General features: G+C 51.4%; 3 protein-coding genes across 12 annotated transcripts in view; 1 reads left to right on the top strand and 2 right to left on the bottom strand.

Annotated features, from left to right (window-relative positions):
• Positions 1 to 39,979: 39,979 nt before the first annotated feature.
• FOXC2 (forkhead box C2) lies at positions 39,980 to 58,713 on the bottom strand. 2 transcript variants are annotated; one of them, XM_032612300.1, is made up of 2 exons: positions 56,548 to 58,713; positions 39,980 to 41,939 (listed from the first exon to the last, which is right to left on the bottom strand). In XM_032612300.1, the coding sequence occupies exon 1, from the start codon at positions 58,229 to 58,231 to the stop codon at positions 56,723 to 56,725; it is 1,509 nt and encodes a 502-aa protein (XP_032468191.1). In that variant the 5' UTR covers positions 58,232 to 58,713; the 3' UTR covers positions 39,980 to 41,939; positions 56,548 to 56,722. The 2 variants fall into 2 exon arrangements, with proteins under 2 accessions (XP_032468191.1, XP_032468190.1); XM_032612299.1 differs by lacking the exon at positions 39,980 to 41,939 and adding an exon at positions 55,771 to 56,227.
• FOXL1 (forkhead box L1) lies at positions 44,516 to 47,565 on the bottom strand. The gene has a single exon (XM_032612310.1). It carries the CDS (start codon positions 47,330 to 47,332, stop codon positions 46,295 to 46,297), a length of 1,038 nt encoding a protein of 345 aa, XP_032468201.1. The 5' UTR covers positions 47,333 to 47,565; the 3' UTR covers positions 44,516 to 46,294.
• Positions 58,714 to 64,998: 6,285 nt separating the features above from the next.
• MTHFSD (methenyltetrahydrofolate synthetase domain containing) overlaps positions 64,999 to 70,272 on the top strand; it is a 21,828-nt gene continuing 16,554 nt past the window's right edge. For 3 of the 9 annotated variants that reach the window (XM_032612308.1, XM_032612309.1, XM_032612307.1), the window contains exons 1-3: positions 65,013 to 65,104; positions 68,329 to 68,432; positions 68,997 to 69,110. In XM_032612308.1, the coding sequence (XP_032468199.1) occupies positions 65,089 to 65,104; positions 68,329 to 68,432; positions 68,997 to 69,110 (234 nt within the window). In that variant the 5' untranslated portion in view covers positions 65,013 to 65,088. Of the gene's footprint in view, positions 65,105 to 68,328; positions 68,433 to 68,996; positions 69,111 to 69,142; positions 69,257 to 70,272 lie in introns of all 9 variants that reach the window. The other 6 variants (XM_032612303.1, XM_032612301.1, XM_032612302.1 and 3 more) reach the window with 6 other exon arrangements.

Below are 70,272 nucleotides of genomic sequence, written 5' to 3'. Positions count from 1 at the left end.
TAGGAGAGGGCCTTCTGTGAATACAGTTAATTCTTCTAATTAGAACCCAGGAAAATGTTGTTTCAGCTCCCCCAGCCTCACTCTGCCAATCTACATCTTCAAGGTCCCGAATAGCACCAAATGCAAATGTCCTTTTTTAAAAAAAAAAAAAAAAAAAAAAAGAAGGTGGTCAGAGGGTCTAGAGGGAAGAAGGGAATTTTGAAGTATGCAGTAAGTCAACAGACCCGTGAGCAGTGGGACAGCAAAATTTCACAGCCAGGCTTTGATCTGGATTTCAGAAAAATGAAGCCATAAATGTAGAATGTTTTATGAACCCAAAAATAAGAAACTCTTTGTCTTTTATCTAAAATGTCTACTGAGAAAAATCAGAGGATTATCTAAACGTCGAGCTCATTATATTTTATTTGTGGCAGGGTAAGGAGAGATCACAAAAATATTTACTGAGGTTTATTTTAACTCAAAATAAACTAAATGTCGTTTTAAAATATATATATATATATATATATATATATATATATATATTCTTCAAACGGGTTTCAGTGGACAAATCCATCAACCCAAATAGGTAGAAATGAATGCCTTTTCTTGCTGAGATGGAAATTTCCCCTCTGAGGCTGCCCTGACTGCCATGAAAGTTTCATTCTGTTGTCAGCTCTGCAGGTGAAAATCCTCTCTCCACCCTTTGCTACCTGCCAAGTATCCCAGAATGATGGTAAAAGCCACACCGTGATAGGTGACATCACAACCCGAAAACCAGCCAGACCCCTCATCAGCGCCCTACATACATCACCGCTTTTATGCTCTCTGGACCCAGTACCCGATTTAATACTTGTCACGTAGTAGATGCTCAAGAACACCGGCCACCTGACTGTTTTCACTGGAGTTCGGTCCTCTCTGGACAGGTGCCACTGCACCCACTTTACAGGTGAACAGACCAAGTATTGAAGAGTTCCTCTAACTTCCTCAGGGCCACGCGGCCACTATGGAAGCCCAAAGGACTCTTTCTTACAATGCCACTGTTGCTTGTAAAGTTAGCCGAGAGGAGGGGAGAGGTGGGAGCAGACCCGAGGAAGATGAAAATTCTCCCAGAAAATGGAAAGCAGGGAACGAGTGGTCTGAGTGAGTTGCCCAGAGGAGCCTCGTTATTCCTGGCACCTGGTCCTTGGCACACCTGAGCTTGAGTGTATAAAGGTGCCAGCGTGGCTGGAGAGTGCAGAGGTGCACACCTGGACTCCCGGGATGCTTTAACGCTACTGGATGCAAAGTCAGTGCCCGTCCCGTTATGAATTCACCTCCGCGGAGCCCTGCGGGCGGCATCCACCAACTCCAGAGACCAGCCCACTGTGTGCCCCTGTCGTTCCCGAGCTCCGTGCTTCTTTGCATTTGTGCATATCTGTCGTAACTGCCAGGGTAGGTGCTTCCTTCCACCTCTGTTTGCAAACTGCTTTGCTCAAGGGTCCCTCGGCAAAGTTTAATGCATTGTCGCTAGACAAGTGCTCTAGTCCTGCAGGTCGTAACCCATTAGCGGATCATGAGGTCAGGGGAAGGAGCCATATCTGTTTGTTTGTTTTTTTAAAAAAAAAAGTAGAGCAGGGCAGAATGGAATGGAATGGGCTAGACCAAGGCACTATTCACATGGTAGGAAGTGGCTTCATCTCTGAAACATCTGTTTTGTGCGTGCGTGTGTGTGTGTGCGCGCGCGTGTATGCACGTGTGTGGGTGAGTGTAGCCTGGGCACGTTAGGGCTACGCTGTGCTGCTGTATTAAAGGGACACACAATACAGTGGCTCAACAAGGTAGAAGTTTGCTTCCCTGTCTGCACCCAGCCAGAGGTGGGCAGGGGGGGTCAGGGTTAGTAGACAGCTGTGCTCTGTGGGATAATCTAGACCCCCAGATCCTTCCCAGGGTGTTCCACCTCCCCTGGGTGTGACCCTCATCAACCTGGCCTGGCCTGGCCCCTGCCTGAAGCAAGCCATACGGCCCACAGGAGAGGGTGGAGAGGAAGCGGAAGGCAGGTGCTTTCCTTTTCCAGGGGCCCCACCTGAGGTGCACACACTTCTTCCCACATCCTATAGGCCGTAAGGTAGCCTCCGGGTCATACCCACTTGCTAGGAGAGACTGATGGGAAATGTAGTCTTCCAGCTGAGCAACTGGGTGCCCACGCAAACTTAGGGGGTTCTAGCACTAAAAGCAAGAAAGAGAGAATGGAGGCCAGGTAGCATCCCCCACTGCCCCAGAGACCCAGGTAAAATGACTTCTTATCAGGGCTGTGTTTTAAAATGTTCGAAAGCCACTGCCTCATGGACACTCTTCCTTGTCCTTTATGAAAGCCCCCAGGATCCCCTGATCTAATGAAAAGGACATGATCTGAACTTAAGGAGAGTTGGATTGTAGCCTTAGCACCCAGTGGTTACGTGTACTCATGCAGGACCTTTGGCCTTCTTTCTCCTCAGTATTTCAGCAGTGAGATGGGGGCACGGCACCCAGCTCCCTGATCCGCGGGCTCCCCGGAGTGTGAGGTGAGATCAGAAAGGCAAAGCGTCTCAGCAAAGTGAAGCATGCTCTGAAAGACAGATGTGATTATCCTCTTCAAATTCCCGCTCCGCTGCTAATCAACCATGTACACTTGAGTGAGTTTCCTCCCCTCTGGGTCTCAGCTTTCACTTTTTTGTTGTTGTTTTTGAACCCGATTGGTTTTGGGGGTTTTTTTTCAGCTTTCAGTTTTAACACGGGAGAGAATCAGATTTGGTGGTCTTTAAGGTCTGACATTTCAGAATCTGCTTTTGCTGTCCCCACCCTGAGTCTTCTCTACTTAACTGTAAGTTTAAACAAATGAGCTGGAATACTACCGGGACGCTGTCATTTTCGCATGAATGCACTACAGACGAGTGTGTGAAACATTATTGCGAGAAATGTTTATGTTTCAACATGATCATGATAAGACATGGATTGTGGCTGAGTTTGCTGATGTGAAATCACTGAGGGGGAAGAAAACTGAAAGTGTTTTTAAAAAATGTTCACATTAGGTGAATGTGTGGGAGGACCTAATTTCTAGCATCCCAGCCTCTGATGGTGTTGGAAAAGATAGAGATTGGAGTGGGTGACTCTTTAGGAAGAAGGACCATGTGTTAGGAATGCTTCCTTGCCAGCCCCTCTGTACACATCTCCCAAAGCCAGCCCAAGACCAGTTAAGCAGAGAGTCATCAACCAACATTTTTGACAAAAGGCCATGACTTTTGCACCTTTGCCGTATCATTATACCTTGAAATTGAGTTCTTGACATGCTGTGCTTGAAATGTACAACTTTTAGCTAATTAGAAGACTAAAAAATGCGACTTAATGAATTCAAGACTTGTTTATGCTAACCTGCCAAGGCGTTTGGCAGTGAAAAAGTGTGATTTGGTGAACATCTGATTACAAGCCGTGTGGAATTCCATGTGCAGAGAGGCTGGGTTGGATCGGATTTTTATTGAAGTATTCTCTAGTATGTGAACTAATTTCCGACTACTTCATAAAGACCCCTAAGCAGGGTTGACAAAGGATTTATCATAATTATTGCTCTGGCCAGGAAAATGATTATAAGTGATACATGTGTAAATTGTGTTTATAAAGTTTCCGAGTCACAATTAAAACATGCTGTAATTTTTCTTCCTTTTCCCTTTCTTTCCTCCTAGTGATGACTTGCCTTTAAAAACTTCCTTTTTTCTCCCTCAAATTAATACCTGCCAGAGATTCCCTTTGGACAGAACAGACTCCCAACACATACCCATACACATTCTTAAGAAGCTTTTGATCTGCCATTTTTTCAAACCCGCCCCCTGAGAAAGTAGTTCAGCTATCAATACTTTACATAACCCTTCTTTCAAAGCCACAAACTCAAAGTAATTTGCAAATGACATTCAATGCTCATTCAATGCTTAGCACAAGCCATTTTAAAATCATAGAGTACACTGAGAACATGTCAGAAAAGAACAGAATGGGGTTCAGACGGCTGAGCAGAAGGAAGATAGGAAGAAAGGAATGTGTTAAGAGCCAGGGTACAAATATCACTATAGGGAATTCCCTGGCAGTCCAGTGGTTAGGACTCAGCGCTTTCACTGCCGAGGCCCAGGTTCAATCCCTGGGTGGGGAACTAAGATCCCACAAGCTGTGCAATGTGGCAAAAAAAAAAAAAAAAAAAATCACTATATTGTTTGTTGGACATAAAGTTCTATACGGTTCTACTAGAGCAAACTTATTATGTTATTGTCCATATGTGTATTATTTTTGTCTCTTTGAGCTCTCAGGGTCTAAAAGTGTGTATTTAAAAATCTCCAGGGGGCTTCCCGGGTGGCGCAGTGGTTGAGAGTCCGCCTGCAGATGCAGGGGACACGGGTTCGTGCCCCGGTCCGGGAAGATCCCACATGCCGTGGAGCGGCTGGGCCCCTGAGCCATGGCCTCTGAGCCTGCGCGTCCGGAGCCTGTGCTGCGCAACTGGAGAGGCCGCAACGGTGAGAGGCCCGCGTACCGCAAAAAAAAAAAAAAATCTCCAGGACTTTCCTGGTGGCGCAGTGGTTAAGAATCCGCCTGCCAATGCAGGGGACACGGGTTCGAGCCCTAGTCTGGGAAGATCCCACATGCCGCGGGGCAACTAAGCCCGTGTGCCACAACTACTGAGCCTGCACTCTAGAGCCCACGAGCCACAACTACTGAGGCCATGTACCACAACTACTGAAGCCCGCACGCCTAGAGCCCGTGCTCCGCAACAAGAGAAGCCACCGCAATGAGAAGCCCGTGCACCGCAACGAAGAGTAGCCCCCGCTCACCGTAACTAGAGAAAGCTCGCACACAGCAACGAAGACGCAACAGAGACAAAAATAAACAAATAAATTCATTTTTAAAAGAAATAAATAAAATAAAAATCTCCAGCTAGTGAACACTAGATGATTTATCTATTCCTCCCCATAATGCTGTCTATTGTGGATTCATTGGAAGGACCGTTATAGTATCATAGTTTCTCATCTTTTTTTTTTTTTTAAAGCAACAAATAAAGACTGCAAGAACAAAGGATTCCGAAACCAAGAAGTTTGCGACAACTAACCACACCCCTCCCTCACCTCGCCTGTAAAAGTGCTTTGCTGAAACGCGTTAGGGAGTTTCGGTTTTGGGGGCAAGAGTCAGCCATCTCCTTGCTTAGCCCTGCAGCAAACCTTTCTCTGCTCTGAACTCTGATGTTTGTTTGGCCTCAGTGTGCATCTGGCACGTGAACTTGTGTTGGGTAAGGAATCAGTCTGAGAAACATCTTCTTGTATTTATTTTTTCTTTGAGGGGTATGCCTCAGTTTCCTCCCAGCTTTACTGAGATATAATTGACACTTAACATGGTGTAAGCTTAAGGTGTGCAGCCCGTTGATGTGATACCTTTATACGTAGCGAAATGATTACCAGCTCAGCATCAGCTAGTAGCGCCTCCAGCCTGGCACGCAGTTACTACTTCTTTCTGTAGTGAGAACACTTAAGATCTACTTTCTCAGCGACGTACGTGATACAGTATTATTAGCTGTAATCCCCCGCTGTACATTAGATCCCCGGAACTTATGCATCTTACGACCTTTACCGCCTCTCACGGGCTGAGGGGCATTTTGACTCTCCAGGAGGGAGTGTAGCGTTCGGCGCTTTTGCAAACATACTTGGCCCTGGAGCTCTGTTTCTCTGGAGCATCTCTTGGGGGGATTATTCCATCAGGCACACTTTGAAGGATGAGCTAAACCTGGAGGCATCTCGGAAAATATTCTGTGGTCCCGTCCTGAGGAGCCGCTGTCTCCCAAGGGGCCAATCATGAAGCGAGCTCACACCCCCTCAGTCAGTGCTGACCCCGTGCGCTCTGTGAGCGCTTGGACCGTGCGTGAACAAGACGCAAGGGCAGGCCTGAAAACATCGACACTTCCCATTTTCATGGTAAAAGTGTCTTTTGGGATATCATGTGGCTTGTCCCTTGGGTTTTGCATTAGAAGTCAACACTCCCCCAAGAGGGTGAGCTCAGAGCCCAGTCGCCAGGGTTCAGATCCCAGCTCCACGATTCCAACCTGAGTGACCCTGGGACAGTTACGCAACCTCTCTGAGCTTCACTTCGCTTATCTGCAAAACGGAGATGCTGATTGTGCCACTTTCGCGGGTTGCTGTCGGGATTCAGCGGAGAAGCCACAGAAAGCACTTCCCCTAGAGCCTGGCACTTAATAAACACTCTGTGAATATGAGCTGTTCCAGAGGCTTTTTCTCTATTACACTTTGCTGTGATTCCGAATGGAGCTGAGGCCGCATGGCCTAGGGATTTCACGTGTGAACTTCCAAGCCAGACCACCGGGTGACCTTCAGCAAGGCACTTAACCCCTGCGAGCCTCAGTTTCTTTGCAGCAGGTGGGATAAAGAGCAACCCTAGCCCGCGGGGCTGTTGCAGTTCGGTGAGTTAGTATTTGTAAGCGCTGAACCCGGTGCCGTCACAAGGCTTACACTCACTAAACCTCAGCAGGACCGCGCACTCCCCTCTCTTCTGAACGCTCCAGAAGCGGATCAGGTGGCCTCTGCGGGCTCTGCTCTTCCGTGAATGATGTTCTCCTGGGGCAGCTCCCCGCAGCCAGGAGCGACGCCGGCCGCATCTCTGTACCTGGCTCCCAGCCCCACGCTGGCTGGGGTCAGGCACCAGGAGAGACTCGGCCCTGACAGTGCACTTTCCCCGAGGGTGCGGGGCCCCTGGCTGTGCCTGTCAGCCGAGGACTGGCATCCGTCACACTCATCATAGGATCCTGAGGTCCCAGAGGAACGGAGAGCACCCGCTGAGGGAGCGGCCAATCCGCAACGGAAGCCCCCGAGGCGGATCACGCGGAGTCCCCTCGCGCGGAACTTGGAGCAGCGGGAGGAGACGGGCCTGACCTTTCCTCCTGATGTCCTGCCGTCTGCGTGAGGTCTGAGAAGCCAGGACAGAGTGTGGCCCTCTGGGATGTCAGCGGACTCCGCTGCTGGCTCTGCTTCCCTGTGGGTGCTGGGCAGGGGCTAAGTCCACAGTGACACCCCCAGCAAGGGTCCTGTCCACTGCCATCGTGTCCTCCAGCTCCTTTCTGATGGGACTTGGGACGAGTCCCGGGCACCGTAAGTGTGAAAGGGGCTTAACGACAGAGAACTTACCTCGGAGCCCGCCCAGCAGCCCTCAGCCCCCACAGGTCATCGGCAGGCCGCATCACACATGCCAACGGCTTCCTGAGGACCTTCTCAACCCCACCCAGGACAGGCCAGACGGGCCAAGGAGTCAGTGCCCCCAGGCGCATCCCGGGGTGCGTCCCCAGCTTCGGGGCCCTCAGTGGACCCTGCCCTGGCCCGCCCGCATGCCCACAGCAGGAAAGCATCACCAACGAATGTTTATTGCCTTTCTGGCTTCCCCGTCTCACTCCCAACACACCACTGCCCAAGCCACATGTCAGGCTGTGCTCTGGGAAGACCCAGACTCAGACGGTGCTCACCCCGTTGCCTCCAGGAGCGTGGGCTCTGTGTCCAGCTCCCAGTTGGATGCAAGTTTCCTCCTGTCCTTAGCAGCCGGGCCCTGGCAGTGAGGTCACGTATTCGAGTTTCTTCCTTTGCAACATGAATGTGATAACGGCACTTCCCTCCTGGTATCGGCCTCAGGACTGACCAAGTCCGAGTACAGAAGGACCCAGAGAACACGTGTGTCCAGGGAACAAGCAGCACACGCAGGGCAGCTGCTGTTATGTGTGCACTTAGCACAGTTTCTCAGCCAGTTAGAGCCTCAGTTTGCACATCTGTGAAATAGGAGAATAATCAATGACAAAAGCCAATATGACGCTTGCTGGGAACCTGCACTGAAGGGGGCTCGGTAAACATCAGCTGCTGTTGTAATTGTGATTGTTGACGACTCCCTGTCATGACTGACCCCCACACAGCAGTGCCTGAGATGCTGGCTGAATGACAGGAAAAGCTGACCAGCTGCTGCAGAGGTAAGGGCGGGGCATAGATCCAGTCGGTCACCCAACAGCCACAGGCAGTGTTTCCCTGACACAATTCCTCGTCAGATCACAGAAGGAATGCCGAAGGGGCCTGGGAAGGGGAGATGCTCTGATAAAAATCACTAAAATAACGTCCAATGCTAGAGATCGATATATGCGGCTTTAGTTTAACTGCTTGCTGTGTCCTCCAACAGCACTGTCCCCGTGGCACTCGGATGGCACAGGTGGTGGGCTGCGTGCGACTCCCAACGCCGATGAGAATAGCCCCGCGGGGACCAGGTGCTGAGCAGTGCTTTACCACCATGGTCTCGGTGAGTCCCAGCCAAGTGCCAGGTCGGTGCGAGTGGCTGTACTGAATGGTTGTGGAAACTGAGGCTCAGAGAGACGGATTCACTCGCCCCTCGCCAGGCAATAGCAGAGCAGGGGCTGACCCCGGTCCATCTGAGGACCACGGAGGAAGGGCTGGAAGCACCAAGGAGGCTCAGATGCAGAGAGCTGAGATGGAGAGAGCGCTCCACCTCTGGTCTCAGCCAGGGCTCCCCGTGGGGCAAACCTACACCGGAGCCAGGGCGCTAGGCCTCTGGGAGGTGTTTGCAGACGAGAGCAGAGGTGGAACAGGGACGGGCTCTGGGGACAGGCCACCGTCTGCTGCAGAAACAGAGCTCCCCCTTCTCCCAGGGTGGCCACAGGTCTTCCGTGGACACCCTCACAGGCTCCTCCGCCCCTCCCTCCCCTGCAACAAAGCTGGCAACTCCCCTCCCTGAAAAAGAAGGGGAAAGGCATGAATACATTGGTCGGCTCCACATGGTACAATACTGTGTTAGTCCCGCCATTTCCCGCTAAGTCACTCTCTTCTTTTACAAAGCTCAGCCACTTACCAGGAAGATGAAAACAAGCACTTCCAGCCACGTAAAAATCTGTGCAATGATCCCACCATCCCCAGAGCATGCGGCAGAGGCCACACATGTGCCCACAATGGGCCACCTCCCTACCCCGAGGGCATGGGCGGGCAGCCAGGGAGGGGGCCCAGCGCCCGGCAGCGCCCCACACACCCAGGGCAGCCCTCTGCTCTCCGCTGAGCTTGGAAGCCGACCTCCCTGGATGGGGTTCAAACACCTACACGTTTTTATCAGCTTTTAAAAAAATGGAAGTGAAAAGTCTTAATGGGATTGCTGAGTAGAGATTGAACAGTTCCAGGGGAGGAAGTAATATGGGATAAAAAGAGGGTGTTGAGTTTCAAAGCTCCTAATGGAACGCTGGCGAAAACTTGCATAGAGAGCACTTGTCCTCAGAGTGCCAGATTTCATTTTGGATATCTGGTCAGAAAAAGACGTGAAAATGTCAAGTAGAAAAAGAAATTAGGGTGACCGAGGACTTTCATGGTGGGAGGAAATGTTTAACTAAGTGCATTATTCATTTTTCATTGATTTAAACGCCAGGGGCTTTAGCTCAGAGCGTGGGGCTGGCGGTAAGGTCCAGGCCCAGCAAAGCTGCGCAGTTCAACTGCTTTTCTTTTTCGTAATCTCGGTTAAACAGCTCTGGTCCTCTGGGGTCTTTTGGCTGAGAGCAAATATTCTGTCTCCTCCGGGGAAACTCTGCCTTTTTGCTTGGCAGAAAAATGGAACTGGTAACCTAATAGAACTTGCGTTTCTCTGGTTACCAGGACTGAGTGAGCCTTTAATCTCCACTGAATTACCCCATCCCCTGGGATTGGGTGGGAGGTCTTTGAGTCAGTGAAAAGTTCACTGTGGTTTTGACATAGGCCTGCTATTTCTTGCGTCTCCAGAGGGGACTCTGTGAGTGAACCATTCTTGAAATCACACAGAAATGCCTTACTTTTTCTTTCTGACTCTGACATACAACAGTCATCTCTCTTCTTATTTGATGTGTTCCAAAATGTCGTAGTTGCTGCAAACTATTTCCCTAACTGATCTGGAATGCAGACTAATTCCCGTGCCCTGAAGTGGTTCATGGGTCCCAAATTTGGAAATCGTTTCATACATTTAAGACTAGCCTTGTTAGGGCTACAGTTTAGAGTCATGTTTAATAAACGGACCACACCCCACCCCCACCCCCACCCCCGCCAAAAAACCCCACAAGAAACAGAGGAAGACTATGGTCTCTGACCCTATTATCATAAATGTTTTTTTCTAATTCTACAAACATTGTGGTAATAATCATAACAATAAGAAAAATAGAAGCGCACATTTGTGAGATGCCGCCTTCCAGGCTCCGCACTGAGTACCTCACATAACAGCGCGTTGGTGAGACACCGCCTTCCAGGCTCCGCACTGAGTACCTCACATAACAGCGCGTTGGATCTCCCTGATTATCTGCGAGAGAGGCACTGACACTCACAGAGAAGTTCACAGAGGGGCACGGAAGTGGTGTGGTTTGCTCAAGTTGACACAGACGACGAGAGGTGGCCCCAGGACAAAGTTCTCTTTGGTGAATTCACCGTCATCTGAGTCACCCACAGGTGTAGAATTTACGGGTATCTTACAATCACTGATGCCACAGCTTTGACCCAAGAGACCACCATACCAAAAGCTTCTACTCCAGTACAGAGTAAGAACCAGCGGTCACTTTCTTCTTCCCACTTATCCATCCTGGAGACCTGGGCCATGGCTTAATTCAGATGTTGGCTACGTCACTTGCACTCGTATCCCACTGGCCAGAGGTTAGTCATACGACCATGCATGGGAGGCTGGGAAATGAAGTCCTTACCTGGACAGCCACATACCCAGCTGAAGCCCTGGGATTCTATTACTAAGGGAAAGGGAAAGTGATACTGGGTGACAATAGCTGTGTCTGCCACAATCCATGCACGATTGTGGCCCCAGCGACTGTCCCCATCTCCACTACATAAGTCCTGAATAAATAAACTCACCTGTCAAAGTTTGCCAACCTCAGATAAGAGCCCCAACCATTATTCCAAGCTTCCGGAAGTCCCAGCATTAAAAAGTAGAGTAAAAATCCTCTTATCCACATAGATAAGGCAAATGCTGGTACCCCCATTCACAACTGAGGATGTAATATCCATGCTCCCCTACTTCCTTACCAAGAGGACCCCGATTTTATTCAGGGTGACAGCGGAGCCATCACTCTTCCTTCCAGAAGAATCCTTAATAATCTGCGTGGATGCTCTCTGCCGCAGGAGGTGGAGCCTCACCCCGCCCTCGAGTGTGCGCTGAATTACTGCATTGTTTCCAAAGGATGGAGACCAATAGTAGCTTTAGAGTGAAGAAGCCCGGCAGACACTATGTTGATCAGGTGACCAAGGGCAACGTCACCGGTGATAAGTCATGTGGATGTGATGCCCCCGCCCCAATATCTCTGTGCATATAACTCGAGTCAAAGCATGAGAAAAGCCCAGCTGACAAACAAACTCAACCTGGGGGACATTCTACAAAACAGCCAAGCATTCCTCTCTGAAACTGTCAAGATCATGACAGCAAGGAAGGTCTCGGCAATTGTCACAGCCCAGCAGAGGCTAAGGAGACGTGATGACTAGATGCAGTGTGGGACCCTGGATGGGACCCTGGGACAGAAAAGGACCTTGTGGGAGAACTGGTGAAATCCAAATAAGGTCTGGAGTTTAGTTAACTGTATGTATCAGTGTTGCTTCTTACTTTTGAAAGTGTGCCATTGGGGTGGAAGATAGTAACAGAAGGGGAGACTGGGTGCGAAGATAGTAACAGAAGGGGAACAGAAGGGGAGACCGGGTGCAGGGTATGTGGGAGCCCTCTGCACTGTCTCAGAAGCTTTTCTGAAAATCTAAAATTGTTCCAAAATAAAACATCATCAAAATAAAGAAATACCCAGCATCCCTTGCAGTTAGAGGCAGCCAAATGACCCGGTTCTGGCCAACGAGATGTGAACAGATGTCTGTCCACAGACGTGGGTTTCTAGGAAAGCTATCGTGTGTGTGCGTGTTTTGCTTTGTTTTAAATAAAATCTTGGCATACACCTCTTCCCCTTTTCTTATCACCTCCTCCGTGCCTGAAATGCAGGCTTAGTGCCTGTACTCAGGACCAAGGGCAGTAAGCCAGAAGGAGACCCAGTTCTTAACAAGCCCCTCAGCCACTGCAGTGTGCTGGCCTGTCCATCTTTGGAATCCTTGTCGCACAGGAAAATCAAGCCTCATAGCCTGACTTCATCTGATGAAGCTGGGTTAAGTTTCTGTGATATGCAGAGTCTACTCTAGTTGATGTTAAGTGGAACCATAGGAAGTTGCCAATAGTTGATTATTCGGACTTACAAAAATGGCAGTTTCCAAGTGTGACCTACCACGGGTTATATTTTTTCCAAATGTCATTAAAACATCTTCATCACTACGAATCTAAATAACAAGCAGTAGCAAACGCCCCTCTCCAGCATTTTTTGTGGGGGTGAACGTTTGGTCTCTTAAAAGCCATAAGAATAGATCTTAAATGTCCTGTTTTACCTGGGATGCTGTCACTTCTTGAGACTTCAGATGATTCAGTGAAAGAGATTCTCAGCCTCTCACCACTGCATGCATTAGATGGCACTGTTGGTGTTTAAAAAAGATTCTTATCTTCCTAGCAGTTTCACTCTTAGGAATATGCCCCAAAGAATTGAAAACAAAGGACTTGAGAAAATACTGGAATATTCATAACGGCGCTATTCATAATAGCCCCAAAGTGGAAACAACTCAAATGTCCAGAAACTGATGAATGGCTAAACCAAATGTGGTCCATCCACACAGTGGAATACTATTCAGGCATATAAAAGGAATGGATCTGTGATACAGGCTACAACACAGATGAACCTTGAAGACATTATGCTCCGTGAAAGAAGCCAGACACAGGAGAACATGTATGATTCCATTTGTCCGAAATGTCCAGGACAGATAAACCAATAGAGACAGAATGCAGACTGGTGATTCCAGGGGCTGGAGGAGGGGAAAACGGGAAGCAACTGCTCAATGAATACAGAGTTTCCCTCTGGGGTGATGAAAATATTTTGGAACTTGATAGAGATGGTGGTTGCAGTGTTGTGAAAGTACCAAATGGCACTGAACTGTGCGCTTTAAATGATTAATTTTATGTTTTGTGAATTTTGCCCTAGATTTAAAAAAAAAAAACCTTTTTTTCAGTGCGTTTAAATACATGATAGAACCAAGATAATAATCCAACAAAATGACTTATAATTGAGATAAAAGAAAATAAGATCAAGCCAGCCAAGGGCAAAAAGCTCTCTGTGCACTGGGTTTGTACCTCCAGTGTGCCAGTTATCTCTTGCTGCAGAGTGAAACCCTCGAAAGGGCAGTGGCTTGAAACAATGATGACATTTATTTTGCTCACACATCTCTGCATTGTGCAGGGTTTGGCAGGGACGGCTCATCTCTACTCCGCTCAGCATCACCCAGGACCGGTCAAGGTGGAGGCTGGAATCGTCTGAAGGTCCTCTGGTTCACCTGGCTGGTGGTCGACGCTGGTGGGGACCTCAGATGGGCCGGGATCTGGACGCTCACATGTGGCCCTTCCGGGTGGCTGTTTGGCTTCCTCAGGGGATAGCAACTGGGTTCCAAGGCTGAGCATCCCCGGGGGTCCAGGTGGACGCAGCATCACCTTTCATGTCTGAGCCTCAGCTGTCACACAGCATGGCTCGCACTACAGTCACCAGCCTGGACAGATGCAAGAGTAGGGGACGGTCAGCATCTCCGTGCAGGAAGAGCAGGAGCTGCGGTAGATGGGTGCAGCCATCCTGGACGGTGCAGCCTGACACGACCATCGCTCATGCTGTAGGTGTTTATACTCTTGCCTATGAACGACTGACACGGAAAGGACCCAGAAGAAGCCTAGTTAATAACGTATAACTAGGCATCTAACAGTAGTTTGGAGCTGGTGATGGAGATGGTCTCTGGGTTTTCACCAGAGAGCTTAGAAGTCAGCCCTGCACTCTCACTGACGTTAAAGGATCATGTGGAAACAGTTAGCGAATGTCCAACACTACTGAACTCTGTCATCCATACGTTAAAAATCTTTCTCATCAGCGGCCTCCCATTTACAGCCATAATGAAGAACCTCTGGGCTAATTATTGCCCAGAGATATTTAGTTGACTCCACATACACTGGTAACTGACTTAAAACATTAAACACATCTGTGTTTACCCAATCGATAACTTTCCTCTCCCCAAAAAGAGAGAAAAGGAGAGTAAGAAAGAAGAAAAAGAAAAAAATTGATCCAAAGTTGTTTGGGTTAAACGCCAGCATTTTCGTCTTAGGGATGAAAACCACTTCCTCCGAAGGCCAGACTTCTCACAACACGCGCTGAGAGTCCGTGGGGAAATGTTTAGGGCGGAGAGAGACCCCCAGATGCTCAGTCTCACCCCGTGATGCGACATCCTTGCGAGGCACAGAGAGCGCGGTGGTCCTACTCCTCCCTCAGGATCCCCAGATTTCTGTCCTCGTGAGTGGATCCCACAAATCGCTGGGGAGCCTGGATAAGGAAAGGGGTGGAGGGTGGTGCAGTGGTGCCATGATGTAGCTTGAAAACCCTGAAATGCTGGTAAATCCCATACGCCCAGAGCCCCGGGACTCCTGTTTCCTCCTCCTCTCCCCAGCTGGAGCCTCAGTGTGTGCATTTCTCATGGAAGGCCGGCTGCAGGCCGATGTGTGCCTGAGGAGAGAAGAGGAAAAGCCTTCTGCTCTGAATTCCTATTAAGGAAGACACCATCCACTTTGTACTGTTTGGTGGAAGGTGAGAGGTCAGGGCTCTGACCACAGGCCAGACGCTTCAGCCCCCTCCTCCTGGCACTGAAAACGCAGGGCAGCGATCTCCCCCGGTGGTAACTAACCTCACAGAAGTAAGATGGTTAAAGCCCACGTGTGACTATTTCTCATGGCAAAGTGATGACCAGGACGCCCAGTCTGTTGGCGATGATTGTCGCGTGAGTCCCTAGTCTATCAGAGAGGCCATTTTCCAAATCTGTGAGAGCAGAGCTTACAAGGAAGTTTAAAGAGGAGCAGAGAGGGGCTGGGGGTGGGGCGGGGTGGGTGGAGGGGGCAGTGATGTCACACAGGGGCACGGGACATTTGGCATTTGAGCATGGTCAGAGGGACGTGAGGATGGAGGGTGTCTTGGGAGGAGGGGATGGAACGGCCAGTGCAAAGGTCCCAAGGCAGCTGTCTGTGCGTGCAAACGGTTGGTGTGTTGCAGCAGAGTGGGCAGGGGGTCGGGGGGTGGTATGTGGAGGACAGGCGGGTGGAGGTGGGCGAGGGGAGCAGGGTCTGTGGGATCTTGCAAAGACTTCATTAATTCCAAGTGAAGTGGGAAACCACTGGAGGGTTTTGAGCAGGGGAACAGCATCTGACTTAGGTTTCGATATGGTGTATCTTTTTCCATTTAGTGTAGATCCTCCTCTAGTTTGTTCGTGGCTGTATCGCCACACCTAGCCCAGAGCTGGGCACAGAATAGCAGCCCGTGCTTCGTGTGGCCCTCGTTGAATCGGGGCTGGTTCTAGATTACCAGTAGAATACTGGGAGGTGACACGGGTGACTTCTAGACTAGGCCACAGAAGGGCTTGCAGCTTCCCCTGTGGGCTCTCAGAGCACCTGAGCCACCCTGTAGGAAAGGCGGCTTCCTCGCGGCCCAGTGCGAGCACCTACGTGCAGAGGGAGATGCCTCACCCCACTGCCCCAGTTCCCATCGTGGAGACAAGGCCTCCGAGAAAGTGGAGCAGAGACGAGGGGTCCCCACAAGCCCCTGCCCAGTCGCAGACTCGTAAGCGAAAGAAAAGACACCGTTGTCTTAAGCCGCTAAGTGTCGGGGTTATTTGTTCCGTTGCAGTGATGACCAGAACGTGTCCAGAGAAAGGGCTGTACTTGGATTCTTCTCCCAGGGTAGGCTTCTGGGGATCCCCCGCCAGCTGTGAGGGTCAAAGACCAGCGGGTGCCTGGCGTCCGCCCAGCGCTGCACCCAGCAGTCGGGCCGGGCCCGGTCGTGCGTCAACTCCACACACCACCCACAGCGCTTGAGCTCGGCACCCCCCAGCATCTTCAGGGGCCCAAGGCCGTGGGAGGAGGGCGGCTGGGAGGGTGTGGGGGGAGTAGAGACAGTGGGTCTCATCAGGCCTGCAAGATGCTCCGAGCTTCTCTTGGACCCAGGTCGCTAATGGAAATGTCACCAGGGGCACATACTATTCACACGAAGTCATGCTTTGTACCGGGTCACAGCAAATTGAAGTCACCTGGCAAGAGGCCCCTGGGGCTCTGGGAAGGCGCCTGTCCCCGGGGCCGCGGGTGGGGGCTCCCGCTCAGCCCTCCACGCCAGCAGCACGGCCTCTACAGAAGTGAGTGGCAGATGTGGGGAGCAGGGGGCCCATGCCTTTAAAGTGGCCGAAGAGTCAGGATTCCAACGCATAGTGGAAAGGCATGCAGCAGGGGACCTGCCAGGGTCGGAGAGTGATTTGGTTCCTTGACAGGAGGCTCCAGAGGAGAAGGCAGATCAAAAGAGGCCATGGACGCCCTGGGGATCTCGGCCTGGGAACGCAGGCGAGCCCTCTGGCATCTCCCGCCCAGACCAGCCTCTGTCTCGGGCTTCAGAGGGCGCCCTGGGAACTGGACTTTTCCTGCCCCATAGCTGACTCTCCTTGGACCCCTCAGGAGGCTTGGGACAGCACGCCCCGTCGTCCAAAGGCTGCTGTCACCCAAGGCTTATGCCAGACGCCCCGGACACTGCCATGCTCAGCGTCTGCTGTGGATCATCTCATGGCATCCCCACGGAACCCTAGCAGCCCTGTTCCCCAAAGGAGCACCCAGCCCGAGAGGCTGAGGCTCTGCCCCCTGCCCTCCGAGTGTAGCCCATGGGCCAGCCTCGGAACGGGGAGACTACCCTTTTGGGAAAAGCCTTGAATCCTGGCAGCGGTGGTGGGGAATGGCCTGCACTCAGCTCATGGCCCTCTCCCCAGCCACTGCTTAATCAATCTGCTGGCTCGACCTTTCGCCTCCAGGGGACTTAACCTCATCTCTCTCCCAGTCCAGGCCCCCAGGACAATTTGGCAGGACCACATCTCACTCTCGCGGGAGCCCCCAGGCCTCTGTCTGTACCACATGCACGATGAGAAACATGCTTTACGCCTCACCCCGGCAGAACCAGAGCAACATTCCTGCCACCCCCGACGTGGTCTGGAATTTTCCATTCTATTCTAGCCTTGTTTATTTTTGTTGTTGTTGAAGTGTAGCTGGTTTACAATGTTGTGTTAATTTCTGCCGTAGAGCAAAGTGATCCAGTTATACATACGTATATATATATCCTTGTTCATATTCTTTTCCATTATGGTTTATCACAGGATATCGAATATAGTTCCCTGTGCTCTACGTTAGGACCTTGTTGTTTATCCATTCTATATGTGATAGTTTGCATCTGTTAATCCCAAACTCCCAATCCATCCCTCTTCAACCCCCCTGCTTGGCAACCACAAGTCTGTTCTCTATGTCTGTGAGTCTGTTTCCGCTTTGCAGATAAGTTCATTTGTGTTGTATTTTAGATTCCACATATAAGTAATATCATATGGTATTTGTCTCTCTTTCTGACTGACTTCACTTAGTTTGATAATCTCTAGGTCCATCCATGTTGCTGCAAATGGCATTATTCCATTCTTGTTTATGGCTGAGTAGTATTCCGTTGTATCTATATAGCACATCTTCTTTATCCATTCCTCTGTTGGTAGACATTTAGGTTGCTTCCACGTCTTGGCTATTGTGAGTAGTGCTGCTGTGAACATATGGGTACGTGTGTCTTCTTGACTTAAAGTTTTCTCCAGATATATGCCCAGGAGTGGGACTGCTGGATCACATGGTAGCTCTATTTTTACTTTTTTGAGGAACCGCCACACTGTTTTTCATAATGGCTGCACCAATTTACATTCCCACCAACAGTAGACTTGTTTTTTGTTTTGGCTTTTCTGCGGTACGCGGGCCTCTCACTGTCGTGGCCTCTCCCGTTGCAGAGCACAGGCTCCGGACGCGCAGGCTCAGCGGCCATGGCTTACGGGCCCAGCCGCTCCGCGGCACGTGGGATCTTCCCGGACCGGGGCACGAACCCGCGTCCCCTGCGTCGGCAGGCGGACTCCCAACCACTGCGCCACCAGGGAAGCCGTAGACTTGTTTATTGATTCTACAATTCGTTATCCCAGTGTTCCAAAAATATGTTCCCGGAAGTTAACATTTTCTTACTGATAAACCCTCCTTTTTGTCATGACTTCTTTCATTTGCTCAGTCAATAAATACAAATGTTATTTCCACTAAAGAAAGAGTCCTTTACCCCAAAGAGATACTCTGAGAACCACCTAGTTCTCAGAAGTCTAATTTAGCAGATTCTGAACTAGGGTGCTCCAACTTTGCAACTCATCGGAGCCACCTGGAGGGTTTTAACCCTCCCAATGTGCAGGTCACAGCCTGACCAATTAAGTCAGAACCCAGGGGTGCGGTAGGTGGGGCAGGAGGACTGGTTGTTTCTAAGGGTGATTCCAGCGCCCAAGGCAATAGGAAAAAATATTGTTCTCACAACAACTGGGTCTGGGTGGAGCCTGAGACTCTGCATTTCTACAAGCTTGCAGGTGATACTGCTCATCCAGGGACCCCACTTGGAACATCGAGTTTTAAACCCTGGCTGAACACAATAATTACCTGGGGAGCTTTTAGACCCCATCCCAGGGGAATTGAACGTGAGCTTCTGGGTCCCAGAGGCAGCATTCTGTATTTTCCTGAAACTGTGCCCTTGATTCTAATGTGCTTGGGCCAAGGGGTGCAAACACCTGGCTTTGAATCCCACAGCTGCGGGGCCGTGGATGAGTTCCTTTGTTCTCTGAGCCTCAGTTTCCCTATCTATAAAATAGGGATGGTGTGTGTGTCCTGGGGCCCTTGAATGGGACTTAGACTTGGCCAGGGGGTCTGATGGGCAGGTGACACCCAACTTTTATTCACCTGGGCTGAGAAGCATAAGGAAACATCCTGAGGAAACGCAGTTCTTACAGAATCTGGAGTTCTTTCTGGAGGGAGAGAGAGAGAAATCAGTGAAACAGGTGGGCCACTCTGGGACTGGGCCCGTCGGCCACGTGGAGAGGGTCCTTGTCCCCACAGCATCCTTGGGGATCCTGCCAGGTTCTACCCCCTGGCCCTGCCCTTCTCACGCCCCTGGGTACCCCAGGGCCTTGCCATCCAGGAAGAAACTGGTCTGATGGACAATCAGTTCCTTCCAAGCTTTGGAATCAAAAGACTTAGGCTCAAACCCCAGCCCTGCTGTGTGACCTTGGGCAAGTGACTTAACCTCTCTGGGCTCTCTTCTTCATCTGTGTAAAATAGGAGTGATAAGGATCCCTCTAAGGTCATCGTGAGGTAAAAAGAGGCATTATGCGCACGTGATAAATATTATTATTTTGATTTGTGCTGGCTTGAATGAAATAGATGTTAAGGAGTAGGTAGGACTGTGAGGTCAGGTTGGAAAATGGAGAAATTAAAGGGAAAAATATTTTCAACTTTTCAGAAAATATCTAAACGCTCCCGATGGAAATCTGTTTTTCAGCTGCGACAGCACCGCCCCCAGGCTTCCAGTCTCAGCAGAAAAGGGCTGCTTTCTGGAGCTGTGTGCCCTGAAAACAGCGCCCAGGGTGGTCAGAGCCCACACGGGCCAAGGGCCTCCGGCAAGTCGGGCTCAATCCAGTCTGAGCAGACCTGGGGTGTTTGCCTGGGTGCTCAGGATTGTCTCGACATGGCCTGGCCGCGTCCGAGCGTGCGAGACTCCCCTGTGGGGCCCTGACGGCCCCGCTTGGCAGTGGGCTGGCCGCACGTTGGCGCCAGGACTGGGAGGATGACGAAGTGCTGAAATCTGCCCGAGACGGAGTAGTATCAGATGGTGTGGCTGCCAGCTCCACGCTCCACGCTCAGCGAGCGCATCCTTGGCGACCGACGGGGAGACAGGAGGGCAGGGCTGACAGTTATCAGCTGGGGAGCTGGCCAGACATGGCCCAGGGGCTGAGCTAGCGTGGGTGGTAGAAAGCAGCACTGGACTGGGAGGAAGGCCCCTGATTCTGTCCGTGTCACTGACCAGGTGATGAGAGGATCGGCCGCGCAGTGAAGAGTGGAGGCCCTGATGTCACATGCGTGTGTGGGCCCTGCTGCACCCTGCCTCGGATGCATGGATGCAAATAGATGATGGGTTAGACAGATGGATAAATAAACAGGCAATAGAGACAGAGATATATGTAGATGATAGACAGATAGATGATAGATAGGTGACAGATAGATAGAAGATAGATAGATGAATGATTGATAGGCAGATAGATGATAGATACATAGATAGGTGACCGATAGATAGATGATAGATAGATGACAGGTGGTTGTTGATCGATAGATAGATAGAGAGATGGTAGATACATAGATGATAGATAGATAGATAGGTGATAGATATATAGATGATAGATACATAGCTAAATAGATAGATGATAGATATAGATCATAGATAGATGATAGATCATAGATAGATAGATGATAGAGGTGGGTGGGTAGAAATGGATGACAGATAATACAGATAGATGTAGATATGGCAATTGGGAAATTTTGAGCAGTTACTTGGTATCTGATTATTTTGAAGAATTATTGTTCATTTTTCAGGTGTGAAAATGGTCCTGTACAGAGAGTAGACCCATGGCCAGGCCTGGCCGGTCGAATTCCTGCATGAATTTTATGTATATATGCTGAGGAGAGAGCGGCTTCCACTTACCTCTTGGATCTCCAGGACCCAACAAATAGCAGGAAAGAGAAAAATAAAACAAGGTCACCGTGCAGCGCAGGTTTGCTGTCCGCCAGGCACTCACTCGGGGCAGAGAAACCGATGAACAAGGCAGGGGTTTGTGCTCGATGAGACTGAAAATTCCGTTCCTCAGTTACACCAGCCCCACTTCAGTGCTCTAAGAGCCACACGTGTCAACCACCTGGGACAGTGAGGTTCTGGAATGTTCCGTTGTAGCAGACCGTTCTTCTGGACGGCGCTGTGTTAGGGAGTGTGAGAATAGATGCAGCTCTTGTGAGGGCAGCGAGCTAAGAGGCGTTGCCGCGCAAGGTGGGAGTGAGCAGGGCTGTGGGCAGCGGCGACGGTGGGCAGCTCTGCCCGGTGTGTGGGCGCCCCGGCTGCCATCCCGCTGGGAGCGTGCAGGAGAGTCCCTGGGCTTCCAGGCCCCGCGTCCTGCGTGGAGAGGAGCGCTAGTCAGCTACTCCCTCCTACTCCTTCACCACGAAGGCAGCTTTTGTTAACCCGCCCGCCAGCATCTTACTGTTTATTGGCTTCCCGAGTTAGACTCACTGTGTCCAGGGCGGCTCCAGGTCTGCATCTGGCATTTCCTCTTCAAGTTTCAGTGCATGTCCCAGTGTCTCTCCCCAAATTTCCACCCCCAGCTGCCCCTATCCTTGTGCCCGGCGTGCAAAGCAGGCCAACCGTGCCACTGGTTCCCCTCTGGGGGCTGACAACCACGAACAGCCCGAGCCCCACTCAATTCCAGCCCGTCACGCACCCTCCAGACCCGTCCCCCAAGCTGCCTGGACCAAGCCCTGGCCCCCACGGTCTGCTTCTGTCCAGGACTCCAACTCCCAAATGACCTAAATCTACCCAAACCATTTTGTCGTTTTAGTACAGAGGACACCAAGGATGGCCCTTTCTACAATGAACCACTGTGATGCTTGAGCTGAAATGGCTCTTCTGAAGCCGAGGTGGGTCCACTCGGGAGGAAGGGAGATTTTCTGCTCAGCGTGGACTCAATGCCCACATCCTGGGCTTCACGTCACTCTCACATCATTTGAGATTTGAGGTAGTTTTTTCTCTTGGCTAAATGTTTATTGTGGAATTGATGGAAGCTGCCTGTCTGCAATGACTTCTAAGGCGTCTGGGCTCCAAATGGCTGTCGGTAAAAGATTTGTTGGGGACGTGGAAGGTTTTGGACAATTCCGACTCTGTGGCTCAGTTTCTCCACTCGCCTGGCCGGCACGGGTCTGGAAGGAGTAATGTAAATGTCAGTGGGAGCTGTTGATGAAATAGATCCAACAAAGCCCCTGGGAAGGTTTGCCGGGGTCGGGAAGCAGAATGACTTCCGGTGGCCGGACGCTGGGTGATGCAGGTGCGGCTGTAGAATCTGAGAGCGCGGTGCCGGGCAGCGGTGGCCAGGGACCAGGAGCTCCAGCAGGTGGGCAGGGTGCCAGCCCAGCAGTAGGAGGACAGATACCAGCGGCAGTGAGGTTTGGGTGCACCTTGCAGGGTCTTCTGTGATGCTGGATTCAGGGACAGGAGCCCAGAGCCTGGAAGGACTGAGAAAAGTCAAACAGAGCCCCAAGCCTGGGAAAGATAGAGCATCAGGCCAGGACGTGGGCTCATAGTAACAAGGCAGAAAGACACACGCTCAGTCAGGAACCCTGGTGGACCCGTGGACACAGGGAAGAAGCTAAGAGCCCAGTCGCTGGAAATTGTTTGCCACAGAAAGATTCTGAAATGATTGTGGCTGCCAACTGAAGCCCCGCCAGGCTGTTTACAAACCCAGAAGTATACACGCCCCTGTGGGGCCCACACTCCTCCCTCATGGCACTGGATCACGTTGGCTCTGGTCTCAGGCAGGAACTGCCCTCACGGAGGCAGAATGCCTGCCTGAGTACCAGGCTTGCATCCTATCTCCCTGAGCTACCCCAGTCAGAGAAATTTTTTGGTTGCCCAGTATATATAAAAGTTGTGTTTACTCTACACCGTGGTCCATTACGTGTACAGTAGCATTATGTCTCAAACACAACATTCATACCTTAATTTTTAAAAACTTGTTGCTAAAAAAGGCTAACCATGAACCTTCACCAAGCTATAGTAGTAACACCTACAGTCACTGATCACAAATCACCATAACAAATAGAATAACAATGAAAACGTTTGAAATACTGTGAGAATTGCCAAAATGTGACACAGAGACATGAAGTAAGCAAATGCTGTGGGAAAAATGGCGCCGATGGACTTGCCTGATGCAGGGTTGCCACAAACCAGCAACTTGTAAAAAACTGGAAGTGAGATAAAGCAAAGTGCAGTAAAACAAGGTGTGCCGGGACTTCCCTGGTGGCGCAGTGGTTAAGAATCCGCCTGCCAATGCAGGGGACACGGGTTCGAGCCCTGGTCCGGGAAGATCCCACATGCCGTGGAGCAACTAAGCCCGTGCGCCACAACTACTGAGCCTGCGCTGTAGAGCCTGCGAGCCGCAACTACTGAAGCCCACACACCTAGAGCCCGTGCTCCGCAACAAGAGAAGCCACCGCAACGAGAAGCCCGCGCACCACAACGAAGAGTAGCCCCTGCCCGCTGCAACTAGAGAAAGCCCGCGTGCAGCAACGAAGACCCAGTGCAGCCAAAAATAAATAAATTTAGGACAAAACAAAACAAAACAAGGTGTGCCTATACTGAGCAGGCAAAACAACAAATGTCGATCTTGCCCTGGGGCTGGGCCACCCTGCAGTCTACTCCTCCAGTCTCTGGCGTGGTGGGGGACACTTGCTCACCTTCCTGTGATGTTAGGAGCACTCGCTGGGCATGTTTTGGGGCAGTGGACGTGGATTCCCGCCTCGTGTACCACAGGGCTGGAAGACAGGGAGCTACACTTCTCCACAGACGAGAAGCTCTCACACAAGGTTTGGAAGGCAGAAGCCACCCGTGTTTCTCTGGCAGCCGCGGAGGACGCATCTGGCAAATGCACGTTTTTGTAGCTGCCTCTGTGTTCCCCTGCTAGCCCCCTGCCCGGGCCCACAAGGCAGCCCTGTCAGCAAGGCCTTCCTGCAGTGTTCTGACCACTGGGCAACAGCACCAGCCCGTCGAGGCTTTGAATTCCACTCACAGTGACAAACCTGCAAGCTGGATACAACCTCTCCTGACATCCCTCCGCCAGGCTCTCTGACGGTTTGATTCCCTAATGCCCTACAACCAGTCACTTCCCTTTGAAATGCCTAGTATTGCTTCAGTTTTCCTAACAGGACCCTGACTGTAGCAGTGAACTCTGGTGGAAAATTTTAAGAAGCTCTCATCTACCCAAACATCTCTTTTTTCTGAGGAGAAAACGGTGGTCCATGGGGAAGACACTCTGTCACAGTCACCAGTTTGAAGACTCGCTCCTTGAATCCTCACAGCCCAGAACCAGGGCCACCAGCCACGTGGCTACTTAGATGTAAATGAGTTACAATTGAAGCAGATTTAAAATGCAGCTCCTCACTTGCCGTCTCCACATTCTAAGTGCTTGGTGGCTACCATACGGGAGACCACGCACGTGTATATTCTATTAGAGAGCATTCCCGTCGCTGCAGAAAGTCCTTCTGGACAGTGCTGTTCTAGGCAATCATCTGTAAATCTCTACCCCTTTTGTAGAAGCACTAGAGGGGTGACTCCTTCCAAATCACTTGTGTTAAAAATGGAAAAACTGAAACCCACATTCAGATAGTGACTCAAGATTTCCCAGGAGCCCGACAAGGCCAAATCTTACTTCCCTCCACTAATTTGAGTCATCTGGTGGTTCAAATCAAAAATGTTTATTTTCATGTCAAATATGACACTAATCCAGGAAACAATTTTCAGTCATTAAAAACACCACACAAACAAACAAACAAAAAAACCATTAAGAATGGTAAAAAGAAAAACAAGTAGTTATTCTATAAATAACCCATTAGCATTGATTTTTCAATGGATTCAACCAACTGCCTTTTAAATAATATGGTGCTTGGTTTCTTCTGATCATTATTGTTCCCAAATCAAACCATGTTTTGTATCTGATTCAGATTCAAGATTCTAAGTAGAACTTAATTCTTCTCTTTCGCTTTTTTTTTTTTTTTTTTTGGCCACACCGTGCAGCCCCCGGGATCTTAGTTCCCCACCAGGGATTGAAGCCGTACCCCCTGCGTTGTGAGCACGGAGTCTTAACCCTAAGTAGGACTTTAAATGGGATGTTGGCAACAATGTCTGTAAGAGCCGAGTGATGGAAACCAGGGTTCATTCTGTGAATCATGGCACACGTCTGTTTTCTACGAGTTGGTCACTGGGGGATAAATCCCTTTCTGATAAAAGGATTTAACTGGGTAATTTTTTCAAATCACTGTGGGAGCATGTTTTCTTGGAAGGAACCATGAGTGTTTTGTATGTAGGAGTAGTTATTTCTTAGAAGACTTTTTCCTCTTTAAGCCTTTCTGGAACAGATGTCTAGGCTCTGACCACCTGGGAGTCCAGGGGATGCCCCACTGGCAGGCAGTGAAGAATACGATGGGACACGGCGTCTGGGGTCCCCGAAATGGGAGTTTTGAAAAGAGCGAATAGAACCTTAAAGGAGAGCAATGTGCTTTTCCTCAACATAAGGTTTCCTCCCCCAAAACAGCGTCAGAGACTGTCGGAAGCTGGGCATCCTTCCAAAGGTCAGAGACGGGGCCAAAACATATCATTTTAGCCTTTTCGGATGGCCATTTCTGTCTCGGAAATGTTAAATACTGTCTCCCCACGGTTGCCAAAGCCCATCCCTTGAGCACAGCCCGGCGGGTAAGCTTCTGGGGACCAGGGCTGAGAGGCAGAGAGGAGTGCTCACCTGCGTCAACTCCGAGCCGGCGGTGCAGCCAGCAGGGCTCGCTGGAGGCTCAGAGGTTCAGGAGAAGCGTGCCGGGTGGGAAAGGCCTGAGCAGCAGGCCTGTATTTGCCGCTCACTGCGGTCTTTTCCTGTCTTCAGTACTTACTGCGTTCCTTGCATAGGGAATCCTGCCTCTCTTTCGAAGCATCAGATGCTTGTCCACTGAGGGAGCTGAAGCACTGCGGAAGTTCATGGCAGAAGGGCGCCTGACCGCGGAGGAGTTTTGAACTAAGCACGGCTCTTTCTCCAGCCTCTGGGGCAGCTTCCTGGCAGGGCCAGCGGCCACCTCTGCTGCAGCTGAGGCTGCCAGTGCCCTGCCCTCGCGCCCTCACCCTGCCTGAACATCCAACGGCTTCCCAGAGCAATCTCCTGAGCCCTGCCTGAAGGCGCCCCTGGCCACAGCCCTCCTCTCCGAGCTCATATCAGGCCAACCCTTTCTATCTCTAAATGGTCACTCTGGCAAGTCGTCTGAAATAGTGTTTGCTCACACCTCCTACCAACCCCAGGAGGCAAGCTATATGATCCCCACTTTCCAGCAGGGGTGGAGGAGAGGCTTAAGGAGGTGACTTGGCCAGGGTCACATAACCGGAAGACAACAGAGCTGTGGCATCGACCCAGGTCCCCCGGCTCCAGATGCAGTGCTCTGCTGCTCCGCGCAAACCCCAGAGGGGGCGGACCCCTGGAACCTCGTGGGCCTTGTCACCGTGACCGACAACATATGGCCATGACGGAGTCAGGAGAGGGAACGTTTATCTGTGCTTGTCCTACAGTCACACCAGCTGCCTTGTCCTCGGGCAGTGGCTGTACCATCTGAGTAGACACAACAAACTTTTAATAACTCTACACAACTCTAAACCAGAAGTGTATTTTTACTCTTGTGAGTCAGCCATTTATTTGTCAATAATGGCCAGTAAAGGAAAAGGCCCAGCGGCCATTTATAAACAGACCGTAGACCCTAGAGACCTCCCAGGGGAACCGAACTGTCTAGAAATGCACTGGTCCCTGCAAACTGCTCCACAGGAACAGACAAGCCCTAGGAGCCGCCTGGGAAGTGGGTTGTGGGGGTGCCAGAGGCGGAGGAGATGTTCGCAGGAGGCAGCTTAGTGACCGCACGTGGGCCTCGGGCAGACCCGCATCCCAGCTCCACTTGGGACCCTTCGGGCAGAGTGATTAGCTCTGCTGGGCCCCAACTGCACCATCTGCGAAGCGGGCAAGATGATGCCAGCCTCTCAGGGCTTCGTGGAGATTAGAGGTCAGGTCCATAGCGGGCAGTGCTCGAATGTCACTCATGACGGTGAACAGGTGCTGGCGGTGACTGGGAAGGGGGATTTGATCAGTATTCATTCTCCAAAAAGGAATCGCATTAGCTGAACACCTACTGCGTGCCAGCTGCTCACCACGTATTGGGAGAGGAAGACGTGTGTAAATGCAGCCCCTCTGCAAAGGGTAAGAAGTAGAGGAACAAGAGTTCTGTCTCACTGGGACGCTGTCCGGCGGGACAGAGCTCAAAGGGCACACAGCCCGTGACCAAGCAATTTCTTTTCCTGAGTATATCCCCAGTCGAATCTAGGACTGTGTTCTACAGGAAGGCACGTGCAAGAACACTCAGTTACTCCCAACACTCAAGAACTTCAAACAACCCAAGCTCCCACCAGCAGGAGAATGAAGAGGTCATGGTTTCTTCCTCTAGGGGAATATTACACGGCTGTGAAAACGGACCAACCGCTGCCACAAAAAACCACGTGGATGAGTCTCCATCATAGCACCGAGGGAGGGAAGGCAGACACAAGAGCACATGCTGTTTGAATCAATTTATACAACAGTCGAGAACAGACAAAACTAACTGATGGTGATGGAAGTCAAAAGGGCAGTTATCTCTAGGGTGAGGGGTATTGACTGGGAAAGGGCACAAGGGAACTTTCTGGGTGACGGAAATAGTCCCAATCATAACCTGAGAGGTGATCAAAAGAGTGTCCACATGTCTAAAATTTTATGGATATTGTATATATATATATATTTTTTTAAGAGTAAGATATAGTCATAAAAATATCAAGACTGGAACTAGAGAGAGCCCGCGTGCAGCAATGAAGACCCAACGCAGCCAAAAATAAATAAATTAATTAAAAATATATATATATCAAGACTGGAAACTACCTAAGAGACCACCTTGTGATGCAAACTCAAAGGTCTACAAGGGCCAGGAAGATAATAAGGGTCACTGACATGGGCCAGGTGTAAGGCAACAGACACTAGGATAAGATCTGTGAGATACAGTGTGTTTTAAAATATGTTTCTTTGAACCAAAGGCTGCGGTGCAGGGGCCCGGGCTGGGAAGTTAAAAGGTCCTGTTTCCATCCGAAAGAACCAAGACTCCTGGAGGAGGTCGCTTAACCTTGCTTAGTGCCTCCAGTTCTTTATCAAATGGATGGTTCTTGAGTATCACCTGCTTGGCTATAGAAACTCCATCTTACACCTTTGCCATTCCACTGGGGTGCCCAGCTCATTGTAGGTGCTCAGCAAACATTGCTTGGTCAAATTAATCAATCAGTCAATCAGTCATTCTGGACCATACCAAAGGGACGTGATGAGAAAAAGAGGTAAATATGAAAATACTCGGTAAGGTTGTGAAAATGCAAGCTGCTAGCTGGAAGTCTATCACAGGAAGCCAGCTGTTAGCAACAGTGATGCTGAGGACGCTTGGATTCAGATACCTGGTCTAGGACTAGAACTTCTCCCTCTGAAGCAATTCAGGTTGGCCGTCGCAAAGCGATTAGACCGGTCCCTAATCTGTTTGCAGACATCCTGTTTGTCCAATATGTGCTTTTAAATGTAATTTTACCAGATGTATTTCATTAGGACTCTTTTGGTTGAAAGTGACCAAAACACAACACACTCTGGCTTAAGTAAATTGGCTTAAGAGTTTTTCGGTTCCTCTAATCAAATATCTGGGGCAGAGGGAGCCTCAGGGACTCAAAGGCTGTTCTCCCCTCCCACCCCCGACATTTTCTCTTGTTTATTCCAAGAAAAAAGAAGCCACCAAACTGACATTCTCCTCCTTGATATAGTCGAATGGTGTGGGAGAGAACTGAAAAGGGGGAAACCTTCTCACTGGGTGACTTTCGGGTCAGCTCCATCCACCCACCGAAGGTGGGAACCACATCTGCAGGCACCTCCAGGCTGCCACCTTTCTCAGAGAAAGAGCATGTGCTTCCCCGCTCCAGTGCGGGAAAACCCCTGTGGTAGACTCTGATTGGCCCAACAGGAGTCACATGTCCGAAGCTGGGCCCAATCACTGTGGCCCAGAGGTGGAGTCTGATGCGGACGTAACTACTGGAGCAATTCTGGGCCGCCAGCCCCAATTATTTCTGGTCCTTCAGACAAGGATTTGTGGGGGTTTTTTTAGTCTCTACCCAACCACCTGCTTTTCTTCCTGTTATAGTTCCAGAAGGACGGTGAGTGAATGGGGGCATCAAGAAGAGAGGGTAAAGACTGTTGAAGAAGGGGGAGAGGAGAAGAGAGAAGAAATGGTGTCTGGAGGGGTGCGAAATAGACGATTAAATTATGCGTAATAATTATTGTTTACAAGGCATCACTTTCCTCATCTCTTTGTTCCTCCACCAGAACCCTGGGAGGTGAGGCCGGGGTTCGGGGCAGGGATTGCGTCCCACTCCACGGGGGAGACAGCCTGCAGGGAGGTGAAGTGGCTGCCTGCATTTACTGGTTAGATCACGAAGAAGGGGAGGAAAAGGACCCAGAGTTTCTCGCTGCGTCCCCCAGATCTCCTTCTGCTCCTGCACTGCTTGCCAAACGTCAGCCAGCACCGGGAGTGTGAGGCTTAACCAAAGCACAGAGCACTGTTCACGGTGTCATTAACGTTTTCCTTTAGGTCGACCTTCGCTTTTTAATGTAAAAGTAAACTTTGAAGTATGGCTGACGATGGACAGTCCGTATCTCTTGATGTGTAGACTGTAAACAAATCAGGTACAAGAAAAGCAAAGCAATGCTGTTCAGCGCTTGCTAGATATTGTTACCTGGCCACGGCTCCACCCCCAGGCCTTCATCTGCCTTCCTTACGTGAGAAGATTGGCAGGTGTTAGAGGGAAGAAAGACCACGGCCCCACCGACTGAGACGCTCCTTGATGCCATCAAATGGCGCGGAGGAGAATGGAAAGGGGGAAAGCTTTCTCACTGGGTGACTCATGACGTGTTAACACTCAAGATCAAATTTGGAAAAGCATGCTTATTATGGTTGTGTGTTCATTTTCAGGATATCTCTGCTTTCTCCTGCGCCCTTATTCCTTCCGGGTCTTAGTACGTAATGGAACAGGGTCCTGCCACTGCAGCATTTGATGTCTTGTAACTGTGGCACCGAACAAGTAAAACAAAAATGTACGTGTGTGTGTGTGTGTGTGTGTGTGTGTGTGTGAGAGAGAGAGAGAGAGAGAGAGAGAGCGAGAGAGAGAGCGAGAGAGAGAGAGAGAGATGGGGGGGAGTAATACTCAGAGAATGGAGTTAAATATAGGGCCAAAGGGGATATTTCAAGGTACAAAAAAGGAAATATTAAGCCTATCAAAATGTAAAATACTGTTCTACTGGAATTGACTCTGAAGTTTTTCAAAAACATAAACTTTAAGAAATTGCGTTTTTAGGGGAAGAGAAACTTGTTAAATACAAGAATGTAATCAGAAGAATCCAAAATGTGGGAAATGCCCCATGATAAATGACCTATTTCTTCAACAAATAAATTGCCAACAGAAAAAAAGAAGAGAGAAACCAAAGGACTAAAAGCCACCACATGCAATGTATGGCTTCATTTAGATCCTGATTCAAAGAACCCAATTTTTATAACTTATGAGAAAATCGGGGGAAATTAATCAGGATTTTTATGACATTTAGGAATTTATTGCCAATTTGTGATCAGGGTATCGTGGACTTTTAAAGAGTCTTTCCTTATGTTCTAGAGATATGGACAGAACTGTAGAAGAATGAAATGATAGAAAATCCAGGATTCATCTCAAAGTCAAGGTTGATACTGAGTTGATAAGGGCTGAAGCTTGGTGAGTAATACATGAGGACATTCTCTATTCTTGTATATGTTTTAAAGGTTCCATTATAAAAAGTTTAAAATAAATCAGGCTTTATAAACATGTAAGTAAGTCCCTCCTAAGTTATATTCTCCTAAAATGTGTGGAGCCCAGTCCTCAAAAACATCTTCCAGGCTGCCCTTCTCTGGGCTGATAGAATCAAGGTGCTAAAGTAAAAGGATCCATCCTTCTTGTCCCTCACCCAGCCAATGGCATGACTCCTGGACACAGAGGCGGTGGGACCCTGGTCCTGGCTTTAGGGGAGGGGGTCCTGACCAGTCTTCAAAGGAGGCAGGTTTTGCCCATTTCACAGCCCACTGAGAATTCACAGTTCTCTAATTGTGAACCAAACATGAACCTTTTTTCAGCTAGGGAGCTCATTTATGCTTGGCAAACGGCAACATCTCATTTCAAAGCCAGGAAGGGAGGACTTTAAAAGATTTAAAACCCAACTCCAAAAGCTCCTTGGACATCAAATAGCTTTTCTGAAACAAGGTTTTGATGAGTTAAGAGCAAATGAATCAGAAACATATGGATTAAATTCCCCTTAAAATCCACATGGGTTTAAAAAATGAAGGGGAATGGAGCTTGGCAAATATCTTTTTCAGTTTTATCAAACCCCAAGCATTTTGAAAACAGTGTGAGATGGTTGGCAAATCCAAAATGCAGCTGAATTCATCCAATGCTAACAGCACATCTTGGGAAAGGATCTGCTGAACAAGTTGGGGACGCCACGCCAGGGTGGCTGTTAGCTTCTCCTCCATCCAACGAGGACAGGCCTCCCCTCCGCACACCGGAAGGCTGTGAGCTGAAGCTCCGGCTAACGGTGCCATAAAGGGGTTCTGGTCTTTGTAGCCGCCGTTCTTCTTGATAACTGCCTTAAAGGAAATTAAGGGAAATTGCAAAAGACAGCATTTGCATTCTGTTCAGGTCCCCACCCCCAATCAGAGACTCCCTCCAAACCCACCCTGTAGCCATCTATGGGGAACCCAAAGGGCGCTCAGCAAAAGAAAGTAATGTAGTCACAGCTCTGTGTCCGAGATGGGGCCCCTCCCTCAGGCTCTGGACAGAAACCAAGCACATGTTCTTTAAGTCCCTCTAGAGCGAGGCCTGTGGTCAGGCATGTACTCAGGGGTCCCCCTCTGCACTCAAATGTGGACACCCCAAACGGGTGACAACGGAGCAGCCCTCAGCCAGCCCTGGAGGCACCTCCTTTTTGTTACAGGTGAGGAAACTGAGTGCTGAGGGCACAGGGCCCCCTGGGGTCACGTGTCAGGATCCACAGCAGCAATTCCGGGGGGTGGGCGCCAAGCTTCCCGATTCCCAGGCCGCACACAGGTCGCATCTCAGATCACGTGTTGCGCAACCAGAAAGCATTCTAGAGCACGACTGACGATGAGAATCCTTGTGGGTGGAGTCCTGAGAGGGGTGCAAAAATGCATCGGTGGCCCCCATGTTCCTAGAATAAGCACCAGTTCTCGGCATGCACGTCAGTGCTGTCTACGGGGTGGCGCCTAATCCATCACATTTACGGAGGACCCGCTAAAGAGGTGGATGGGAAGAGCGGTGCGAGAATGGACTCAGGGCCGGCCTGCATCCCACGCAGAGCCGTGCAGTGCTGAGTTAGCTACCGAACCCCTCTGCGGCCCCGCTGGCTCGGCTATAAAACGAGGGTGCGCGTAGCTCCCATCTGAGCGTGTGGTTGGAGGGACCGCATGAGTTTCTACACGAAGGCTGTCAGCGTTGGTCTAGCCCAGGGGACGCGTGCAGTCAGTGCCCACTGTTGTGGTGGTTACACTGAGCCAGTCCCTGCAGAAAAATGACCTCACCCCGCTCCATCCTCACCACCGCCCTGATGGCATTATCCCATTTGAGGGATGAGAGATCTGAGGCCCCACGAGCCTGAATAACTTGCTAACAAGGAGCAAAGCCAGATTTCCAGTCCGGATAGGCCTGGTTCCCGGGCCATCTGGAGCCCAGAAGGCGCCTCTCCTCCAAGATGCACGGGATGGATGTTCAGCCTTAGCTCGGCCCCTCGGCCAGCTCTGAGCAGTGGACAAGCTGCGTGACCAGTCACCACTGGCCTGTCTGAATCCAAAGCCTCCCACTCCCGTTAGCCAAGGAGAGGCCGCCCCCGCCCTGACCTCCAGCGCAGAGGTCAAGCCCCGCTCTGTGTCCTCCCAGCTGGGTAACCGTGAGCAAGTTCGTTTACTGAGCCTCAATCTCCTCATCTGTAAAATGGGCCTGTTGTTGGTATTTACATCACGAGGCTGGAAAAAATAAATGACAGAGGCCTCTGCTGCTCTCGCCTGGCAGAGTTCCCAGCACTTGCTAGCTGCCCGACAATTAAGGAGGCTCTGGACTGTGTCGTCGCCCACCCTCCAGCCTCCACCTCCGCCTCCAGCCTCCACCTCCGCCTCCAGAAGGACAAGACGTCTCCGTAACAGAGTCCTTCAAAGTCCTTTCTACAACGCAGCATCCTGCCTCCCAGAACCTGTCTGGTGTCAAGGCACAGAGACACAACGAAATGCCGGGGCTGCGGTTGTCTGCGTGTCTCCACTGACGTCTTGGGGTTGGCCTTCGTGGTCGTTTCGCTCGTGAACGTGCAGACGGCTGCATCTCATCACCTTCAAGATCCAGTACCGGACAAATCGCCGCAATTCTAAGATGCCACCGAAGACGGGATCCTACAGATGGCCCAGCGTGATGGGTAATGGGCTCAACCGTGGTTTTCCCATCTGCAAAATGGAGCCACTAACACCTGCTTCGATGGGACAGTACCAGGAACACAGGAAGTGCTCAATAAGTGGTCTTCCCACCATGGGAGACTCTATTCCAATCCCCAGTCCAGTTTCACGCCAAGAGCCAAGAAAACCGTAAATCAAACCATAAGCCACAGGCGCAGGGGCTGTGTCCATCCCCTGCGCTTTCTTAAGATGAAAAAAAGGCTTGCTTCGCTATGTCAGGATCACAGACCTCTTACGCTTTTAAAACCCAAAGAGGAGACTCAGGGCCTTTGAAGCCAACGTAAATACAACTGTTTAACAGCTTATTTTAACTATCCAATGGGAACCCAGTTGCTTAAATGGATTCACGTTGCCAGCAATCTCTTTTTGCGACATGGTATTTGTTAGAAATCAGGATTTTACTTAACTAAATGTCCTGCGGTCGCTCCGCTTTGTTTCTTAACAGGGCTGTCTTTATGTGAGTTTTCTTTGGCTTCCCAATAGAAGAGTAACAGATTCCTTTTGAAGTTTTTTATTGATGAATGAGCCGCTATAAATAACCCTCCGTGGCAGCCGCCCGATCTCTGAAGTTTACTCTGGAATAATAGTAGCAGAGGGAATGAAGGGCAGTTCACGGCAGCGTGTCATGAAATACTTTAATGGGCTTCATACTGTTTAACTTAATCTTTACAGATGTAAAAACAGAAATACAATTATTTTAACAACTATTATTACATATTGCTTTGCTAATGAAAACAAAGTCCTGGGAAGCACTCGGAGACACCGAAGGGATCCTCAGGAAGCTGTGCTGGGTGCTGGCGGGGATCCCCGCAATCTGGGGACAGACGGGGAGTCAGTGATGGAGATTCTTGATCCCCCCAAAGTCTCTTTGTGCCTTCCCCCTTGGCCACACGCAGCCACGCACACGCAAGTACACACACGCACGTCCTAATCGTGTGGTCATACAGAGTGCAGCTTCCTGGAGCTGGTTTCAGACTCGGCCCTACGGTACGAATTATGGGGCCCGTGGAGAATTTCTGTTGCTGGGAAAGACAACCGCTTGGTCTTAATGGAGCTCGAAGGGCTCTTCCTGTTTCTCACAGTCCCCAGCTGCCACTCCACCTCCTTGATCCCAGCCCTGCCCGCCCCCACCCCCACAACTCCAGCTTCCAAGGAGCGTCCTCTCGCCAGAGGGGACTGGGATACGCCTCACTCGCCAACCCATAAATCCAGAGGTCACGCCTGCAGCTTGAACGTTCTCCCTGCCCCTCTGGGAAGTCGCGGAGATTAAATATGGAACCCCTGGGTCTGGTGCACAGTGCTGTAAAGACCGTCCCCCTCTTTGATTCTTCGGGGAGGTCTTTGCCTACAGAGGCGCGTCCAGAGTCGAGACAGGCATTTTTCTCATGAGCTGCAGCCTAAGCCCCCCTGCCCTCCAGACTGGGAGCCGGGCGCCCCCACGGGACCCTCCACTATGTAACTCTGTGCCCTGGGGAATTCACTTCCCCTCCCTGCTCGTCGGTGGGGTCCTCGCCAGGAAAACCAGGAGATTGCCTGAATTCTGAACCCTTTGGGAAATGACAGGATTGGGCCGAGAGAAGTCGAAAAGATTTATTTTGAAAGCTCAGCTGGAGACTGTGGGTTGTATCCGTGGTGAGCAACAGACTTGCCCGCTGCTCAGTGGCCCCTCTGGACTCTCGAAGCCTCCACCCCATAGTTGGGGTGGGGAGTGGGCAGACCCTTGAGAACAAAATAGAGGGCAGCTCACTCCCATGGGGACAAAGCCAGGCCGGGGCCCCGGATGCCTGCCTAGCTCTACGCATGTTTACCCGTCTGATAAGCCCCACCACCCGCCCGTCCTGGGCTGAGTGAGTAAAGGAGTAGAGAACAGTCTGTATGGAAAGAAGCATCGGGACTCGGACAAGCGCCTTCACATTACTGTCCTACAAATATTCACTGTCTGTCACACACCAAGCGCTGGGTCACAGCAAGCTGAGGGACGCCCACTCTGGCAGGAGAGTCAGGCGTGGAAAAGGTGCAGTCCCGTTGACAGACATTTTTTGGACGCCTGCTAAGTGGCAGGCACTGGGCTGGACAGATAGGAAAAAAGGGGCAAAACGGAAAATGATGTAACCTTTGCCCTCATGGAGCACGTCGCATCGTGGGGAGGGACAGATGCGAAACTCATCACTGGGCAAATAATGACCTAATTGCAGTTGGGATAAGTAATCTGAAGAGCTGCAGAATTCTGTGAAAGTGTGTGAAAGGGCAACCAAAGAGAATCTGAAGCTGTGCCGTCCAGCGGGGCTGCGGCCAAGTACGTACGCATCGCTCTTGAGTTCCAGAAATGAGGCTCATCTCAATTAAGATGTGCCATTAGCGCAGGATACACACCGGATTTCCAAGACTTGGTGCCAAAAAGATGTAAAGCATGTCGATAATTTTTTTATATTAAATTCACACCGAAATGATAATGTCTTGGAGAGGTGGGGTTAAATACAATAGATTCCCTAAAATGAACTTTACCTGTTTCCATTTTTCTTTTTTAAGGTGGCTACTAAAATTGTTAAGTTATTCTTTTTTTGGCTCACTGGCCTAGAAGATCCAAATATACATCCCTGATCAAGAAGCATTCTATGGCCCTTTAGCTTGAAAATCCCAGAGAGATGGGAAGGAGATGGAAATGTGTCTATGCCACTAGCTCTGTCCTTTGGGTGTGGAGATCTCACAAAGGGAATAGACGGGGTTTCTCAAACCTCAGGGCTATAGAGTCGGATAATCCTCCGTTGTGAGGGGCTGTTCTGTGCTTTGTAGGCTGTCCAGCAGCACCCCTCAACACCCTAGATGCCATTAGCACCCCTCCCCTGGTTATGACCACCCAGACTGTCTCCAGACATTGCCAAGTGCCCCAGGGGGTAAGATTGCCCCCAGTTGAGAACCAGCCTACTAGACCAATGCTGGACCAGATGAGGTCAATGGTTATTCCACATTAGAATCACCAGGTGGTCATGCAACCCGCCCAGGCCAGACGCCCTAGCATCTCTGGGAGTGGAGTCTGGGAAGCACATTTTGTTAAGCTCCCTGAATGGTTCTGATGTGCAGACCTGACTGAGAACCTCATACAGGATGCTGCTTGACAGGCGGCGTGTTCCCTGCCTGCGTCCTTCACTTTAAGAGGTGAGGAGGTGTTTGCCCTGTAGGCCCACTACTTTCACACCCGGTCAGCTGATGCTGAAGGGCAGCTACGAGCTCTAAAGACAGGTATGCTCGGGTCTGTTACTTTGCCAAGGATTCGCTTTGCGACCTGGGGAGCGCACTGGTAAAATGCCACTGGTGAACTGGACACAGTAATCCCCAGCTCCCAGGTTCATTTCAGAATGAAAGAGATTGTGCACGTAAAGCCCTCAGGACAGAGCTTGACAGCTGCTTCAGAGCCGGAGAGCCTGAATCCAAACCCAGCTCTGCCGTGTATGGGTTACGAGACCTTGGGAAGTGACTAAGCCCTCTAAACCTGCTACCTCACCTGTTAAGGAGGGAAAACTACCGTCCCTAACTCACAGGGCCTGGGGAAAAGTGAGTGAGTAATCATACATGCCGAGCATTATCCTTAGACCAGTCCCCAGCTGGTCTAAGGATGATTGGCCCCTCATAGGTCTTACCACTTTTTGGGGTAGCTTAAGTTTTTACTGCAAACTCTCGTTCGGTTACACAGAAAAAATTTGCAAGTAGCTCACCTGTGAGGATCTTTGCAAAGTGGATTTTTGCAATTTTCACCAGATTTCACCAGGATCTTTGCAAAGTGGATTCCAAGCTGAGCTCCCAGGAGTGCATCCCTGCCAGTACTGCAGGGCTGGCCACCATGGAAGCGACCACCTCCGGTAGGATCCAAGGGCTTCAAATCCTGGGCGGCTCTCACGGCTCCAGGTCCCAGGACCACTCCCGTGGTCCACAGCATCAAAGCAGGTACACTATGCCCTCCTCCCTGCCCACCTGGCCCCCAAGGTCACACCTGTATGTCTGGTGGTGGGCCCCATCCTAGCACACAGAGACGAGTGGGGGGTCCTTTCTTTTCTTCTTATATTTGGAAGACCGGCTTGAAAGAATGGGGATCTCTCAGGAAATGGAGAGCGTTGGGAAGATTTTGAGTGACCATAAATGTCAACAGCGCATCGGCTGGTGCCTGTCAGTTTGCTTTGCTAGTCTTCCCCACCTGAATATAAGCCCCTCGAGGACAGGACCGGGGTCTGGTCCACTTCTATGTGGCTAAGGTGTGTCGCACGCCTGGCACTTAGTGACTATCTGGTGGATGGAGAATGACAAGCTGTTCTGATGACAGAGGCTCTTGGAACAAGTTCCTGATCATGGGAAAGCAAACTCTTTTACTCCGTTGTGCGTATCCTTAAATGCACGTGCTTCCTTTACCCCAGGCTGAACGTGAGTGGAGATTTGCGAAACGCTAGCTTGTGCAGCGAAGATGTTGTGAAAGAGAGCCGGAGCTTTAGGAACAAATGGTCTGAATGTTTGACTCGGGTTCTCCCTGACTGTGTGTTATGCACTCACCCAGCCTTGATGCCTCCTCCAGCACGTTGGGAGACTCAAGGCAGCCTCACAGGGTTGCTGAAATGATCCAAAGCGGTGATGTGCTCAGTACCTTCTCCCCAGACGGCGTGCGAGGAGGCGGGGAGGCCGTGAGCCCTGATGAATGTCAGCAGCTGGGCTGCCTCATTCAACCCGAAACCCACTTCTCTGTTTCTTCTTGCCCAGAGGTTTTTCTGAATAATCCAGGCACTTGACCTTAAGCCTTCCCTTACTGATACCAAAACCACTGCTTCCCGACGCCAGCTGTACACTAGGATTATTGCGGGGGGGTGGGGGAGGTCATCCTAAAACACCATCTGGGGCCGTGACCCGGCCGTCAGCATTTTTTTAAAGACCCCCTGGGGATTGCGGTGCTTAGCGCAGGTGGAGATGCGCTCGTCCAAACAGACAGCAGAAGTCGAGTTCTCACTCGTAGCTCTACCCGTAACTGCTGGAAGCATGAAAACCAATAAAAGAATGGATCTTAGGTGCTGGCGTGGCTCCCCCGTGATGGGGAGGGAGGGGACGGCAAGGGTGCAGATTGGGTCTGTGGACCAGTGGTCATGTGGTGGGAGTCTCTGTCCCCATCCTTGGTCCCGACCTCATGGCAGGGGGTCAGAAAGAACCTCAGTGCTGGCCACGTGCTCCAGGACTAACTCTGAGCCTGACTAGCCAGGTGCCTTAGGACAAGACACCTGTCTCTCTGAGAGAGTGTGTGTGTGTGTACGTGTCTGTGCCCTTGTGTGTGATGCCAATAGGTGGTTAAATTTCAATGAGAAAAGGGCTATAAAAATTTTTGCACAAAATAAGTCTCTTTCACCTCCCTGTGCATTTCTTTGCACCTTCCCATGAATCTATAATTATTTCAAAATAAAAGGTGTTAATAAATAAATCAACAGATCTATTTTCACCTCATCTTTGTGTGGCCAGGCTGTCAGCAATTAAAGGATCGTGCCGTAAGAGGCCTTACAGCACCTCCCTGGCACTCTGTGTGTGCGAAAAAGCTCTATGGTGATGGTGGTGGTGATGATGATGGTGATGGTGGCAGCAGTGATGAAGTAGAGAACAGTTTGTATATATACATACCGATCTAATATCAATGGTATATCTGTGGTTGATACAGATATATATATAGTCTAGGGGGGAAGTACCAACCATAATCTTTGGTGGTGGGATTATTACCGGTGGTCATGGGATCACACATTGGTTCTCTTTTTAGTACTCTTCTAAATATTCCACACTTCTTGCGTGAACACATGGAACTTCTACGAGTGTTTCAGTGGAGGCAGCTCTACCCGAAGAAATAGAAAACGGATGCTTTTGTTCACGGAGAGAAGCCGAGAGTCTATTTTGACCAAGTGGAAATTGAGTACAAATGTGGATAAAGAAGAAGAAAGAGTAAGAGGTGAACAACCTGCTTTGCACGATCCCTTCACGCCCAGAGGCCCGCCTGATGACGTTGGTACCTCGCTGCGGTGGCTCGCAACCCTGGCTGCAGAGCAGACTCCCCTGAGGAGCTTGTAGAAACACGCCACCTGGTCCCACCAGAGGCCAACGGAATGGGAGCCCTTGGGAACAGGACGCAAGCACCGGGAGGTCATCCTACAACAGAGGGGTGGGCACACGGCCCCCTGGGTTTGTTCTCACCCCGTGTGGAAGGCCAGTGAACCCCCGGAACAGACAGCAGAGACAAGAAATGAAACGCACTGGAAATAGATGTATTTCTCCTTAATCCCGTCTTCCTTATGTCACTGAGTGGCCCTTATTCAGACGCTGAGCTGTCCCTAGCCTGACGGTTTCTCCCATGCCCACCCCACCCCTGTCCTAGAGCCCCATGCCCAAGGAAGGGAAGGAGAAGCCACTCGCAGGGTGCTCCGGGCACCCACAAGAGCCCAACGTGAATTATTCATCACCCCCCACCTCACATCACGCTCTCAAGATGGAGCCTGCAGAGCCGACACAAAGTCCAAAAATGTGGGAAAGTTTATTTATTTCTCTAAAACATTCCTGATTTGTAATGTGCTTCTAAAAATGTTCTAACTGACCCAGCCCCTGCTATACTTAGCCACAGCATTTAAAGAAATGTTCCTTACACTTCATAAGGCGGGCGATGAAACGCATGGATTCAGGAAGAGCTGCTCCCCAGTCTGGTCCCTTTGTCCCCGGGAGAGGGGTGGAGCCTCTCCTTGATCAACAGGCGTGCTCTTGGTGCTGGGGTTGGGGGAGGGCAGAAATGAAGAGTTTTATTCATTCCCAAGGCCTCTGAGTTCACTATGGCTGGACGGCCAGCCCTGGGAAGCTCCTTGTAAGCTCCTGGGCAAGGCGAAGAAACACCAAAGGACTCGCCCTCCTGGGCTCGTGAAAATCGCTCTCCTGTGGTTTCCTAGGATCCCCTGCTGCGTGTGGCGGCTTATTTTGCTTTGCGTTTTGTGTTCAAACGATTGGATCATCTCAAGAGATACAACACTGGAAGGAAGAGATGAAAATGGCTGCCAGCCTGCCCGGGAGGAAGAGCTGAAGAAGTTTGCCCAGGAGGAGTTACGGGATGCGAGCCGCGTCGTGGGCTCACAAATGGGCTTGTAAAACAAGAGTGTTTAGATTAGAGGCTACGTCTATATACAGAGACAAGACCTCCCGTTGACCGAATGCCTCCCACATGCCAGATATTTTACGTGTATATATTAACTAATTTAATTCTGACGGCTGCCCGACGCAGAAGGTATCATGATTAGTCCCATTTTGCAGACGAGAACTGGGTCAGGTGCTGTCCGAGGAATTCACACCCGTCATTAAATCGACTCCTTTCAGCAGCTTGATGAGGCAGTTACTAACAACGTTGCCCCCATTTGTACAGGTGAGAGAGTTAAGGCCCAGAAGGGTTAAGTCATCTGCTGATGTCACACAGCAAGTCAGAGCAGAGCTGGGTTATTATTCTCTGTCTGGCGGGCTCACTCTTGACAAGGCTAACATACCCCTCCCCACCTTCATCTGAACTTCAAATTACTGAATGGTAATGAGTCAATAAGACATTAATGAGAGGGGTTTTCCTCACTTGTAGGAGTGTCTAGAGAGACCTGTGGGACAGTAGAAGGTGACCACTACCTGGGAAAGAACTGTGGTCCCAGGATGCTGGGGAGACAGGACATGTGTCATATCCACCTTGCCCAGTGTGAGGACCTGAGTCAGGCTTTAAACTTGGTGTTGTCCAAGGTGACATGGTCTCGTGGACAGCAGGGCATCTTCCCCACTCTTCCCAGAGGGCCTGACCTCCGGCCGAGACACTTCCTTCGTGTCCCTTCCCTGGACTCCGGCTGGAGGACGCCCTCACCAGCGTGTGGGACACACATTCTGGAAGAGTAACACAGCATCAGTTGCGCTCCTCGCACTAGCCAGGAAGGAGTAACTTTGTTTTAAATGCTCAGCAAATGGACACAAACTATGTATAGTCATCGCAGCCCCCAGCGACTCAGCAAGTCCTTTCCAGGCTCAGAGGTGAGAAGGCGGAGACTGTACGGCCAGGGCCAGGGCCCTCGGGAGCTAAATCCAGACTCTGCCCACCCAAGAGGCTCTCAGGCTAGGGTCTAGAACCACCTTCTCCCGGAAGCTTGCCAGACGGGAGAATCCAATCTCTGTGAGAATGCCGGATGCAGCCGCCGGTATTGTGCCAGACATCCTGGTCTTGGCCCTTGGACATCAACAGTGTGGTCCGGGCAGCTGCCACCAACTGGCCCCAGAGGCAGAACCCTCCACTGTGCTGGCCTTGCTCTGTTTGCCTCGGTCCCAGCCTGTTGCATTCTCTACCCCTCTCTGCCCCAGCAGGCTGAGCCCTGTGGACTGTATCACCTGGGCTCCCTGTAGGCTGGACTCCTGTAGGCTGGACTCCTGGTGGGGTTTAGCCGATCAGAGGCGTCAACGTGAGGCTGGAAGGCAGAAGAGGAGAGAAGTCGGGTCATTCTCCTCGGCTCCTGCCCGCGCCAGCACTGCGGTCACATCTACACTCACTCCACCTACTCCCCTGTAAGTAGTCCCTCCAACCAGGTCTTTTCCAGTGGTTCATCTAAGTAGGTTTCTGTTTCCTGCTGGAACCCTGGTTCACGCCAATGGGAAGAGGAGGTTGGGACTGAATCTTTGCCCCAGTGCCTACCCTTTGCCCGCCCCTGTCACTGCCAGGGTAAATGAAGACACCTGAGTTGATAATGTCCCCCCAGTCCCCAGTACCTAGGATAGGCCCTCCCACCTCCCTCTCTCCAGCCACCTTCCAGGGGAAGAAGTGAATTTTCCACTTGGTCTCATCTGCCCACCACAGTGTACACCCTGGGTTTGAATCCACATCTGGCCTATGAGCCACTTGTGTGGCTTTCCCAGGGCAGTTGGCAACTGGATGCCACTGGAAGAGACAGACCCTCCCAGTTGGGCCCAGGCCCCACCACTCCCTGTGGACCCCTCTAGGTCACTGTACAATCTATGGGATCTGTCTGACCCTGCAGAACCCCGAGTCTGGGGCGTCTGGATAAAGACAAGTGTAGACGAGAACTTGACACTTGGCTATTCAGGCATAAAAACTGCTTGAAATGTGGATAAAAAGAATTTTACTTTTCCAACAAACTCATGTTCTTCAATTTTAATAATAAACTTGGTTTATTATCATGGGTTTTTTTTGCAGTACGTGGGCCTCTCACTGTTGTGGCCTGTCCCATTGGGGAGCACAGGCTCCGGATGCGCAGGCTCAGTGGCCATGGCTCACGGGCCCGGCCGCTCCGCGGCATGTGGGATCTTCCCGGACCGGGGCACGAACCCGCGTCCCCTGCATCGGCAGGCGGACTCTCAACCACTGCGCCACCAGGGAAGCCTATCGTGTATTTTTGACTCGATGGAACAACCCCTGCATCGTGGAAGCAAGACCCCAGCCACCATGAAGATGGGAAGTACACCGAGTCGTGGCTCTCACGTGGGTGCAGCCCGGGCGGATGGGCTCTGGCCTTCAGCTGCAACAATAACATCACATGTGGCTAATTCATTAACCCACACACGCATAGATGCTGACCCCTCTTCACGAAATGGTAGAGACCACGGGGTGGGCCTCTTTCCAGAGAGATGCGGCTGTTTTGGAAAATGGCAAAACACATCCTGTTCCAATTCTGGAAACCTTATGGGGCGTGTAAGACCCAGGAGGCCATCAGCCTCCACAAGAGGCAGGTAACATCCACGAGCAGACAAAGCAAAAGGCCTTTTTGAAGCCCCTTGCAAAAGTTGGGAAGGTAAAGGTCTCAGGTGGGTATGTCTTCCAAGATTCTTTTGTAAAGTCCTTGTTAGTTTCACTATAATAGTGCAAAAAACTAAATTATTCCTTGTTCAAATCATATAGGAAAACAAAATCTCTCCCAAAGTACCAATACTTGTGTAAATCTAAAGGGATTCAGCACTTGATCTGAGTTTATCTGTCCCAGCTATGCAATGAAGGTGAATTTCTGACCATTTGTGTGTGTAGAACATATATACACACATGCATGTATGTATATACATACACACGTATACATATGTGTACACATACACATTTATCACTGCACATACACCTGCCATATCCCCTGTTATGATCAGTGCACTCATAAGTGTGTGTGTATGTGTGTGTGTGTGTGTGTGTGTGTGTGTGTGTGAGAGATCAAGGCTTAAACCAGCGATCATCTACAGGAACCAGAATCTGTTCCCTTTGTTTAGAGGAGAACACTGAGGCATCCTTCAGATTGCCAAAGAACAGGACGATTTGGTTGCTCTTAGTTTACTTGAAATCTAGGTGATTTTGTTTTTATTAAGAGTAGAAACCTTTCCTTGCTCTCATTGATCCGTAATTTGGAGCACATGACTAAACTGGAACATTAGAACAGCTGTTTGGATTGCTAAGTGCCACAGCCCCTCTCTCTCTCCAGTAGGAAGGAAAACACGTGGAATTGTATAGAATCCATAGAAATGACCCCACTGTCCGTTTCTCTTTGCTTTCCTAAACCAGATGAATGTGGGGATTAGGTAACAGAATTCCTCTTTATGTATGTATAAACACCCTTACAAAGTAATACATACTCCTGCCTTTCTTTTCTTTGCCATAAAAATAATGTTTATGGAACTTTTTGGAACTATAACTCTAAGATAAATGACAGTATTTTTTAAAATGACAGTATTCGATTATTTGTTTCTCCAGAAAACAGGCATCATAACTTAACAAAACACACAAGATCTCAAATCAAACATAAAAAGAAAACATTAAAAATACACCCTACACAGCAGAATCTTCATCTTATTGCCGACATTCGGGCAGCATCCACCAGGCCTGGGGTTTTCGGCTCCTACCCTCCAGTCCATGTTTGTGTACCCTCCCTCGGAAGCCAGAGCCTCCAGAGACACTGTTGGGGTTCCGAGATATAATCCCAGGCTCCCCTTTCTTATTACACTGTTTGTTTATCCCCCCCCACCCCAGTAATCCACTGAACCAGTCACTGAGAGGTTAATGAAAAAACAACTTTATTCACAGAGGCTGAGATTTCGGGATAACAAAATATCGAATGACGGCCCTTCCACCACATTTTAAGTTAATCACAGTGATCCTGGATCTCAACAATAGGATCTCATCAAAGTTCTTAACATCAAGGACCCTGAAGCTCGCCCGCCAAAGTGTTCCCACCAGCCCGGGCAGAAAGCGGTCATGGATGCACGTGTGGGTCGGTAGCACACGCCTTCAGGATGAATTCTCAGTAAGTCGGCTCTGTGCCTACTGGTTATTAAATTATTCTGCCTGTCCAAAATATCCAACATATTAACCAACAGGCTCTCCTGATGTAAAGTTTGTGTTCATTTTTATATGTCCTGGAAACTGCTCTAAAAAATTCAGAGACTGTCTCCACCTCCCTCCAAGAACTCATGGCTTATTGTGCTTTTCCCACATCAGATAAAATTAAAGTAACTTGGAGGTTCAGGAAATCAAGTTTCAGAACCACCAAAACAACCCAAAGAGAGATACCATAAGAGGTTAGATGCATTTCCCAAAAGTTTCAAGCTGTACGGGCTGTGAAAAATCTCAATTTTCATAACCAGATCTTTGTCTCAGCCCCCTGCCTTCCCGCCCACCCCTCACACCAGACTTCCAGTCACCCCCATAGGTGTTTATTTAGCTGCAGGCTCTGGGCCTGCCTGGTTGGGGCTTAGAGGGAGGAGCCAGTTGCTGTCGGCTGGGAAGCCTCCCACCAAGCCTCCTGTTCCTTGGGGTCCAGAGAGCCGCCTCCACAGACACCAGTGGGCTCCCTTACTCTTGCTGGCACTAACCCATCTCTCCCTCTACTTGCTTTCCATGTGTTTGTTTCACCCAACTCTTTTGATTAAAAGTAGTCCTTCACTACACAATTCTGGAAAATGTAGGAACAGTCAAGGCTAGATCTTGAAAAAAAACCATGGAAGTGGAAAATCTTCCGCTGTCTTAGACACCTTCGCTCCCCCTCACACACTTCCGGTGTCTCCAGAAATCTTTCGACCCCTTAAACAAAAAAGCAAAGAGATAGGAGGATGGCTATTGCTGATACCATGCGTTGGAGAACATGTGTATTGATTAACAAGCTATCATAATGCAACAAAATGCTAAATGATATAGAGTGCACTTTCTTAATAGAAGTTGTTAATACAGATGTTTTCAGAGGGCAATCCTTACAGTAAAAGAATCAAGCATTTTAGCCAAAGAATATAGCATGTTCCTTTTACTATCTAGAAAGGAAAGAGAAAAATTCTCCCTGGACTTCAGGACAAACCCAGCTGTGAACACCCATCACCCCGACGAGCTCAAAGCCAAGGCCCAGGCCACAGTGACAACCGAGCTGGTGATGGTCAGACCGTGGCTCTCAGATAGAAAGGACCACACTGCGGCCATGTATCTGCCCTCGGGTTGTCTGGGCCCTCCCGTTCCCCAGACACGCAGGGCCTGTCTGGGTAGCCAGTGGGACTGACCTAAGGTCAAGGCATTTTCCTGCTCCCACAGTAGGAGGTCTGAGATGCCCAAGTCCCAGCGTGGGCAATGTCTTTTAAATCTCCGAAGCTGCTCCCGGTTCTGGGAAGGTCCGCCTCGCAGGAGGCAGGGGAGTGTGCCCATCCCTGCGCAGAGGTTGCTAATACTTCCCAGGAGTCGGCAGAGGAAATCATTTTTAAAAAAAACATGCGACTTCTTCCTCCAGCGGTGGGAGTCCTGGTTGCTCACAAGAAGCTCAGACCAGGGCAGGGGAAAGATCAGGCACTGTTTGCTTTACTGGAAATGAAGCACCGTGTCGGGGAGCTGCAGAGGGAAATAGGAGAGGAAAGGGATCCCGAGCTGGTAAAAGCCGCCCTGGACGTGCGGGTCGAGCATCAGGGAAGCGTTGAAAGGTGGACGGAGGCCGGAGGAGGTGGCCAGAAGCGAGGCGCCCAGACAGCCGCCGGGCCCCTGCTTGGCGCCCCCCAGGAGCTCGCCCCCTCCAGCCGGCTTTTGCCCCTGCCGTCCCGCCAGGATGCTGTCTATGCTGAAGCTCTTGGACTTGTCCGAGCTCTTCGGAGAACTGCGGGAGGCGGGGCGCGGAGGGGACCGCGAGCCATCCACCGTGCGCGCGGGCTGGCCGGCGGCCACGGCCGCTGCGCCCTGGAGCGCGTCGCCTGCGTCCCCAGAGGGCGACGCGGGCCTGGGCCAGTGGAGGGACGCCGGAGGAGAGGAGCCTTCCCGGAGGGGCGAGGGGCGCGCAGGCGCTCCCTCGTGGATGGGGGTCGCGGGGCGGGGACGCGCTCCCCCTCTCCCCACCTCCGGCTGCGCTTCTGCGCCGCGCTCCTGCAGCTCGGTGCGGGCCCGCTTGGCCTCCGGGGCTCCGGGGCCCGGCTTGGGCTTCCTCTTCCGGCGCCGGTAGTTGCCATTCTCGAACATATCCAGGCAGCGAGGGTCCAGCGTCCAGTAGCTGCCCTTGCCGGGCCGTCCTTTCTCGCGGGGCACCTTGACGAAGCAGTCGTTGAGCGAGAGGTTGTGACGGATGCTGTTCTGCCAGCCCTGTCGGTTATCCTGGTAGAAAGGGAAGCGGTCCATGATGAACTGGTAGATGCCGTTGAGCGTGACCCTCTGCTCGGGCGCATCCTGGATCGCCATGGCTATGAGCGCGATGTAGCTGTAGGGCGGCTTCTGGGGGGGCTCCACCCGGCCCGAGGCCGCCAGAGCGGCCGCGGGGGCGAAGGCCAGAGGCAACCCGGGTCTCTCGGGGCCGTACAGATAGAGCATGGGAGAGGCGGCCAGAGCAGGCAGCCGGGGACTGAAGAGGTGGCTCATGGCGAGTGGGAGCCCGCGCTGCGCTCCGGCGTCGCAGGCGACCCAGGCGGCTTAGGGACTGTGCCCCGCGCCGCCGCAAGGGCCCTCCAGGGGAGCCTGCCCTGCGCCTGCCTCCCGCTCTGCCGCTCTCCCCGGCGGCTCGGGGCTCTGTCCCTTCTTCATGGCTTTAAAAATGTTAAATAATTGTTGTAAGTTTGCTATTATATGTTGACTTAGCGCTGGAAAATAAATTGTCTATGATAAACAGTCGCTGTGTTCTCAGCCCACCCACATTAATTAAAATTTCATTGCTGAAAAACTCCAAGCTTTTCCCTCCACGTGTCTTTTTGATACCAGCCAATCGGTTTCGGGGTTATTCCTTCATTTGTTTATAGAATTAGTCTGTTGATAAGTCCGCCCACCCAAGTTGAATCAAGCTGTGTTTATTTGGAAAAATTTCCGGGCACCCAATATATAAACGCACTGATCTGATGTTTGAAATATCACGTCCACCCCTTGACGCTGTAAGCACACACAGTCAGTGAGGCAGGATGTGGATCGCGGTGGCTCAGAGCGGGGTCTGCCAGGCCAGGAAGGAGAGGTGGGGGTGGGAGGGGCGCAGGGGTGAGTTTTACCTCTGGCCTGGGGGAGCCCCGAAATCCCATGGCCTCCCACAAAAGATCTTTTCTTCTCCCAGGCTTAGTAGGAAACGTAGAGATGACACAGTCTCATAAAATGCCTTCTGAGGTCTTTTAAGAGCTCTTAGATATTTTGGCGGGGGAGAGGAGATAGATGGGAGTCTGATTAGAAGAGGATGCAGCCCTCCTTGGAGAGATCCTTGGGATGCCCCAGAGGAGCTGGGGGGGGGGGGTGGAGGCGTACTCCCTGGGGGCCTAGCATCCCGAAAGGGGCAAACCTCGGGGCTCCCTCGGGACCTGGGGAAGAGGACTCCAGGAGCCCAGTTTCTCCCGAAGCCGGTGGCACAGGGCACTGAGAGTTGGAGAGGGCGTGCAGTACCGGGTCCATAGCTTAGTTGGGGAGGTTTCAAAATAAACCCTTTTGGAGAGCTGAGGGGGAGAGACTAAGGTCTTTCTGATGGGCCTGAGATTGCGAGGAGGAGCACCATAAAAGGGGAACTTGGCAGCTGGTGCAGGAGAGCTGGTATTTGTGAATGCGGGTCTCTTGCTTTATATTCTGTGCTTTCCTGTTTATAACAAGGAGGGGGTTATAACAACTTTACAAGTGCACGCAGCTGGCCCGTGATTACATTAAGCGTTTGGGAAGCCTGCTTGCTCTCCCGCCGCGCCCCTCCCCACTCACCCTGGGGTGTAAGCACTCCCCACCCGGTCTCATTTTACATTTAGCCACGTCCCGGTTTGAATCAAAAACCCTGAATGATGCTGACTTAGAAGGAGGTGTCTCCCCCTACTCCACCGCCTTGGAGGGGTGGCACGTAACGTGACTAGTTCCTGTTTTACGATCTTTGCTGAATATATTCTAAAAGAAAGAAAGAAAAAGCTTGGGATAACTGAATTAACGTTTCTTGAGTCAACCGTGTGGATGCCAAAGAGAAGGCAGAGGAGTGAGGACGGCAGGTGAGGGTTGTAACGGCCCTCGAGGCTCCCCGGCAATTGGGAAGACACGCACTAAACCTGCGTTAATGAGGGAGGGGCCTGTCTGCTGCTGCTGTCACAGAGAGGCGACCCTATGCTGGGGACCGGCTGCCAGTGCTCAGGTCACCCCTGAACACGGAAAAGCAGGGAGAATCCCACTCTAAAATGCGGAATCCAGAAAGTAACTCATGTGTTTGGGGGTTCTGAATAGACTACAGGGGACCCGGTACGTTTGAAATACCAAAAAGGAAGTCACGGTCAGGGTCGAAAAACCGGTTTGGGGGCAGGCGGGGCTTGAGGGACAGCCAGGTCAGGCCCTGGGACACATCCAGGCCTCTGTCCCCAGCGCTGCAATTCTAACTTATGCCCAGTGTCCCGCCTGGCCTGGTCCCGGCTTTGGTCTTGAGGATGGCCCTCTAGCCAAGAGGGGGCGGGGCGCTGCCTTCTCTCTGGATCCCTGGCTTTCCTCGGAGGCCCCCTTTCAACCCTGGGATGGAAAAACAACCTCAATGTCGGCGCTTTTGCAACGCACGGGTACCACGGTCGCCGGAGTCACCCAACCCCTCCAGACCAGAGCGCCCCCTGCAAGCTCAAGTTTGGATCCAGCCTCGGTGCCGGCTCGAACAGACCCAGAGCCAGACCCAGAGCAAGAGACAAACCGGTGTTACTGCGCGGAGCCCCCACCTCCGCTCCCGGAGCCCTTCCTGGAGCTTCCCAGGCACCCAAAGTCCAGCACGTACATCCTTGCCTTTCCGGAAAGGCGCGCCACCGCAGCGCTCCTTCTAAACTCTAAGGCAAATCGGAGCTTGAATTCGTACAATAATAAACACCGCCCAGTTTGGGCATGGGCGGGACGCAGGCGGAGACACGCGCAGCTGGTGGGCAGGGCACTGATAGTAAAGAAAAAACAACCCCAGTTCTAGTCGCGGTCTGGAGAGGCGAGCCCCACGTGCTTGCAGCAGTTAGCAACCTCTCTGAGACGTTTCAGCCGCGGAACTCCGGCAGGGCGCCCTAACCCGGCTCCGGCAGGGGGAAGAATCCTGGGCTCCCAGGTGAAGTGTGTAACTTGAGCTTAGGAGTGGACGCTGCAGGAAGGAGCCCCGCGCTGGGGCTTATTTCCGGGGAGCGCAGGGAACAAGCACCGAGTGTCCGAGTGTGGATGCGCCCTCGTGCGGAAGCTCTGTCGGGTGAGGACCTATCGGAGGCTCGGTGGGGGGACCAGCTGAGCCTAGGAGACAGCCAGGCAGACTGGGTGACTCAGAGAGCCAGATGGAGACGCCGAAAGTTCCCTGCAGGTTCATAGGTCTTCAAATCCCAGAAAAGCACATTTATCTCTGAAGTCAGTGGGAGTGCGTCTTCCAGATTGCAGGAAAGCCCTGAAATCATGCTTCCGGAAGGACCGTGGCCGTTCCAGCTCTGGGGCCCAAGCACAAATTGGGTTCAGTGTGGGATGAGGGCAGAAAGTACCATTCCCAGCTCCCTGGCAGAAAGCCTGCTCCTTGGGCGGGCCAGGCACTAGCCTGGAGCAAAGAGGCCTCACAATAAAAGTCTTCGGAGGAGAGACAGGAGTTCCTCCCATGCCCGGCTCCCATCTACCCTTCTTCTGCTTCACCGGTAAATAAAGAGCAGACATTCAGGTTAACGATGATCTGCGCCATATTCCCAAATACCTGCCTCACTTTTCTAAGTGTGAAGATGGTTAACGAATTGTATATATATTTGAATGAACGAATGATTCTACCATATGTTTGAGAAGAGTGAGGGTGGAAGGATGCAAGGTCACCTTAATGACAAAATGTGGGCGAGGATGACGATAATAAGGGTAATACGAATAACTAACTATGTCTTGAACACTGCTGTGTGCTGGCACTGTCCTAAGTGCTTTCCTTGTATTGTTGTTACTCCATCCTCACAGTAACCCTAAGAAACAAACATTTATCGTTCCCATTCTGCAGATCAGGCAACTGAGGCCAGGAAGTTAACTCACCTCAGGTCTCCTAGGAGGAAGTGTTCCAAACACAGGAAAACAATCGCATTATAATAGCTACTGTGTGTGGTTCTTGAGAACCCTGGCAGCATCTACGGAAGATGCGAGGATGGATTCACCCACTTTACAGATGGTGAAACTGAGGCCGGGCACGGAACACCGGGAAACAACGGAGGTAGTAAACGGAACAGGGATTGGAACCCACACGGTTTCCTCCAGAGGGAGATTCTCTGAGGTCTGACACCCTCAGGTGAGCACAGAAGCTGAGTAATGTGTGTCTAGAGTAATCAAAGGGCAAGGGGGCCCTCTGGAGAGGAGGGATGAGTGCCCCACCCCCAGAGCTGGGAGATTTGGGGCATTGTAAGTAGGAGACCCAGAGTCCTCACATCCTGCCAAAACCCGGGACACCCTCTCCTTCCCTACCCTCCTCTTCCACTTTGAAAGAATCTTAGAGCAGTGTCTTCTGCTTCTCTCAGGGGAAGTGAGCCATAAAGGTAATGGTTGGCCAGTCAGCTGATGCTGATTGAAGCCCAGAGAAGAGGGGCAGTTAGGGCCCGGGCACCACCCTGCCCAAGCATATCAGCATTTAGCCTGATATATGCAGTTAATTGAGACCAAAGAATCCTTTCTCTTCTGTTATCCAGGTAAATCCTAATAGCTAACAGCCCTTACTATGGACTGGATGTTACCGAAGCACTTTCCCCACGGGTGTTGGGTTCATTAATCCTCACGATAACCCTGTTTGATGATCCTGTTATTTTTTCAGTTGAGAAATGGGCTCAGAGAGCTTGAGGTAGCATGCCCCAGGTCACGGGGACCCTCAGCTGGCCTGTGCGCGGTAGGGCCCGAGTTGGTGCATGTGGATCTGGCTTAGAGAGAAAATCTCCATCGGGGAACCCATCTGGAAAAATAACATGAGGGCAGAGAGAGCGCCCAGAGGGGCTGCTGGGAAGGTAAGGTCCAGGATCAAGGGCCACCGAGCCTCCGTGAGGTCAGAACGGCCTCCCTGGCCTCCATGACCTCCCAGCCTGGGTGGGCGTATGGAGTGAGCACAAAGCCCTCCCCAGGCTCCCCAACTCCATTCCCTTAAAGGGACCATCAATGCCAGCAAGTCCATCGAGCTGTCAACCCACCCCCTTCCCCCCTTCCAGCCTTCACACACTCACAGCCCCAGCATAAAGTCCCCACGGACCTGACCCAGGAAGAAACGAAGCGCCAGAGAGGCACCTTCAAGAATCCAACCCTACCCAAGCTATGTCTGTCTGCTTCTGCTGCAGAACAGAAATGCTGCAAAAGCCAGAGAGGGAAAGGTTTGCATAAGTGGAGGCGGTGGCGTCTTCCCAGGTGCAGCGGTGGCTGCCCAGCCTTCCCAACTCCCTGAAACTTTCCACCGCCTTCCCTACATGCCTATGTCAAAAAGCAAACATTTCAAACGCCTTGGTGAGCTGAGGCCAGGCAAGAAAGAGGCAGGCAGGCAATGCTTCTCAAAGTTTGGGAAAGCATTTCAAGTGTGTGGTGCCAGCAGGCACTCGGGGGTGGCTCTGACCAGGGGGTCCCGCTGACCTGGAGTCTGTCCCCCACTCCCCAGCCACCCCTGGCCTGGCTGCACCCAAAGGCGTCCCTACTCTCTACTCATCCACTCCCACCACGCCCTGACCGACCCGGCACGAGCACGTGGTCCCGAGGACGCAGGCGCACATCCCCTGAGACGCCCGCCCCGTAAGGGCTCCCAGACCCCAGTGCATTCTACTTATTCGTCACGGGAGTCTCTTCTCGGTGTCACTCTCTCCACTCACCTCAGCTTTATGGTCATCAATAAATTTCCATTGGCCAACCTGGCCCAACACCCCGTCCAGATTTCTGGATTGGGGCTGGGGCTGAGGATGGAGGAGGCGGGTACTCGGCCACCGGGGACCTGGGAGCTCTGCTCTGTGCTTTGAGTGAAGCTCACAAGCCTCTCCCAGGCCCAGAGGTGATCCCAACCCGCCCCCCCACCGCCAGGCAGTCTTGGGGTAAAGGGCAGGAGATGGACCTGGGAAGATTTATGAGCCAAATGCTGAAGTTCCCAGGACCCTGCATGTTCTTCTCCCACTAACTTCTGATATTCACTTCTTGCGAGTAGAGCAGGGTAGTGGGGATAAGCGAGGGCCCATCGCAGGAGCCGGGGATGCAGGAAAAAATATGCCCGCTGCCCTGAAATGCCCTTGCGCTCACCTGCTCATTTTAGATGAGAAGGCCAAGGCGAGGGAGGGAAGGACTTTGTTCACGCAGCGAGATGTGGTCCTCTAACCCCTAGCCCACTGCTCCAGCAACTCGAGGATGCGTGGCGCTACCGATTTTGGCGTCCTCGAGGACAAGCCACTTGAACCAGAGCAGTGAGGGCTGCCGGGCCACAGACCCAAGACTGGCCGTGGGAGAAGCCCAACCTTCAGCCTCTCTCCCTGAAAGCAGTGAGTCTTACAAGAAGCATGGCTACTCCAGCTGCGGCCTCTCCAGGGCTAAGAACGACGTGCAGGATGCTCAAAGGCCACTGGGTCTCCTTGGCGGCCTTTATCTGTCAAAACTGGACCCTGGTTAGAGACACAGTCCACCCAGCCAAGGCCAGTCGGGGACGCAGGGTTATCTCTGTGAGAAACGGTCTCTGTTGTGGTGTTCGGGTCACTTCCATTTTATTTGCTGTATCTTTGAGACCTGCCCGGCTGTATCTTACTGGGTCAGGAAGAAACGTGGTTATCAGACGCAGCTTCACGCAAACTGCGTTCGGTGGACCACAGAGCCGCCTAAGCAAGGAGTCCCGGCAGACGTGCAATCCGGCCCTTCCAGCCCCGACCTCCTTTCCCCTTTTCCTGAAAGGCCCTGGGCCTCCCGAAGAGAGCGGCGGAGGAAGGAGCGGCGAGCGGATGGAGACGTGGAGCCGGGACGCCCCGCGCAGTCTCTGCGCGACGGGGGCAGACGCGTAGGGTGGCGCGAAGACCAGCAAGGCAGCCGGCGGCGCCTGGGCTCCGCGCTCAGTCCCGGCGTCCGGTCTTTCCCACTCCGCGGAGCAACGGACGCCCCAGGCCACTGAGCCCCGAAGCCTCTAGGGCTGCTGCAGGCCGGGGCTGAGCCTGGCTCCGAGCGCAGGGCCTCCCCCACCCCCACCCCACACGCGGCCGGCCTCCAGGCGCTTCCCGCACTCCCGGCCTCCTCGGCCCAGGGCCTGACTCGCCTCCATTCTGCCGCCTCCACAGGCCTGGATAACTCCTCCAACAGTCCCCAGGTGGCCACGTTCCCAGGGAAATGGAAGGGGCCCTCGCCGTGGCCTCCGTGAGCCACCCGCTCAGGTGAGCGGCCCACGCACAGCGGGGACTTCTTTAAGAGGCTTTCCCAAAGGTAGGAGACCCCAGCGCGGTGTCAAGGGCAGATCAGATCTCTGACTCCGTGGTTCCATTTCTCTCTCCACTGTTTTCCATGTGTCTCTGAGACCTCCTCTGAGTTCTAAATCTTAAGGTGGGGGCAGGCTTTCAGGGAGGACTCTGAAATACCTGGGGAAGCAGAAAGCCAGCTAGAACACTCTCCTCGAGGGAAGCAAAGTGAAACCCCAGTGCCCGAGTCCGCAGTGAGCGACCTGCAGCCTCATTCTGTAGCTCAGAGAATGGTCTCAGGGGTCTCTCCCTCCCTCTCTCTGGTGCATCCCACTCAACTGAGCACCAAGGACCCGGGGGCTCACCACTCCTATGGTCATGAAAAGGAATAAAATGCAATCTTTAAGTCTCAGCCAGGTGCCACCTCTGGGGCCACAGACTGAAAGAATCAGTGTTGCACATATGGGGGAAATTATTATGCTCAAACTTCCCCCGATTCGATTTCAGCATAACATAGAGACAAAATGCCATGTTAAAGACAACGTAACGCCCAGGTTACATTCAAGGCTACCGCATCCAGCAAGATCACCTTCTGGAAAAGCGTCATCTCCTGAAGTGTTAAGTTCACAGGAGCTGCGCTCTAGGCAAGGTACAGACTGCCTTCTCACCTGCTGGGCTGGGAAACTAATTCCCAACTTGGAGCTCTGGACCCCAAAGTCACACACAGAGACCAAGAGGGGAGTTGCGTGTTTTGGTCAGTGAAACAGATAGTAAAGCCATCCCCCCTCCCACGCGCAGCCGCACCTCACAAAGGCTGCATGGCTATTTAAAATTTTAAGGACAAGGTATCAAAATTGAAAAGAAAAATAATCTGTTATTTAAAGTCCTGGGAAAGTTGACAAATTTAAAACTCTAAAAGCATTGTAAATTATTTTTGAAGTGCGACGAGGCTTTAAAATTTTTCACTGCAGTAGGGTAAACATTTAGAAATCAAATCCAGAAGTGAAGAGGTCAAAGATTCACCTCTGATCTGGTCACCGCCAGGGATGGTCATTAAATGGTACAGAATCAATCCCCTTTGGATTTCCGCCATCCGGGTTCAAATTCTTTTCTGGAGAACTATTAAAGTGGGGAAGGAAGTCCGTATTTTAGGAAACTGAGGAAAAGCAGGACTCCCCCTGGTTTGTTGTCAGCTAATGGAAAATGTTTATCCTCCTCTCCCTCACCTCCTAAATTGGAGATGGCTGGACACTGGGATGGAATGGCACTGTTTGTTTTGACTATTGGCATGTTTTTCTGCGTTTAACAAAATGCATTACAGCAAATGTCATTAAGGCTCACAGCCCTTCAGGCAGCAACGTCCAAGCAGGACTGTTTCTTGATTGCCTCAGTCAGGGTGGGATTCTGAATTAATCGAAAGCCTTTTGTGACACTGGCGGGACAACAGGGGAGTTCCCCCAGTCTTCTGTGATCATCTGTAGATGTCTACACATTTACCCACCTGTGTAACAAAAATAATCAAAACAGGTGGATTTGTGAACACACCTGGTTTTTAAAAATTCGAGAATACAAACACACTGTCCGGACTTTGGGCAGAAAAACAACATGGGTTTATTTTAAGGCAAGTACAACAATTAAGACCACATAAGACAAACACAGGTCAAGTTAAATTTTTAGTGTTTTTTTTTTTCTTTTAGGAATGCTGGGGGAGGAATCTACTATACAACACCATCACACTTTGTAAATAAAAAGTATCAGATACTTGACTTCTTTATCCGCCAACAACAACAAAAAATAAATTATTTTCTTGTTTTGTAAAAGACCTACAACTGGGAAAAGAATTATATCTCATAATTGTACAGGGGGGGAACCCCGCATAGGTTTCTTGAATTTTCACTTTGGCAGTTAGAAATGGTCGGGCAAGATGAGAAATTATCCAGTGAACTCAACTTTAAATATTATATTAATGGCTCTGAAAAACAACAAAAAAATAGCCTGATTACAAATCCACACATTTGTACAGCACGGTTAGAGAAATTTAAAATTACACACAGCACATACATAATCTATAGAGACCCCCATAGACCTATGGGGGTCTCTACAGAGAATCATTACTGGATCGCTATGGGATTTGGTCCATAAGTTATAATTTTTGAAACCCCGCGTGGAGCAGTGAGCACAGCCATCCTGGAAGGGGAGGGGGATTTAAAAATCATTATTCATTTCGTTGGGCCGCGTCCCTGTACTGGGGCCTCTTGGGATCTCAGAAACGGGGCGGCGAATTAAAGTTACCTGCAACTTCGCAGAGGGCTGAGGCTGGCGCGCGCGCTCTGTGCTCCCGGGTCTGCGGAAAAAGCGGTGGGCAAGTTTGGGTTCTTTTTGCGTCTCCGCAGCCTGAACTGTTTGAGAGGGTCGCGTCTGGGAGGCGAAGCCAGAGCGGGCCAGGGCAGAGGAGGGCCGGGGCAGGTCAGTATTTCGTGCAGTCATAGGAATATGGAGCTGCGTGGCGGTAGAGAGAAGGCGTAGATCTGTAGGGCAGCTGACAGCTCGCGTTGCTGCTCACCTGGGGTTCCCCGAGGGTCGAGTTCTCAATCCCCAGCCGGTGGGAGTTGAACATCTCCCTGACGTTAGGGAAAGTCTGCTGCTGGGCTGCGAACGTGTGGCCGGAGAGGTGGTTGAGGTCCCCGCTGTGGTTCAGATACCAGGACGCCGCCTGGGCCGCGGCGGCCCCGGGCTGCGGCGCCGGCTGGGGCTGGGGAGCCGGCGGGGGCGGCGGCGCCTGCGGGTGGTGGTGGCCGTGATGCTGGTGGTGGTGGCCGGCGGCGGCGAGCGCGCCCTCCTGGCCGGCGGCGAGGTTGAGGGCGCTCAGGGGCGACGTGGGGCCGCTCGGGTGGTCCGAGAGGGCCTCGTCCAGCGCGGGCGGGACGCACATGTGCGCCGGCCGCTCGGCCCCGGTGTACAGGCTCATGGCGCGCATGCTGCACTGGTAGCCCCCGGCGCCCGCAGCCTCCAGGCCCTGCGCGCACGGCTGGCCGTAGGCGGCCGCGGGCGGCGCGGCGGCGTAGGGCAGAGCCAGCGGCGGCACCACCAGGCCCGCGCGCCCGGCCGCGGGGCTCAGCTCGCCGCCCGGCGGCGACGTTCGCAGCGTCATGATATTCTCCACGCTGAAGCCGGGCAGCCCGTTGGGCGCGCCTGCGTGGTGCTCCGGCAGCGAGCCGTCGGGGGAGCCGGCGGGCGTAGAGGCCGCGCTGCGTGGGCTGCCCTGCAGCGCACTCTCGGGGCTCAGCGTCTCCACCTTGGTGATGACCGGCAGCGCCGGCGACGCCGCCTCGCTCTTGATCACCACCTTCTTCTCGGCCTCCTTGGGGGCGTCCGCTAGTGGGGGGGCGGCCGGGGCGCCCTTGGACGCCGCCGGGGGCGGCTCCTTGAGGTGGGCCCGCTCCTCCTTCTCCTTGGGCACGTCCTTCTTCTTGAAGCGCCGCCGGCGCCGCAGGAAGCTGCCGTTCTCGAACATGTTGTAGGAGTCCGGGTCCAGGGTCCAGTAGCTGCCCTTGCCAGGTTTCTTGTCGTCGCGGGGGACCTTGACGAAGCACTCGTTGAGCGAGAGGTTGTGGCGGATGCTGTTCTGCCAGCCCTGCTTGTTCTCCCGGTAGAAGGGAAAGCGATCCATGATGAACTGGTAGATGCCGTTCAGGGTGATCTTCTTCTCGGGCGCGTTCTGGATCGCCATGGTTATGAGCGCGATGTAGCTGTAGGGCGGCTTCACGAGGTCCTTGGGCGCCGCGGGCTGGTGGTGGTGGTAGGGCGCGTAGGAGCGGCCCATGCCCGCGCCGTACTGCTCCGGGTGCCCCGAGTAGACACCCATGGGGCTGGCCATGCCTCCGTAGCTGCCCGCCGCCCGGTAGTAATTCTGCTCGCTCAAGTAGGGCACCACTCCCAGGGCGTTGGGGTCGGACACAGAGTAGCGCGCCTGCATGCTGCGTCCGAGACGGCTAGCCACCGCCTGCGCGCACGGACCGCGAGAAAGGCCCTACGAGAGCGAGCGCGAGCGAGAGAGCGAGACAGGGAGGAAGGGAGCCGGCGGGGGGAGCCCCGGGCGCCTAGAAGCCTCAGGGGTGAGCTGGAGGAGGCGCCGGGAAGGGGCGCCCGCCTTTGGGCCGGGAAGGGCGCTCTCTTTCAGCGGACCGGGCGGAGCAGCATCCTGGAGAGCGCGCCCGGGCGAACACAGCGCCGGCCCCCGCTCGCTCGCACGCTCGCTCTCGGGACTCGGCGGGTGGCAGCCCGGGCGGGCGGCCGGGGACGGAGCGGAGACGCCGCGCGCGCGGTGGACCAAGGCTGGCCCCTCGGTCCGCGTCAGGAAGGGGAAGGCGACTCTCCAAGCGCCCCCAGCAAATCGGCAGCCCTGAGGGTCGGAGAGCCGGGTTCCAGAGTGCTACCCTGCCGAGCCCGGAAAAAGAGGCGAAGTCCCTTTTAGGGAATGGGAAAAGTTTCAAAAGTCTTCTTGCTGAAAGCGAGTTTTTACTTTCCTCCAGCCACGCCCCCTCCGGGAACTTTGGACCAATAACCCGGCCGCTGTGGGGACTTGGCACCAATCGGGACGAGGAGCGCCGGAATCCGTCGGCTCTAAGACCCAGCCGCGCAAAACCAGACTTCTGCAGCTCAGTCTTAACTTGAAAAGATTTTTTAAAAAGTTGTATCTTATTAAAGTTTATTTTATTTATCACATTTTGGTTAATGGGCCCACGTGCCCAGAGCAAAAGAAAAAAACAAAAAAACCCCGACGCTCCTTCGCAGATAAAAGTCAGTTTGAGATATAAAATAGAATTGATTAATGTAGTCCAGTATCTCCCCAAAGACCTTGTAAGTAGCAAAGAACCTGGGACTATTTTTCTTATTAATGAGTGATGAAGAAAATAATTAGATTTCCTAATTATCGGGGTCCAGGTGTAATGGCTTCCAAGTAAACGTGCTGGACTGGAATGGAGGAGCCTCCGCTGTATGTTGTCATTATTTAAGCAAATAATTAATAATCAACGGGAAGTTTCCAGATTCAGGGCAGTCAAGAATAACCTATAAAGGTTTTAGAGGCAAATTATAGAAACCGAGTGCCCCTCACCCCAACCTGAGGAGGCAGGCCGAGGCGTCTATAGGGGAAAGGCGAAGTGGGGAAAGTAGCGACATCTTGACAATATAATCCTCTAAATTCGCCGTGGATTCAGTAAATCATCCACGACATCGGGAGCCGTTTTGTGGGGTTTGGGGAAGAGAGTGAAATAATTCTGTTCATTTCCCCCTTTCCCCTCCCGCGTAGACGCTTGCAGCCCACCAACTCCAGCTTCGCAGCGTGTCTCCCTTTTCCCAGAGATAAATTCCCTTTGACAGGCTGACTCCCGCGCTCCCCGAAGATGGGAACAATGCACCAGCCACCCGGCCCCGGGAAAGCCGGGTTCCTCTGCGCGCGAGGAGAAACCCGAGCCGCACCCCGCGCCCTGCACTCTGAGCCCTGCGCTCCGCGCTCTGCGCTCCGCTGGGGCTTCGCGCTGGACGCGCGTCCGTAGAGCGGGTTCCCGACCGGCGCCCCGCCGGCTGGAACCCACAACCCTGGGCGCAGCTCTTGCTTCCAGTTCCTGGAGAAGCCCCTTGGGATTCTCCAAGTTAACTTTCTGTATTTCAGTCTTTTCTGTTTGGCTGTTGTTTGATAAGGTGGTTTGGGCACTGGGGCTCCGCGAGAGGATGCGGTAAGCGATTGCAAACGGTTAAAGACACCTCCGGAGACAGTATTATTCGGGATATCGACCTGGAGCGACTCGGAGATCCTCGCCCTTCAAAGCTTTCTCCTTCTCTCTAGGAGTCCCAGAAAGTTTGTTTATTTGTGGACTGAGTATTTATTTCTTCAACACCTCGAATAATCAGGTCCCCCTCCGCTCGCTTCCCCGAAGGGGCAGGACATCTATGAGACGGGCTAAATGCTGGTCAGAATTCTTCTGGAAGTTGTCGGTCTGGTTGGGAAGGGAAGAAGACTTCGGATAAAACTTTTGTATTTCGGGATTCCTTTTCCCCTCCTCACTCTCCCATCAGTTGTTTATTAGATTCCCAGGAAAAGGGTTTGAGAGAATCTACGGTCAGTCTTATCTTTGGGGGAGGTGAGTAGAACGCATTGGGGATACTTCATTCATTTTCAATAACAGAACAAAAGAAAAACATTTATATGCATTATCTTTGAATGGTATTATCTCCTGATAAATTCAAAATCAAAGGGAAAGTACAAAATAGTTTCCTATTACCTCGAATATTCTGCTTCTGAGACATTCGCTATATTTTTTTATGGGTGCTCTGGGTTCTTTCTCTAACTTGATTTTTTGGGGGGCAACGAAGTAAAATAAACTGCCCAGTCCTCAGCTCACAGGTGAATGGTTTGAGCGTTCTCTGCAACCCTCCAACTCCCACTACAACTTTATTATTTTTTCATACCTCTAGTATTTTCACATCCATTAAAAAAAAACCAAAAAAACCTCTAGCAAAAAGTGTCTTTCTCCTGGAGTACGTGACAGGCAGCCCGAGTTCTCACAATTTTACTGGAAATGCAAACTATTGATCAAGAAACACTCCTCAGTCTGTAGACTTCCTGGAGGAATATTATTTACTCTGCTTTTACGAGGTGCTTTAAGAAAAAAAACCTTATCACAGCACAGGGCAAAAACCAAAATAGCTAAGGACCACGGAAAATAAATCCCAAAATGTCAGTTTCTGCCTGAGTTTATATTTACAAGGGTGTCCAGGTTTAAACCAATGACATCTGAAAAGAACTAGGCTGAATGGCCTAAATTATCCCCCCCCCCCAAAAAAAACAGTGGGATGGGAGGGGAAAAAATCCTTATAATCAAGACAGAAAAGGTGAGAGAGACATTTTCCTTTGCCCCTGGAATTAGGTTTCTTCTCCGCTCGGTAGGACTCCGGGAGAGATGTTTGTTCAGGTTATTAAAACAACACCTTCCACACACCTGGACTTTGCAAAAACCATGTTTCCGATCTTTTCTTTTTCCTGCCAAGGTATTTTGGATTGGGGGCTGCTGATTTCTTCCTTTCTTGACCTTGCTGTCAGTGAGCAGAAAGCCAAATCGGGCCCCAGAGAGCCCTGTGCATTAGTAGAATAATAAGCGACGATAAAAGCAGAAGATATTCAGGTCACTCCCCCACCCCCGGCTCCGCGCCCCACCGCACAGAGTCCTTGCCTGGGCGCCGCGGGCTCCTGCACCTGGAGGCGGCTCGGGCGGACCTGTGGTGTTGGCGCCACCTTGAGGCCCATCAGGGAACTACTCTTGAAATAGTGGGGCGGGGTGGGGTGGGGTGAAACTCAACCATTCTGGTTACAATGGAGGTGCTGACACCTTATGGATGCACCTTAGCATTGCATGGCAGGAATAAAGTTCAAAATCTCTGAGAGAAAGGTAAATAAACTGTGCGCGGCGAGTCGATCAAGAAAATACAAAACATTTTCCATAGCTTTGCGATGTGTCAAGAACATGATGTGTTGGAAAACAGAAGTGTCTTTGAAACTGCTTGGGGAGCAAGAAATCCCCTCTAGGGAGACTCGCTGAGGTTTTAAGCAAATAAAACCTGCGCCTCTTAGGTGTCTACAAGTCTGGCTATATTCTTGCCAGAGTTGTTAACAAATTGCTCTCCTCGTGTCTTCCCAGGACAGCTGTCTTTCTGCCCGATGTGTGGCGTGAGTTTCAGGGAACTCATCAAAAATGTTTGGGCTGCATGTGTGTGCCTGACATTGGCTTTAACAACCCTTAACTTTAACCAAAGTTAAGGGAGACTTACAACACCTCTGCAGCCGCTTCTGCTTTTGAGGAACAACAGATTAGACAAGTGAAAGGATTTTTGTGTCTCTCCTCACTATTTTCAATACATTTCTCTCCTGGGCTCACGAGGTTTTAGGGAAAGGGACCAGAAATGAGAGCAGTCTCAGTCTTCCAAAAGCTACTTGGGATCTGATGAACCATCGAGTTCATCAGAACCAATGCTGCTTCTTAGAAATCCATTGCAATCCAGCTCCTAGAAATTTTTTCCAGGACAAAAAGTGTGTCCCTGATGAAAACTGTCCAAACCACCGTTCACAAATGGTAGCACCATAAACAACAAAATAACAGGGGTAAGGACTGTTCTTGGTTAAAAGATTAAAGAAACTGAACAGCTAAATGCAATATTTAATCCTAGATGGAGGAAATTTTTTAAAAACACTAATAGAGGAGAATACCTGGGGAAGTTTGAATATCACGTGTGTATTAGGTAATAATCTTTTATCAAGGTTAAAATTCTTGAGTGTGAAAATTATATGTGGTCAAGTAAGAACATGTCTTGTTTTTAAAAGATGCATGTCAAAATATTTAGAGCTGATATTCATCATCTCCGCCACTTTTAAAAGATTCAACCAAGGGGGAGGGTGTGGACAGAGAGGAGAAGGAAAGAGAAAGTTATCTAAAATGAGGACAATTGCTGAACCCATGGTATGTGGGTATTCATTGTTTATTGGTCTTGCAATTTCTAAGTTTGAAATTTTTCAAAATTAAAAAAAAAGATTGGGAGAAAACCATCTTTGTTACTCTGGAAATTTAAAAAGGGATGTGACACAGAGCAAACATCTTTCCATGGAAGGAAATTAGGATTTCCGTATTGCAAACACTAATGTAGGGGCCTAATTTGACCCCCAATGTCCCCTCTCCTTGTGTTCTGGAAGTTTCTGGAAAACAATCTTGAACAACCATGGAGTTTATCACATTAACTTGTGGTTGTTTGAAAAAAATATCAACCAAACGCTGATTGTCTAAGGAGCTTATCTATCTGTATAATTCAAGCATCACCACAAATAATACCATCAAAATTGTAAGAAATCCAATAGAGTACTGTAGATGTTTCTGAAACAGAATATTAAAGATATACGTATGTTTCTTCTTAAAGAGAGTCAGTTGCATACCTCTTTCTGCTGCCCGTTTCATGCCAGTTCTATACAGTTGCCCTTATGCATGTTGCTATGCAATGGGTTGGCTTACACAGTGTATCAGTCAGTTGAGGCTGATGTATGCTCCAGTAACAAACAACCCAAGTCTCACTGACTTCATCTTGAGCCAACCCCAGCTGGGCGTCACTCAGGAGCCTGGGTTTTCCAAGGCTGCCCCTCCTGTCACCTTGGCAGGGGCAGGAGAGGCAGATTCTGCCCTGGGAATTAAGTGTCCAAGTGACACATGGCACTTCCATTCACAACTCATTGGCCTGAACAGATCATGTGGCCCCCAACACACCCCTGGGGCAGGGAGTTCAGTCTTCCCTGTGCCCAGGCAGATGGGTGAGCTGACTTTTGTTTAGCAGTCTCATGTCTGCCACACATGTCCTACCTCTCCAGGCAGCTGGTGACTCTGTCTTGTTTCTCTCTGCAGCCCCAGTGCCTTGCAGGGTACCTCGGGGCATAGTAGTGCACAAGAAGTGTTTATTGAACGAATGTATGACTTGTCCAAGACTTTCCTCCCTAATAAATAAGGGAAAATATAACGCATGCATACTGTGTGCCAAGATGTTCTGCCTGTGACATCTCATTTCATCCTCTTTTGGGGTAAGTACTGTTAATATCACCATTTTACAGGGGAGGAACCTTAGGTTTAGAGATCTTAAGTAACCACAAATTTTCAGCTACAAGTGAGAGAATCAGGATCTCTTAACCCATTAATTTGCTGCCTTTTTAAGATTAGGGTTAGCGTCTTGGAAATTAGAGTCAACTTAAAACGTTAAAATACAAACTTCTATATAAATAAAAATAGTCTATATGGAAACATACATTTATGTAATTTTATAACTATATATACACAGTCAATAGCGTATGCACGAAGGCATGACTTCTGAACACATGACTCAATGTCTATGAAATTTTAGCTTCTTATACCACCACCTTGCAAGCCTAATTAACCCGGTAGGGTAAAAGGATTCATTATCAGAGCCTGCAAGAAGCGACTGCTCTCTGGGAGGTGCAGACAGGGCTTTGATTTTTGGACAGGGCAGGGAGAGAAAGAAGTGGGGAGGCTATATGTTTTTCACCGAATTTGCAGACTGTGGGATGTGTGTTCTGAGCCCCAGAGAATACACCAGACTTGGAATCACCATCCTGCCTGAAAGTGACCACCGGGTCTCACGGTGACGATAAGCAAGGGAGGCCCTAGGGGGCCTGTAAAGGACCGAATGAAGCAGAGCGGCTCCCCAGGGGGAAGGGAATCTTCTAGCTTCTCGGGAGCCAGCCTTTTTTATTAGAATTATTTATTTATTTAGCACTTTAGGAGGTGTGTGTGTGTGTGTGTGTGTGTGTGTGTGTGTAGATGATGCAGGGGGAAGTCAGGAAACAGAAAATAAACTGTGGCATTTAACGTTTGTAGGGTCTCACAGGAGAGGGATCGCGGCATGGAGGAGCAATCCAGGCCGGCTTCCCGGAGTAGGGGGCCTCTGGGGAATAGAAGAGGAGGTAGCTGTGTTTGAATTGGCAGTGGGCTCCGACAGGCCAGGGGTTGTTCACAGCGCCCGGCAAACGCGCGTCGGAGCAGGGCCTCTGTGCTTGGCCTGCTCAGAGAACAAACCCTCGGGCCCCACGCCCACCTCCCTTCGCAAGGCCCGCGGAGCCGCATGCGCATGCGCGCCGCGGAACGTTCCCACCAGGCCTCCGCGGCTACGCCACCGCCCGCACCCCCACCCCAGGCCAGTGCGCAGGCGCTTGGAGGGCGCGGGCAGGTGTCGTCACTTGGTGCCGGACTCCGCTGGGTGAGGTGTCGCGCACTGACGGCGTTGCCAATGGAGCCGAGGGCGGGTGAGGGGCCGCCGGAGGGACCACCTGAGAGACGGGCGGGGAGGCGGAGGGGCCGCTGAGAGACGGGCGTGGACGCGGAGGGGTCCCCGGGGATTGGGCAGACGGGACGTGGAGGGGCGGGCGGGGTCCCAGAGGGGTCGGAGCCGGTGGCGGGGTCGAACCTGCGGCGGGTTGGGACCCGGATACCCGACACTGTCAGTGGAGCAGGTGGGAAGAGGAAGGGAGACCATCTTCTGGGTACGTGGTACTGTCTGTGCGTCCCCGTGAGATGTGTGTCTCCCGTATCACGTCCTCTTTACAGTAAGCAGGAGAAACGGAGGCTCACAGCTGCTGGCAGGGGCACGACTGGAAGCCAGTTTAACCTAAACGCTGGGGTGCTGCATTACAGACTCTTAACGGATGGTTTCCGAGACCTAGGCTGTCCCAGGCCCTTCCCTAGGCCGGGGAGGCTCGCCCCAGAGCTTTGGTTATTCATTGCAGAATTGCCTGGCAAAGGTGTTACTAAGGCCGTTGGCGCCCCAGGGTCTGTTAAAGCCCGGTTCGACAACCCTCCTCCCTGACGGTCTGGGTAGCATGGAAACAGCACAGTTCAGTGGGATGGTGACAAAGGCCTTTGGAGATGCCAGGAGTGCCCTCAGGGCTAGAGATAGAAGGGACGAGACCCAGGCTGACCTGTTGGGCAGTTAGACGGAGCAGGGTTCATGCATTTCTCACATTAATATATGTCGCCTTTTATTATTCTAATTATTTCCCATGTTTTGGTAACTTCCCAAGGGCAAGAACCTGCCCTTTTATTCTCTCCCTCCCCTTGCAATTAGCCCACTGCTTTCTAAATGGGAGTCACTGGGATGTTTGTGATTTATTGACTGTGGAGCAAGGGCCCCAATGCCTCCACCTCTTGTGTCCCACACGGCACTGTGCACGGTGTTGGGGATGTTATTGGATGTCTGGGTTTTTAGTGAAAGTGATAAATATAGTAGCCTTTTAATAGTTGTGTCGATGTAATGTTTCTGTTTGAAAAAACAAGCAGTGCGCGTGCTCTGGGTTCCTCAACGGGGGAGGGTCCTAAAGGAGCAACGTCTGTCTGTGACCGAGCACTCAGAATACTTTCTGGGGGAGGTGGCGTCTCAGCTAGGCCTGAAGGGACAGGAAGCGGAGAACCTGGGAGGGGAGGGGAGGAGAGGAGGTACAAAGGCCTGAAAAAGACAGGGGGACAGGTGTGTGGGGCTAGGGACCGACATGGTTGGGCCACTTTTTGAATTCGATGTGAGAGTGTCAGGAGATGAGGCCGAAGTGGCCGGCAGAGCTCTGCAACTCATTCCACACCCTGTGCCAGGGATCCTCGGGGCACTGGAACAGCATGGAGGGGAGGCTTCCTGGAGGTGGTGCCGAAGCTGGGCCTTGGAGAGTGAGGGTTTGCCTGAGGGACAGGGAGTAGAACAGACTTTCCAGCAGAGACCAGCAAATGCAGAGCTCCCAGCAGGAAAGAACAAGCCAAGTGCTGGAAACTGCCCGCATGGCCCTACCCAGGCCCACGGTAGCGTAGTCTCGGCCTGCGTCCGTGGAGGTGCGTGTACGCTCGAATCTGCATTCTTGATTGCTGCAGTGGTTCAGAAGCACAGCTAGGGTCAAGAGGCACCAGCAGTGTTTGCAGCAAGTCCAGGAGGCTCTGGGGCCTGGCTGTGAAGGGCCTGGTATGGCTGCTGTTCCAGGGGAATCTGTGTCTAGCCTGTGGGCCTAAGCAGTGGAAACCTTTGGCTCTGGCCCTGAACACCTTGAAACTACACGTAGGGGTTTAACAAACGGCTGTAAGATGGGCAAGGGCTGTAAGGCATACATCAGTAACAAGGTTGGAGACCACCTGTTGCCCATAAGTCTTGAGTAAAATTTGACCTGCCCCCATCGTGGAAAACTGTGCAACTGTAGAAAAGGATGAGGGTGCTTTTGTGTACCATATGGACCAGTCCGCAGGATAGTAAGTACATAGCAGAGTTGAAAGCAGTACGTGTAGCTGCGTGTATATAGCACACCCTCTTAGGGAAGGAGGATGAGGGCAAGAATGGAGTGTCTCCAGGGAGAAGTCTGAGATGCCTGGGGAAGAATTCACTAGAACAAACAGGTGCACTGATTGCCTTGGGGGAAGGGACCTGGTACTCAGCAGACCTTGAGGAGAGAGGCTCTTCTTCATAGATGCCTTTGTATGTTTTAAAGCTCCATTTACAAAAGAATTAAGCTTTTACAATGTAATTTATTCACAAGACTCAAAGCCACACAATTCCTAAATGTTTATGGCTAGAAGCCAGCTGCCAGCCACATCCCACCCCCCAGGGTGGTGGCTCCCAGCTCCCTGGGCTGCCCCCTTGTGTCACTTTTGAGCAGCCTCCACTCCAGCAGGGGAGACTGAGGACTTGAGAGGTTGAACCTGCCCCTGTTTCCTGCCTGGGTGATGAGAGGTGCCCCGTCACACCAAAGTGATCTGAAACAGACTTCTGTATGAGTGCAGGGATATCCTTTCGGACAAAGAAAAACAAAAATTCAGTGACTATTTTAAAGTTGTTTATATGAATGTGCTGATTTTATTTTTTCCTGCTTAACTGGAAACTGCTTTTCATGGTCCTCCGTTGCAGGAGGGGCACGTGGTTGGTGCGGATTTTCTTAGGACTTTCCCAGTCACGTCATTAAGGAATATTTGTTGCCTAAAAATCCATTACCAAAGTGAGGTCTAGAATAAAGATTCCCGCAATAGAGGGGGTTGTAGTTGGTAATCCAGAATAGTAGCTGGGTTACGAGTCACTTAGGTCTGAGAGAAGCGAACAGGACTTACAGCAGGAGTGAAGTAACCACAGCTGTCTCAAGACCGATAGACTGAGATCACAGAGACTTAACTGAACAGAACTGGTATCTCCGCGTGAGGGGTTAGGAATGCTTGGGTCCATGGCTTGGCTTGCGTTTCTTCTCCCGCCGCTACAGGTTCATAGAACTAGCTTAATTAAACACTTGGGTTACGTTGAATTTACACTGTGTTTGGGACTGTGGCAGTTTATCGAGGTGTAAAAACTTAGCACTGACCCTAGTTTTTCGACGTAGGGATCAGAAGCCCTAGGGCCTGTCTGGCGGGGCAGAGCTGGGGGTGCGGCGGGAGCGGGCGAGCGCCGGGCCCTGGGACTGCTGCGCTGTGGGCTTCCTGTCTGTGGGTTTATCAGTCACACCCTTTACTGCCATAGGTGTTTCCAAACAGGACATTCGTGAGCAGATTTGGGACTACATGGAGGCGCGAAATTTAGCTGATTTTCCCCGGCCTGTTCATCACAGGATTCCCAACTTCAAGGTACTGAAGCCTTCTGGAGCGTTCACAATGAAAGCAGGATACCCCTAAATGAGTAACTGGTAATGCAGTCACCTTCCTGCTTCGCGGTGGATTTGAGCTCGGTGAACAGTGAGTGGTGTGAAGTCTGAACCAGCTGGCCGGGGTGTTTTTATGCTTTGAGATGTCCTTCCTCATGTTACTTAACCTTCACTCTCGAGCACCTCTTGCCTTTCTGTGCGGGGGTGGTGGGTGGGTCGCATCTTGCCGTGAGGAGGGGCTAAGGCTGCTGTTCCCCGTTTGGTACAGAGTGAAATGTTTCTCCTGGCTGGAAGCATTCGCTTGTTGTGGTGCCTTTTCACACAGTTGGCTCCTAAGGAGTGACGTGCTCTGAGAGGGAGCCCCAGCCAGCGAGGCTGGCTTCTCAGCCCTTTCTACCTGGCTGCTTCCTTAGACATTTCTCGGGTGACCCCAGACCTGGTCTCAGAATCGGCCCCCGCGCCTGTCTGGGGGAGATGCTGGAGCATCAGGCTGAGGGTGGCCCAGGGTGGTGGCCTCTTAGTAACGTGCACTTGCATTTAAAAACAGGGTGCTTCTCGGGCCGCTGAGCATTTCCCACGTTTGCAGGCGTTCAAAATGGCCAGAACCATTAAAGTCAACCCTGACGCACCCCAGAAAAATGCCCGCTTCCTCGTCCTCAACGTAAGTGCCCCTCTGTCTATCTGCCTAACCAGGGCTCTTATCTGGCTTGCCAAAACATCAAAGACCTCGCGGTTTTTGCCAGAACGCAGGAGGTTAAAGTGGACCCTGATAAACCGCTGGAAGGCGTCCGGCTGCTGGCGCTGCAGGTAATCCCATTCCCTGAGCCTGAGCCCTGGCTACGGAGCGGCCCACCTTCCCCAGGGGGCTGGCAAATGTGCACAGTCCCACATTTGGAAAGATGGTGCTTCTGACTCCCTCCAGTGCAGAATGTGTCCTTGGAGTTGTTTTTTCCGGGACGGTCCAGAACTCTCCCCTTGTCTGTCGGTCTAGAAGTCCTGAACATCTCTGAATTAAAAGAGAAAAGACTTTGAAACCATGACCTTGAGGCATCGCAGTTCTAACGTACGCCTCCAGAAGCGAACGATTGCAGTATATTTCATCTGCTACATTTGTAATACCATAATTCTTCGAGACTTGATAACCCATGAGTAAGAGATCTGACAAGAGTCCCCAGAATATATGAACTAGAACAGTGTATCTTAACGTAGATAGAATAGGCCCCTCTTCAAGAAGGAAAATTCCCCCAGGGTTGCTTCAACTTATTATAATTTAATAAGTATAAACATAAAACTTGATATAAATTCCAAGGCTCAGGGTCTTATGTGACTGTAAAACCAAAGTAAGCATGTAAATTACATACAAACAAAACTGTGACAGCAGTAAAGTTCAGATAGCATCGCTCATTGAAGGTAACGGGGGACGTTTTGCCGAAACAAAACACCGTCACAGTGAGTGTAGTGCTGGGGTGGCAGGGTGGGGTCTGTGGGATCCTGCTGTGCGCCACCAGGCCTCGGGCGCCGACTCAGTTTCCCTACAACTCCTGAGACTCCTCGATCTGCGGGCGCCTTTCATCCTGTGTGGGAAAGTGCATACCTCGGCAGGCAGGGATGGCGTGATGCCTACGGCCGCAGATCACACCTGCGGGCACAGCTTCCCAGGCTTGACCCCAGACCTTCATTCGGTTCTAGAACCTGTTCACAATAAGCGCCCTGATGGAGCTTTGAGATCCCTGGCCGTAAGTCAGCACCCCTGAGGAGCTTTGGAGACTCTTGCCAGTGTCCGCTTCTGAGTCAGGCTCGAGTGGAACTGTGCACTGCTGAGT

The sequence above is a fragment of the Phocoena sinus genome, chromosome 19 (assembly GCF_008692025.1).
Source record: "Phocoena sinus isolate mPhoSin1 chromosome 19, mPhoSin1.pri, whole genome shotgun sequence".
Taxonomy (NCBI): domain Eukaryota; kingdom Metazoa; phylum Chordata; class Mammalia; order Artiodactyla; family Phocoenidae; genus Phocoena; species Phocoena sinus.
This window is presented reverse-complemented; position numbering and strand designations above follow the sequence as displayed.

What these genes read in the sequence shown, in the direction of transcription:
- FOXC2 (XM_032612300.1), bottom strand. Translation starts at nt 58,231, where the DNA reads ATGCAGGCGCGCTACTCTGTGTCCGACCCCAACGCCCTGGGAGTGGTG.
- FOXL1 (XM_032612310.1), bottom strand. Translation starts at nt 47,332, where the DNA reads ATGAGCCACCTCTTCAGTCCCCGGCTGCCTGCTCTGGCCGCCTCTCCC.